This window comes from Zootoca vivipara, chromosome 11 (genome assembly GCF_963506605.1).
Source record: "Zootoca vivipara chromosome 11, rZooViv1.1, whole genome shotgun sequence".
Classification (NCBI taxonomy): Eukaryota; Metazoa; Chordata; class Lepidosauria; order Squamata; family Lacertidae; genus Zootoca; species Zootoca vivipara.
This window is the reverse complement of record NC_083286.1, coordinates 38,861,464-38,933,552: the sequence shown is the minus strand read 5'-3', so window position 1 is coordinate 38,933,552 and position 72,089 is coordinate 38,861,464.

The window sequence follows — 72,089 nt, the reverse complement described above, 5'->3', positions numbered from 1 at the left end:
CTGATGGCGCCCTTCAGGGAACCTCAGGGGCTTGCACAGTCAGGAGATCCAGGTACTAAGTAAAGGTATGAAGATGGTGTTACCTTGCATCCGGTTTTCTTTTTGCTTATGGGAGCTGTCCGCTTAGGACTTTCATCTCATCCAGAAGGGCTCCTCTTATGTTCTCACGTGAAATCTAACATGCATGACAAAAAGCAATGGACCCCCAACTGCGACAGCTGCTGTGATCCCCCGACTGCTGGTGTGAATAGATGACTCCATGAATCAAACAGGCATCAAAAAAGTGCCCCAAGTGATCATCACCCAGTATAATAGGCAAAGCGCCTGCTTCTGACTGGTTGATTAAAGCATTAAATAAATGCAAGCTGTTTATTCCGTATGTGCTTACTCTAGACAGCTGCTTAAATTAACAACAAATAGTATTAACTAACACCGCTGTGCAGCATTCAGCCGTTTTAATGCACAAAGCCCTTCAAACCAATATATTTGCTATAAAGGAAAATGTATACTATGTTGAATTACGTTAAACAAAAAAAAGAGTAGTTGCTTGTTTAGAATTATTTGTTTAGGCTACATGAAGAAGTCTGCCTAATCCAGTCAGCTCATTATGAAAGGATCTGTGAATTCAAGCTGCCTCCTGTGTACAAAAGAAATGAATATGTTGGTTGCTTCCCAATTTACTTCTTTTGCTAGTTTGGCAATAGAGGGAAGACAAATATATTATATTGCTCCTGCTTATCTTTCTCTTCCAAGCCACAAGGGTGGTGCTTAATGGACATATTTCCACTGCTGTCTCCCCTATGCGCAGTGGACCAGAGACCGCCAGGGGTGAGTAGGTGGTGTAGCAGCAGCAGAAAAGACAAGACAGCAACCTGGGATCAAAATTATTGATTACAGTGGAAACACGGTTTACGAACACGATCCGTTCCTCAGAGGCGTTTGTAAACAGAGGCATTCACTCCCCGAAGGCAGGCTTCTGCACTTGCGCAGATCGTGTCTGCGCATCTGACGCCGCGGATGCACCATGAATCAACCAGCCCGATTGATGGCTGATTACTCCTTCAGGGTTGATCCTGGCATTCAGGATCTCCCCATGATGCAAATCAAATAAGGCGATTCTGCCAGGTCTCCATTTTGGGTTCTATGGGCCATTGGCCCCCATCTGGGCCTTGAGACAGAACTCTCCCTCTGGATCCCTTTACCAGGGTACCCTGAATTTGATCCTGGATAAAAGGGTGGGCCTCCCTTCCATCTTAGACTAAGGATCCAACCCAGGCACCCCCAAACTTTGGCCCTCCAAATGTTTTGGACTACAATTCCCATCTTCCCCGACCACTGGTCCTGTTAGCTAGGGATCCTGGGAGTTGTAGGCCAAAACATCTGGAGGGCCGCAGTTTGGGGATGCCTGATCCAACCCAATGCCTTCTTCCAACACACGAGTTGGCCCCTCCAAACTACTCACATCTGCAACCAACAGTAAACCATCAGCCAGGCCTCATTGCCCATCAGTGAGAAATGAATGCCATCAGGCTGAAACAAGTCCACTTTGTCGTAAGTGATGCCAAGGTGTCACATAATCCGGCCGCCCAACCGCAATACCATGTGGAACATAGCCTTGTTCACCTTCTTCCTGGCAAGGTTAATGTGTGCCAGCTCCAATACACCTCACCAGTGCTACCTCTCCACATGCTCAGACCCAAAGATGGTCAAGCGAGGGTGTGTTGCATGCCTCAAGATCTGCAGCTGCTGCCAAAATGAGATCTATGCCCTTCCTGTCCACAGCACCAGCAACTAGGAGGCTCCTGTGCAGAAATGTGCCTCTCTCTCAGTCCTCCATTAAAGTGAAGGTGTGTTCCTTGAAGACTGGCCAATTAGGAAAGGAAGCCACACTTTATTTAAAAGTTGCTCCCTATGGTCTCTGGGCTTGTCTAGTGGCTGCTTAAGACCACCCCTTTTCTCTAATGCATTTCCCCCCCTTGGCAAACATGATAAAGATAAAGCAAATAAATATCAGCTTCGAATGCCCTGACACTTTTTGTATCACTTGAGATTAGGAATGAGGCATACAATCACCCTTGTATAATAAAGAAAATAATGAACTTAAGTGTGGATGTGAGCTACTGTGTGGTGTTGTAATTTGAAATCACAGCAGAAGTGGTGGACGTCGACCAGCCTGCCAAAGGGGGACACTCTGGATCTCTCCCTCTCTATTACTTGTGGGGGCCCCTCAAAGCCATGATGCCAAGCTATGAACCTCACTAGACCTGCTCTGCAGCCTCCTCCTCTGCTTTTGCCTAACTGGAATGCACCATTGAACTGTGTGATGCTGCCTTTTGCTTGCCTGGATGGAGGATAGTGAGATGTGGGTGTGTGCAGAAATCTCTTGACTTTGTGTGGCTGGAATGCAGCCTATTGTTCAAAAGTGAGAGCCATGCCCATTGCCTCACCAGGCATGTGCCTCCAGGAAGCGTGTGCATGAGGGAATTCAGCCCTAGAGCTGGAAAAAATGTTCCCCAACTCTGGATGATGAGAATCAAACCAGGAGGTGATATTTTTTCCCAGATTAATTAATCTGGGGGTGGGGAGTGATCAACTCATAGCCTCACATGCACTGTGCTTTGAAAGTGTAGTCTTCTGAATGTATTCACTGTAAAATCAGCATCAAGGAAATTGCACAGCAATTTAATTCTGTGGTTCTCATTAGTGTTAATGGCTATTATGCATTTAAATTAGACTACACTAAAATATTCCCTACCTCCAGGTATCCTTATGTTTCTGAGCCATATAGGGAAGTAATTGGTGCTTGGGTGTTCATTTCAATTAGGGGCACAGCAACAGGTATTTGGCTTTGAGCTTACAAGCCTATGCCTAATTACGCAAGTTCCCAAGTCAAAATACGTTTCTTACAACAACAACAAAAAAGACAGCTGCATTTAAAATGAAGTCAAATGGCTGATCCCCACAACTGCAGGCTGGATTTGTTTTTCCTTCTGTGTCATCTGTGTTGTTCATGAACAAGTTGCCCTGCATGTAATGGGCATCTGATTCAGACATTTGTGAGCAAAATGAATCTGGAGTGATAAGGAAGTCTGCATGTGTTGCACTCGTTGAGATTCCTGCATTGCAGGGGTTGGACTAGAAGACCCTTGGAACATGGAGGGTGCTCAGCATTCTGAGCCATCTCACAAATTGTATTTTTAAAGGTATACATTTAAAAAATTAATGGAGAATGACATATGTAAATATGCTTATCAGATAGTTGGAAGTAGCCTTTGTTTCCCAACAGGTGTGCACTGGTAGTGAATACAGATCTCTCAACATAATAGCCCAGGCACCCCCAAACTTCAGCCCTCCAGATGTTTTAGATAAAATTCCCATCATCCTGACCACTGGTCCTGTTAGCTATGGATCGTGGGAGTTGTAGGCCAAAACATCTGGAGGGCCACAGTTTGGGGGTGCCTGTAATAGGCCCTTCCATGTCATTGGCTCCACATGATCTCTGAACATTTGGTGGAGGGACCAAGTTCCCAGCTGTACATGTGTAGGTTGAGAAACCAGATTACTCAGAGTTCCTGAATGAATGGAAGCCCTTTCAATGAGCATGAAGAGAACAGGGGAAGGAACAAGCAGGCACGATCCTATTCCCACCCATTCAGTGCACACATAGAAGGGAGGCTACAAGAAGGAATAATGTGTGGCACCAGATGACTGAGCAGACTCCACAGTCAGGGTGGCATATGTGTCATGGTCCGGTCGGCGGGCGGTTGAAGCCCCGGCTGAGGATGTCAGGACCGGGGGCAAGATGGTGGTGTGGGAGCAGGGCCGAGAGTCCGGGTGGCGAGGGAGCTGAAGGTCAAGCAGCCAGGAGTTGTGAAGGCAAGGGTCCAAAGGTCGAGAGGCAGGGAGGCAGGCAAAGGTCAGGAGGCAGGAAGCAAGAGTCCAGGCACAGCAAGGCAGAGAACGCGTTGCTGTGGCAAAGAGCTGAAGGGAAATGCTGGGCTTATATCCTTCCCGGCTCTTGCTGCCAGGTGCAGAGAGTTATCAAGTGGCCTCACCTGAGCAGCCGCACCTTGCTTCTCCAGAACAAGCTCAGGAGGGCCCCAGTCCTGCAAAGCCCATATTCCTGACAATATGAACCCAAAGTTTGTTAACCACCGGTATTTGTTAAGCAAATGCACTTTAGATATTGAAAAAACTGATATGCTTGCTTTTTCCTGTTATGGCTTCCAATAGCCTCCGGGAATTCATCCAATCCATTTATACGCAAAGCCATCACCGCATCATGTGGCAATGAGTTGCCATAGGTTATGTTTGCATTATTTATGCTGGAAAGAAAAGACATTAAATTACAGTATATTGGTTTATTAGGCATGTATTTGGAAATATAAGTAAAGGTGCAATTTCTGCCAAATTTCAAAAGATGGCATGGGACGTAGGAGCAAACAGGCAGTGCCCCTCCTTCTTCCCACTCACCCACTAATGCAGTCATTTACAGTGTTGTTTTATTATTTAGAAAACAAAAACGCAAGCCCACACATGCAGCCCTTGCTGCTTTAATTGGGCAAGGGCAGAATTGGACACATAAATTGCCTGATATTTTCTAGAGAGGCTGGGAATAGGTATTTTTGCTTGAGGTGCTGTTAATGGGTTTAAATTAGATAGCCATGGAATGCTTTTCCAAGAGGAAAAAAAACCATGCCTCACAGAGACCACCCAGAGACCACCCTGTGGTTTTCATAGGGCAGGTGAGCTTTTGATTACAATTGCAATGAGAGCAGGCTGTACTCTGAGAATTGTACAGCAGCAATGGGAAGTGGAGGCCACCATTTTCCGGTGGCAACACCTTCACACACTGCATTTTTCATTGTCTATGGTTTCCCCCCATCAGCACATTTTCTACCTCTGCAAGATTAATCCAGCTCTCAGGAAATTTCCAAGTTTAAAATGTTCTTGGCCTCTCCTATTCTCAGCAGAACCTCACCACGGGGATAATATTTCCATTAGCTGGCACTCATGGAGCTATGTTAATATGTTTCTGGCTGTGAAGTAATTGTGAGCTCAAATGAGGCAGAAAAAAAGAGAGTGAGGAACCATGAACAAAATCTGGGCTTTGTTCAGTGCTGGCCCAAGATATTTTACTGCTTGAAGAGCAGCCCAGACGACAGCCATCCTGCCAGAGTCAGCACTCTGAAAAGTCCCTCTGCACCATTCAGGCAGCAATTCCTGCTTTCACCTACTCCCTCCCATCTGCTGACTGAAGCAGAGTCACTTTGCCCTCCTGCATGGCAGGTCATAATATTATGAATCACGGAGAAATCCCACCCAACTCTTGTTAAGTTTTATTTATTTATTAAAACTATTAATCACTTGCTACCCAAAGGGTCTCCAAGCAACCTACATTGAAAAATGATACATACGTAAGTACATTATACCTTAGAAAGTGGGGAGGGGGCGGTCGTATAATACATTAACTTTCCATATAATATATAATAAACATTACCAGTACACAAACAATGGACAAAACAATACTTCCACCCACTAACTATCAGATAAAAATAAAAACTTGACACAGACATCCCATTCCCTTATCCAGAAATCATTAACATCAACCCAGTGGTTGGTGGGGGTTGTTTTAAAGGCCGCATTCACATGGCAGTTTCTTACATTTTCTTGACGTTTCCCTAACTGTTAATTTCCACATTGTATTTGAGCTTACACACAATTTGAAATCCAGTTCCAGAACTATAGTGGAATAATATAGCACAAGTTTAGCCCTCAATTCTGCCTGGGGGGGATGGAGGGGATTCTGCCAGCCCCCTCCCTTCAGGCTCCATCTGACTCTCAGCTCCTGACATATCCTGTCCTCCAGCTTTGGCTCCTGCCCAACATCCTGCGTGTCCTCTGCCATCTCCAACTGCTCAGACCCCTCCCCATCCTCCGGTTCTGGCTCCTGCCTCACGGGAGGCACAAAACCCCATAAATTGCTACTCCCTTCCCCTGGATCAGCCTTTGTCCCCTGCTACCTCTTCCACCCACCCCTTGGAGTCTGGCCGGTCCCTGACACCAGATCAGGGGCTCTGCTAAACAACTCTAACATGCACTGCAATATTCAGAGAAGTGCAAATTTCAAAGGCTTGCACATTTCAGTTAATGATTTGTTTCAAAAAGTGCAAATTATGTAGCTTCACCTTTAAATACAAACTGCATCGAATTTCTCTGGGCATCCCTACCAAGGGGGGGAAAGTGGGTGGGAAATGGCTGTGAGCCTTTCCTTTGTACAGTAGGCTGCTTTCCGGCCATGCAAAAATCAGAAGCTTCTATAGATGCACACACCGCCATCTAGACAAGCAATAGGCATTATCACATTAAAGCCAAGCACTCAAGGAGGATGCAGAGCTGGCTTGTGAAAGTTGTGACCTGGGGGAAGGGGGTGGCCTAGGAAGAGTCTCAGGGGCCAGATTGGGAGATCTGGAGGACCACATTTGGCCTCTGGGACTACACTACACCATATGCCATTTTATCTTGCCTCCTGCTTACTTCCTTTCAGCTGCAGATAAGGACTGGGGGAAAATGGCAAATCCTTCTCGGAATAGATGGTATAGGGCCAATGCTATTTTTCTAGAAAAAGAGGTGCCAGAACTCACCATGAACACCTTCCTTGTTCTCTTATAATGGCAACGGCGCCCACCTGAGAGGTGCGAAAACTGAGTTCTGGTGAGGTCTAGCTGAAAAAAAGCCTGGATTTGACCAGGGATGCAAGGATGCAGCATTTCCCATCCTGTCCCATGCTCATTTCATTCAGCACTATTTCCATTTCACTACAGTTCGGCTTCTGCTAAACCCTACACTATTCATCTTGCTACCTGCAATGGCCAGAAGTAACATAATCAGTTACGCAATTTCAATGCATTTCAATGAAAGGGAAACATCAAAAACAATGCAGAAATCAATGCAATTATTTATGCAATATTTGCAGATGAAAAAACAAACAAAATCAAACAATAGTGAATACCGCTCATATTTGTTTGCGTGATTTCCATTACTTACCTCTGATGGACAAATACAATGTGAAAAATTGCACTCTTGTTTCTGTTTCTGGGGGAATTCTCCGACAGTTATAACACAATATGAAGGTAGAGAGGTTGGTACAAGGTATTTGTGCTAGATCTATCATCGTAAACAAAATCAGGGTAAAAACAACAATCATCAACCCGCTATAGAAAGAGTGAGGAAAATTGAGGGCCAGAAACAGCTGCTATCAAATCAACCACAGCAATGAGGGTGAGTTGTAATATAGGTGCCACTGAGGGAGCAACATAGTGAATCATTTTGGGAAAAAGTCAATAATCACTGCCTTCCTGCACAGATCATTACCTTCCCCCTCTGTGGGTTTTTCCCATTAGGTTTACAAAATTATTGCACAATTTCACAGGTTTTTAATAAGAATTTTATGACCATTATGTGCTCTCCACCATAGCTTACTTTCTCTTTTCCTGTAAACGGTTTCAATTCAGCTGCCAGTTTCTTAGGGCAAAACCAAGCAGCTTTGCCTCTGTTTCAGAAAGCAAAAACAAACAAACCAGAAAACCCAAATCTGGTAATCTGTCCTGCTTTGAGGGAAAATATTTGGGGCGATGTTTTTTTCTCTTTTTCCTACATAACTGTACAAAAATTAGAGAATGTGTGCTAAATTCAGGTTGGCTAATCCTACAACTAATGTTCTATGCAGAAAATGGGTCACATATACAGTAATGGTAGTTCAATCTCAAAGATAATCTAGTCAACTCCTCTGCAGAGCCAAAAAAGAAACCACTGCAGTAAATCCCTGATACGGGGCATCGTGTTGCCTTCTCTGCTTGCATATTCAAAACATACTCCTCACTGTCTCAGGAATGAATTGAGCACTGTTGTTGTTGTTGTTTAGTCATGTCCAATTCTTTCTGACCCCATGGATCAGAGCACACTAGGCACTCCTGTCTTCCACTGCCTCCCACAGTTTGGTCAGACTCATGTTGGTAGCTTCGAGAACACTGTCCAACCATCTCGTCCTCTGTCGTCCCCTTCTCCTTGTGCCCTCCATCTTTCCCAACATCAGGGTCTTTTCCAGGAAGTCTTCTCTTTTCATGAGGTGGCCAAAGTATTGGAGCCTCAGCTTCAGGATCTGTCCTTCCAGTGAGCACTCAGGGCTGATTTCCTTCAGAATGGATAGGTTTGATCTTCTTGCAGTCCATGGGACTCTCAAGAGTCTCCTCCAGCATCATAATTCAAAAGCATCAATTCTTCAGCAATAAGCCTTCTTTATGGTCCAGCTCTCACTTCCATACATCACTACTGGAAAAACCATAGCTTTAACTATACGGACCTTTGTCGGCAAGGTGATGTTTCTGCTTTTGTAAGGTGCTGTCTAGGTTTGTCATCACTTTTCTCCCAAGAAACATGCGTCTTTTAATTTTGTGACTGCTGTCACGATCTGCAGTGATCATGGAACCCATGAAAGTAAAATCTCTCACTGCCTCCATTTCTTCCCCTTCTATTTGCCAGGAGGTGATGGGACCAGTGGCCATGATCTTAGTTTTTTTGATGTTGAGCTTCAGACCATATTTTGTGCTCTCCTCTTTCACCCTCATTAAGAGGTTCTTTCATTCCTCCTCACTTTCTGCCATTTTAGTTGTGTCATCTGCACTGATGTTAGGTGTGCCAAAATACAGTGGTACCTCTACTTATGAATATAACTCTACTTACAAATGTTTCTACTTTCCGATGGAGCTCTGTCCGCCATCTTGGATGCGGTTTAGATAGGATTTTTTCTACTTACAAATTTTTAGATAGGGTTGCTTCTACTTACGAATTTTTTCTCCCAATGCATTCCTATGAGATTCGACTTTTTCGACTTACTAATGTGCGTTCGGAACACATTAGAATCATAGAATCATAGAGTTGGAAGAGACCACAAGGGCCATCCAGTCCAACCCCCTGCTGAGCAGGAAACACCATCAAAGCATTCTTAACATATGCCTGTCAAGCCTCTGCTTAAGACCTCCAAAGAAGGAGACTCCACCACACTCCTTGGTAGCAAATTCCACTGCCGAACAGCTCTTACTGTCAGGAAGTGACAGTATTATTCCACCTAATGTTTAGGTGGAATCTTCTTTCTTGTAGTTTGAATCCATTGCTCTGTGTCCGCTTCTCTGGAGCAGCAGAAAACAACCTTTCTCCCTCCTCTATATGACATCCTTTTATATATTTGAACATGGCTATCATATCACCCCTTAACCTTCTCTTCTCCAGGCTAAACATACCCAGCTCCCTAAGCCGTTCCTCATAAGGCATCGTTTCCAGGCCTTTGACCATTTTGGTTGCCCTCTTCTGGACACGTTCCAGCCTGTCAGTATCCTTCTTGAACTGTGGTAAATTCGTAAGTAGAGGTACCACTGTATGAGTGAACCACACTGAATGAATGAGGAGCAGACAGAGCTGGTGAGTGGGAAGTCTGGGGCCCATATTTGTAACGTGGTCCTGGGATTTGCAGAGAAGCACGCAAGGCCAGAGAGATGCTTCACTGGTAGTTCCACTTTCATGTTCTCAACAGATGGAGATCATTCCTGAAACCCCTAAACTTCCTTCAAATCCCTTTCTGACTAGAAGCGTTTGGATTTGATATCCCGCTTTATCACTACCCGAAGGAGTCTCAAAGCGGCTAACAATCTCCTTTCCCCTCCTCCCCCACAACAGACACCCTGTGAGGTGGGTGGGGCTGAGAGACTTCAAAGAAGTGTGACTAGCCCAAGGTCACCCAGCAGCTGCATGTGGAGGAGCGGAGACACGAACCCGGTTCCACAGATTAGGAGTCTACCGCTCTTAACCACTACACCACACTGGCTCTCACACTAGTACTTCTGTGGTGAACATCCCATAAATCTGGCCCCCACTTCTCCTACTGCCTTTAACTTCTGGACCTGCAAAGGTCTCTTTTCATCATATGTAAAATTCCTTTAAAAAGAAAGGAAGGAAGCCCACTTGATTGTTTTCTAATGAGAGCAAGTGTGGTATAGTGGTTAAGGTATTGGACTAGGACCTGGGAGACCAAGGTTCAAATCCCCTCTTGGAAATGAAGCTTACCTGGTGACCTAGAGACATAGTATTTGCCTCTCAACATAACCTACCTCAGAGGGTTGTTGTGAAGATTAAATAAGATGGGGGATTGACAATTACACCACCTTGAGCTCTTTGGATAAAAAGCTGGGTTATAAATGCAATAATAAATAAATAAATACTGCATCTTGTTTTGTTTTTGGTATTGTATTTTATTTGTTGTCTACCACCTTGAGATGCCCGTGTAACAGGGTGTATATAAATATTTAAATGAAGTTATGAATGAATATAAAATACAATATATACCCTTTTCCCCAGCTGGGTGCCCTCCAGATGTTTTGGACTACAAAACTGGCTGGGGCTGAGGTCAGTTTTAGTTCATAACATCAGAAGGATACTAAGTTGGGAAAGCTGACATAAACAATCACACAAAATGGCCATAAAACAACTATTTAAAACAGCAGTAAAATCCTCAGCTGAAGTGATTTAAAACCATTTCCGACAACTAGCATCATAAAACCATCAGCAAAGAACAACCTGAAATAAACAGAGTTTTAAAGCTTGTTTTGACCTATATAGAACCATTTATCTTGGTGCCTTGTCATAATAAAGGATGACTTGCTGTGCAGTTGAAACCATAGGCCAATCACATGTGAAGTACAGTGGTACCTCGGTTTATGAACACAATTGGTTCCGGAAGTCTGTTCATAAACTGAAGCGTTCATAAACTGAAGCGAACTTTCCCACTGAAAGTAATGGAAAGTGGATTAATCCGTTCCAGACGGGTCCGCGGAGTACTTAAACTGAAGCGTTCATAAACTGAAGAGAACTTTCCCACTGAAAGTAATGGAAAGTGGATTAATCCGTTCCAGACGGGTCCGCGGAGTACTTAAACTGAAGCGTTCATAAACTGAAGAGAACTTTCCCATTGAAAGTAATGGAAAGTGGATTAATCCGTTCCAGACGGGTCCGCGGAGTACTCAACCTGAAGCGTAGTTAACCCGAAGCATGGGTGTAATTGGTTCCGGAAGTCTGTTCATAAACTGAAGTGTTCATAAACTGAAGCGAACTTTCCCATTGAAAGTAATGGAAAGTGAATTAATCCGTTCCAGATGGGTCCACGGCATTCGTAAACCGAAAATTCATAAACCAAGGTGTTCATAAACCGAGGTTCCACTGTATCCAAATTTGAATTTCACTTTCAAATATTTTCATTTTTCCCTTTTGAATTGAATGAATGCATTTAAGAAATGTCGAGCTTAACTTGGTGAATTTTTGTACACTTAAGATTTTTGTTTGTTTAAGTGGAAGATTCTTGATTAAGTATTTGGCAATGTCACTATTAAATAGTACATCCATAGATAACTATTCAATTTCAGGAAGGGTTTACATTCCAGAACTCTTCATATGGGCCAGATTAAATATAACCAACCTAAGAAGTTGAGAGATGAATTGATATTCCCAGATATAATTTATCCAAGCAAGTAGAACTAATTAAAGAATTTAATTTAATCGGAGGGTGGCATGTAGATATTGTGCTGGAGTAGATTGAAAATAAACTGACTAAATCTAATACCATTCTCCCCATAGATCTATTCCAGAAAAGCATCAGGGCACATTTTGAAGGGCTTATCAGTTAACTTGACGAAAACATGAGAAGCATCTATGTGTGCATGCTCTATTCAACCACAAGTGATTGGCTGCAGTAACAATCTTCCAGTTCCAGGCATGGCTACCCGGGGTCTGTGTTTCCTTCTGGAAAATGAGGCACAGTGGAGACTGTGGTGTCTTCAGGATATATGGTTTATTTATGCATATGTACCATGAGCCTACAATGGAGGGGTTCAGAGCATCAGCGTTCCATGAGGGTCCTGCTCCTCCCATAGCTGCAGCAACATCAATGCTCTGCAGCTTGCCTTGCTCCCTAGGTCACATGACAGCTTACTGCCCCTCACTAACCTTATCATTGGCCTTTTCTATTACAGGGAGAGACCCAGTTCCTTTGATGTGCTAATGACTCATTACCCCCCCCACCTCCAAGGAAATTAGTCTGACTTAATTAGCTCTTAACATACATTGGATCATTAAGATTTAGAATAGGAAGTTTGCCAAGCGTAATTAGCTTTTCACACATGCTAATTCCAGAGGATTAAAAGCATCTAACATATAGCTCAAATACACACAGGGGTCTAGCTATCACCTCATCCTGAAGACTAGCCTATCTTAATTAGCTTTTGACCCCAAGCCTTAATTAAATTTTAGCACCTATCGGAATTTAGGTGAACCCTAGCACCCACAAACTCATAACAATGTCTACTTTTTGAGTTGGTTAGTCCTCTGCGTTATTTCTGTAGCTCACACACTGATATCAAGAAGTGTCGCTTTTTCGTTGATGTTCTTCAGGTGGTTCCACCTCATGCTTCCTAGGGTGGAAGCTGTGTGTGTGTGTGTGTGTGTGTGTGTGTGTGTGTGTGTGTGTGTGTGAATCTTCTGTTCCTTTTCTGCTTTTGGATTGTTAACTCTCCCATGGACACTAATGACCACACTGTTGAGGGCAGCATGTCTCTTAATACAAATGGTTGGGAGTCATAGGTTGAGAGAGCCCTGTTTTCACTTAGGTTCATCTTGTGGGCTCCCAATACGCATCTAGTTGGCCACTGTGAGAACAGGAAAATGGACTAAATGGGCCTTTGACCTAATCCAGCAGCAATCTTGTTGTGGTAAATGCCAGCTCCAGAGTTGGAGGTCTTTCCCACCATTTTGAGAGGTATTTCAGAGATGGGGGGGGCCTTTAGATCTGGCACATCCAAGATCTCCATCATCCATCTCCAACATGCCGCCTTAATTCCTGGCCCTATCATCATCTTGGAAAACAGCCTGCTTGGGGGGGGGGGAGAGATCCTGTTTTCGCTGGCAGTATAGTAGCCGTAGCCGTAGCTGAGCTGTCAGTCATTCCTCTCAGCATCCTACAGACCCCTCATCTACCCTCTCAGGGATCACTGTATCTCTCCCTTAATCTTTCTGGCTGGGAACTTGTTTTATTTGCTTTTATTTGGGAATTCTAATACTCTCTGGTTTTAACTGTACCAGGATTTTAATTGTTATAAATGGCCTTGGGGAGGCCCTCCCGGGGCTGAAAGGTAGCATACATTTTAATGAAAATAATTAAATTAGAAACGACTAAAGGCTGGATACTGTGGTTCTTAGAGGTGGGAGCTAAATTAAATACTAGACATAGACTATTTTTATGGAACCTGCAGGGCTGTTAACTTCCCAGACTTCTTCCCTGACTTTGTTTTTAAATTATTTAGTGCAAACACAGGCAATGAGTTATTAATTTTCATGACTTCTGATGCTTGCATGCTTTTTATAGTTCCAAGCCTTGTGCATCACCATGGAACACCTGAGCTCTTAACTGGAGCTTTCAACCCTCCTCTAGCTTCTTAGAAGTCACTGGTTTTTGCAAATGATGTATTCTAACATCAAAAAGGTGTTTGTTAAAAGGAAGAGTTACAGTCCTCACAATTTCACTCATGCTCCAAAAAAGCACACACAAAAATGTGAGCCAAGGATCTTAATTTACACACCATATAAAGAGTAAAGATTTTGAGTTGGAACTAGACTTGGCAGAAGGGTTCTTTTCATGCTCCAAAGAGAGCATGCTTCTTGCTACAGAAAGGGGGAGATTATTTTAATTCCTTATCCTCGCAGCAGCCTCCACAGATCATGTTGTTATACAGTGTTTCGAGGCATTTCAGAGCCACTTTGTGGTGACACATTTGGCAGCCGAGGGAGGCTAGGGCTGGGTAAGGCTCCCTGTCTGAATATCTGGAGGGTCCCTATCAATCAGTGGAGTGCATCAATGACTTGTTGCAGAAAACACCTGAGATGATAGATAGATAGATGATAGATAGATAGATAGATAGATAGATAGATAGATAGATAGATAGATGATAGATAGATAGATAGATAGATAGATAGATAGATAGATAGATAGATAGATAGATAGATGAAGATAGATAGATAGATAGATGAAAGATAGATATAGACACACATACAGTCTAGAGCTGGCATCCCCAAACTTCAGCCCTCCAGATGTTTTGGACTACAATTCCCATCTTCCCTGACCACTGGTCCTGTTAGCTAGGGATCATGGGAGTTGTAGGCCAAAACATCTGGAGGGCTGAAGTTTGGGGATGCCTGGTCTAGAGGATCAAAAGACTAAACAAATATGTATATAGAATGTACGTTTTAGGTTAAAATGCTTAGAAAAATGCATATTGTAGGATAAAATGAATACATTATGTTTATGTTGTGGAAAAATTAATTCATAAATAATGTTAATTTGTATGTATGCTTGTGTGCATGTTTTAATTACAGATAGATAAGGAAATGGGATGGGGTGGGATTATGAATGAACATGCAAAACTGACATGGACTGATCTACCCATCTTTCTCCCAGGGGCTGGTACCCCTGCAGCTACCTAAGGATTCTAACCATGGACACATGCCCAAACATGCATTTTACAAGAATAAAGATGGTTTCCTAGCCACAAGGCTTCGCTTCTGCTCGTAGTTGCAACCTGGAGAGCTGACCTTTCTAGCAGTTGGTGACAACAGAACTTAGAGAATCAACTAGCAAACCAGCAAGCTGAAACGGATGGACTGAGCTATAGATTTGAAAACATGAATAGCCTTCTTTCTATTGGAATTCATTCGACTTTTTAAAGCTTCCTCTTTTAAAACCTCTTCTTTCAGTCAATGGGAGGAAAGTAAAACAGAAAAAGAAGAGACAAAGAAGAAAGTCCTCCCTCAACATCAGCGCCAACTTCCTACTTTAAGGAGATGCTAGGGCTTAGATTTCACCAGTCTACTGTGGAATCTTCTGGAATTCCTTGATAGGAGAGCAGCTTTTCAGTCCAATCCTGTACATGCCCACTCAGGCATAAGATCCATTGTGTTCAGTGAGATTTACGCCCAGGAAGGGATGGAAGAGAAATTCAACATTTAAACCCTAACTTGGACTTTCTGAAACAAATATCACAGCCATCCTTTGAAATTCACACTTATCTGAATTTTGCAATGCATATCTCCAGCTGGGTAATATGTACATACACTATGACTAAGGTGAGCTTATGAAAGCATATATTAGTGAAAATAACATACAAAATGTATTATATTGAGGGAAGGTGTTTGGAAAAAATGTATATTAGGCGAAGTGTAGTGGGGAAAATTTACATAAACACGCTGATGAATTTTCATGAGAAATTCACTTGTTGGAAACAATTTGCAAACTGATGTGGAAATGTGGAAAACTGAACTCAACATTAGAAAATGAGACTCCAAGAGAAACCAAAATTGACATAGTCATCCAGCCCTGCTCCCAGATAAGTGATACTGGATGCAACTGTGAACATGTGATGCATATGCCTACTCATTTTTTCCCCAGATAAGCATGTATTAAGGGACCCCTGACCATTAGGTCCAGTCGTGACCGACTCTGGGGTTGCGGCGCTCATCTCGCGTTATTGGCCGAGGGAGCCGGCGTACAGCTTCCAGGTCATGTGGCCAGCATGACAAAGCCGCTTCTGGCGAACCAGAGCAGCACACGGAAATGCCATTTACCTTCCTGCTGGAGCGGTACCTATTTATCTACTTGCACTTTGACGTGCTTTCGAACTGCTAGGTTGGCAGGAGCTGGGACCGAGCAGCGGGAGCTCACCCCATCACGGGGATTCGAACCGCCGACCTTCTGATCGGCAAGCCCTAGGCTCAGTGGATTAACCCACAGTGCCACCTGTGTCCCCCTAAAGCTGTATATTTCGATTTAAAATATCTGTGGTTTGTGCTGCAGCCTCTGTAGGGAGGGAGGTTTGGCCATCCATGACTTGTGTTTGTTCAAATCTATATAAAAAAACATGTGAAAATTGTGAAACTGCGTGTTCCACTTTTCTCTGTAACCGCTTGACCGATCGTCCTGAAATTTTGACACAATGATCCAGGCCACTCCCTGAGCTTTGTTGGGGACAAAAATCCCTCAAATCACACACCTGGACAGGTATAGACCTGGTTTTCCACCAAGTCAAACAGCGCCCTCAAGTGGTGTTATACCCTCCTCCACCCCTCCCTTCCTGTGAAATCTAAGCCACACCCACAAACCAAATGACACCAGCAACCAAGCAACTGAAACCACCAAGTCAGCCATTATCAGACCCCTAGGCTCCTGTCAGGCTACAAGGCCCCCACTAGGCCCAGGGGGGTGAAGAGGGTGAGCGCCCAGATCGCAGGTCGCAGCACGGCCTTTGTTTTATGTAGCCCCCTGCCACGCCCCCACTAGGCTCCAGGGGGGAGGACAAGCGCATGGATCACAGGCTGCAGCATGGCCTCTGTTTTATGTAGGCCTCTGCCAGGCCTCAACTCCCTCGGCTCCATTTTACAGACTAAGCCTCAGCTCTACAGCCCTTTAAATACTATCCTGAATGGAGCCCTGGGTGGGAGGTGGGGGGAGGAGGAGCCCAAATAGGTCATGGGCTGACATAGGGTGGGGGGAACAACTGTCCAACAACCACCAAAACAGTCATTCCACACACACCCCAAAGCCTCTCCCGGCGGCTGCATTAATAAACGCCTGGCAGCATTAGGCAGTCGTTCATCATTTCTCCTAACACGCACTTGGGGGCACAGTGAGGGGTTTTCGCTTTATAATTTAGTGGCCGTTGTGTCACATGCGAGGCTCCGACGGCCATTTTAAGTAAGGGCAGTCGTGCCCCTTTTAAACTAGGCTTTACCGTGTTTCTCCGAAAATATAAGACACCGTCTTATTATTTTTCCTTTAAAAAACCCCCCACAGTGGCTTATTTTCAGGGGATGTCTTACTTTTTTATTACGCATCCAGCCTCGCCTCTTCCTTGGGGCCCTCCAGGACTGCGCCTGTCACTATGTCTTATTTTCGGGGTATGGCTTATATTGCGCAAATGCTTAGAAATCCTGCTATGGCTTATTTTATGGGTATGTCTTATTTTAGGAGAAACAGGGTATATACTACAACTGATTGCAACCCTCTGTGTCTTTTAAAAGCCTTTTTTTTAAAAAAAAAACAACCATGCACTTTCTCTCCCCAGTTTAAGTCCACAGATATTTGCAGTGGCCACCCCCCACCCCATTTACAATCCCCTAGCTTCCCCTTGCCACTTCCTGGGATTTTTATGGAACTAAACAACTCGGGTGCTTCAGAACGCGCCTTTTGTTGCCAGGCCCTTGCAGGGCCAGACAGAGGCCCGGGCCAGGTAGATAATGTGGCCCTGTTTTTAACCCTTTTGTTACTTTTTTCATTTTACTGATTGTGAATATGCTGGCCGAGGCCCCCTTTGGATTCGGAGGCCTGAGCCAAGTGGCCCATCCTTCTGTCTGGGCCTTTCTGTTGCTACGGGGCTGTGGGGCTTCGCTATTTGACCCCCCCCCATCGGGATTCTTTAAGTAGTTCTCTGGGTCCCAGGGCGCATCATCACCCCCGATCCTTAATCTAAACATATAGAAATGTTCACGATGAGGGGCAGGATACGTCATGGATCGGGACGGGGGGCAGATCACAGGAAAGAACCACAGCAACGTGTGGCTGGGTCAGCTAGTTATTCATATTTCAGGCATTTTGGAAATACAACAGAACATACAGCTCAAATGACTGAAAAAGCACTGAGGCATCTTAGTATTAAATGGGAGCTCACCCCGTCACAGGGATTCTGATCGGCAAGCCCTAGGCTCTGTGGTTTAACCCACAGCGCCACCCACGTGTATTAGGTGGTAGCTTTACACCATACAATATTTAGGGGTGAAGATTCAAACTAGTACAGGAGATTTATTTTCAATAATTTGTTTTATTTCGGTTTATTTGAATTAACAAGCATTCAAAGACTGTCAGATATGTAATTCAAAGGCCAGAGAGTCTAACTATGCCTGCTATTATAACGTATTATCATTCCTGAAAATTACATTCATCTGCACAGTGGGTTACTGGAAGAGATGATCAATAGAAACCGTTCAAACAGAGATATGTTAAAATTCAATTAGCAGCTGTATTATGGTCCTGCAAAATATGCAAACTGAACAATGTTAAATATATAACATCAGTCTTCTGGATATGCTAAGAGAAGTTCAAATAAATTTAAATCTGCAATAAGCTCTTTTATTTCTCCTCTCTACTCTACAACATTATTATATTCAAAATATTTTAATCCAAAGATGTTAAAGATGACTTTCTGAAACTGATTTGATTGTCATTATTTAGATATTTAGACTGCTTTTTTAAAAAGTGAGACAGTTAAAATGGGAAGATAATAGGAACAGATTGCCCTACTTTCATTATCTCCAGCTGTGGCATTAAAAAAAACAACTAAGAAACAGTGTGCTGTGTATTAAGAGGAAGTCCTGAGAAAGGTGGTTCTGGAAGGGAGTATCTCAGTATGCCGTAATCAAAAACATTTGGAAGGTATCAGGTTGGGGACAACTTGCTGAAACCACCTAGAGCCCCCACACACTCACCCCAGTTATAATGCGAAGTTAAAATGTTGTTTTTCACCTTTAAAGCATGAAAATTCTGTGGTTTGGTTCCCAGTTTTTCAAAGGCCCATCTTTACTTTGTACCAAGTGTGGGGACCCTCTACCCCACAGGGCATATCCAGCCCACCAGGCTTCTCAGTTTGTCCCACAAAGCTGTTTTGGAACAAGCCATGCCCCCCCCCCCTAAACCCAATACCTGCTCTATACAGGTTGGGGGAAGCTGGTTTAAGCTAATCAGGACCCAAGCATGGTTCATGATCCTGATTTTTTATAAAAGCATAAATTAAGCAGCCTTCCACTAGTTCAGATATAATTTTTTAAATAATTGTTAGATTATAAGCAGAATCAAATGCTTCAAATCTCTTTCTCCCAGCAGCTCAGGAGGAGAAAAGAGAAGAAAAAATAGTCTTAAAGCAATTTAGGGGCAAAGTGTCTAAAAAAGGAAATATATATGTATGTATAGTGTTTCAACTAAGCCAAGTGGCAAAATGGTATAATGCCCCAGAAAACGGTTTTCAGCAAAGGATCAGATTTTATTCAATATTTACTTATAGGAGCAAAACTATTTGTATAAAATCTATCAAGGGATAGTAAGATCCTTTATGTTAAATCTTGAATGTCAAAGCTGTGGGAAGTAGCAGAAAGTACTGGAAGAAATAAAAATATATGGTTGGTTATGGTAAAATAAATTAGAAATGGGAACTGACATATTTAGAGCACATTTACAGCATTTTGGAATTCATGCCTTTGATAATGGTGTGTGGTGTTTTTAGTATTATTATTCAGAAGTAGATCTGAAGAGATTATCTGATTAATTTAATGTGCAAAATGTTTCTAGATGGGGTTCACTGCAACAGTCCAGAGAAGTAAAATGATAAAAAACAGTCATTTGGATAAAACCTGTTGAGTGGTGCTCAATGTTAGCCCCTTTTCTGAGTATTTGCCAGGTAGCCTCTCTTGTGCAACATGTAATTATCCAGCTTGAATATTCAGGGCAGTGGCAGAGTGGAAAAGAATGACAGCAGAAGGTAGAACCAGGAGACAGGAAGATGCTCCAATCACCACGTGAAAGAACTGAAACAAGAGTTAAAGTTGCAACCTGGAGATTCTGACCTGGAATCTGTCCCTAAATGAGGAGAGAGCAGCCTATGCTTTCTCCCATCCTGATATTCCTCCCCAGTTTTGTTATCTGGCACTATGCCACCCGGTGCCAGAAATACTGCATGTTGCAGCAGGTCAAGAAGGGAAGCAGATGATGGGATGGGACACTTGGGACTGGCAAAGGGCATTCTTTGAAGTCCACTTAAGATGCACACCCAAATGGGGTTTGGCTGCAGTGTATGGTGAGACAGGATGGCTTCCCTCAGTCAAGAGGTGGACAGTTGTTGCTTACCCTCAAGGCAGGGTTAGACTCACCCTAATAAAAAGCTGAGGTGGAGATAGCAAGGCTACCCCCGTGTCAAACCATTCTTGCTTCCCAGTGCACATTTTGGCATTGCCTTCTCACTGGGTTGTTTTCTGGATCCTTTTTACAAAGTCTGTCAGTTCAGCAGCTACTTCCCACAGAAGGTTAAAGGGAAATGTTGTTTCATTAAGATTCATATTATTTAAAAAAGTATCAGACAATTATACGGTTTATAGCGGGGGTAAGAGATGTAAACAAGAGAACAACTTGTTTTAAGTGAGTGTTGTAACATGGAAGCAAGGGAGTCGCAAAAGAGATAAAATCTCATAAAGTGGGGATGGATGTGTTCGCAGTGGAGGATAGCTTCCTTGTGGAGAGTTATTTAACTGTTGGTATAGGCATTCCCCGCCCTTTCCTTCAGGCTGCAATTAGCATTCTGCTGCCTGTGTTGCCTTTCAAGATCAGAGTGAAGCCAATTATATAACACAGTGAAGAGATGTTATTAAGTTCCATCAAGTCCTAAAGAGATACTGGTTCTGGCTTGTGGCCTCCATTTAACTATTATTATTATTATTATTATTATTATTATTATTATTATTATTACGGTACAATGTCCGAAGTTTTTCTATTATGTGAATGCACCTGTAAAACCTGGCCATGAAACCAATTTGTGCTCGGTGTGCCAAACAAGCAACTTTGATGCAACCCATTTAAAAAGGAGCCATTCATGCAGATGTCAGATTTTATGGCTCAGCCTGACTGTCAAACCCATCTCCACTCCTGACCATGCATTTTAGTTTATGCACTGGGAGGTATTTACCTCAGTGAAGCACAAAAGATGCTAGAAGATGCTTCAGTTAGCCTAACTGTTCTAGGGCACAGTCATATGGGCATTCAGGAAATTTCACCTCTGTATCATGACAGGGACACGTACGTAGACAGTCTGTGTGAGTGACTGACGTGCAGTTTGATCCTGATATGATAACATTTCTCCACTGACTGATGAAGGACCTGCATTATGAGCTTGTTGTTGTTGTTTAGTCGTTTAGTCGTGTCCGACTCTTCGTGACCCCATGGACCATAGCACGCCAGGCACTCCTGTCTTGCACTGCCTCCCGCAGTTTGGTCAAACTGCATTATGAGCTTACCTGTCAGTAAACTGCCATCCTGACAGTCTTGCTTTCGCTTATTTTTGCTTTCTGTTCATTATGAAGTGCCCATCCATACATGGGGTGCCTGACTCCATCACTATTTTGAAATGGGTCTTAAAGGCATTGCTGTTTTAGTCTGTCTTTAACTGATGCTGGTTTTATATTTTATGGCTATGATTTTAACTATTAGCTGGCATTTTGATTTTGATTTGGAATGTTATTTGCATACTGCTGATGTATATATATAAAACTGTAATGTATATATACAAAGCATAAAAAATAATTATGTCTTTTTATGTTTTGTCAACCTAGCAGTTCGAAAGCACGTCAAAATGCAAGTAGATAAATAGGAACCGCTACAGCGGGAAGGTAAACGGCGTTTCCATGTGCTGCTCTGGTTTGCCAGAAGCGGCTTTGTCATGCTGGCCACATGACCTGGAAGCTGTACGCCGGCTCCCTCGGCCAATAATGCGAGATGAGCGTGCAACCCCTAATGGTCAGGGGTCCCTTTACCTTTTTATGTTTTGTAAACCACCTTAATTGAGGGACGCGGGTGGCGCTGTGGGCTTGCCGATCAGAAGGTCAGCGGTTCGAATCCCCGCGACGGGGTGAGCTCCCATTGCTCGTTCTCTGCTCCTGCCAACCTAGCAGTTCAAAAGCATGTCGAAGTGCAAGTAGATAAATAGGTACCGCTACAGCGGGAAGATAAACAGCGGTTCCGTGTGCTGCTATGGTTCGCCAGAAGCAGCTTTGACATGCTGGCCACATGACCTGGAAGTTGTACGCCAGCTCCCTCGGCCAGTAGAGCGAGATGAGCGCCTCAACCCCAGAGTCATTCATGACTGGACCTAATGGTCAGGGATCCCTTTACCTTTAAAGGTGGTGTAAACCTATTTAAAAATAAATAAATAAATGTAATTGCCAGATATCACTCAGCTGGCTCCTCTTATTTCACAATGTGTTTGTGCTAGCAGAGGAGTCATGACCCCTCTTGTTGCCCCTGGTGTAATTGCTCCAATGTCATATATCCGTGGCAGCTGACTACGTAGGAACTCGTTTTAAGACTGTAGATCCTGAATTCCATGATCCTCAAAAATTGTATCTGAACCTAAATGCCCCCACATATATCAGATTGTCATTGGCCAATTTTCTACTTGACAACATGGAAGTTAAGAAAGCAACGGTGTTTAGTAAAGAATGGTTTGAGTTCTGGGAAAGGCTGAAGCACCAAAAGCGTGGAGAAAAATCCATTAAAGTTAAGCAACTTTGGTTGCAACCCGCTAGGTTGACTGGAAGCATTGAGCACATGCTTAAATCCAATTGAAATCAAAGGGTATTAAAAGTGCTCAACTTTAGGTTGATAGTGCCTTGTTTTACTGCTGTCAGAGACAACAAAGACTTGTTTCCTTGTGAATCAAAAACTGTACTTCTTTTATTTTTCATATTATATCCAGCTTTTGATTTTCAAAAGAAAGACCCAATGTGGTTAACAATGGCCACCAAACAGAAAAACATGTAGCTTTTTAGAACCCAGAAGCCCACAATGATCCCTTTTTCACAGTCCCCTCTCATGCATGAGGCCAAATGCTCATTACCATGTAATCTTCAAAAAGTTCCTTCTGAAGTCTTTACAAGGGACACATCATTAAGACTTCAGAACCCAAATAGCTCATCTCTTTTCTCTTCAAGTGTGTTGTGCATCTGTGGTCCTAGATGATAATAAAAAAGTACTTCAGTGCTTCAAAGTATAAGCACTCAGAAAAGCAGAGAATCAATTGGACCATCCAGGAAATATTGCTTTGGTGTTAAAGATATAAAAAGAGTGGGCAAATGCTTTTTTTCCCTCTCAGTAGTTAATCATCGAATAGTTTTATACATGCCAGGGTAGATGCAAATAGGAAAGGACAATAAAAGCTCCTTCAGAAAAATGACGTTCTTTTCATATGCAAATCCTTCTGCCTTTCATGGCCTTCTAATTAGCTCTGATTATAAGTGGTAGCAGCCTGGTAATGCCTGGGCACTCTAAATTAAAATGATCAGTATCCGCATTATAAACCACCCTGTGTAAGTACAGCTGAACAGCATAATGGTACAGTTGCATGAAAATATTTCTCAGGGTTCACATACTGCACATTCGAGGAATAAAGACCAGGTTTGTGGGTTGCTTTTGGCAATGCTCCACCAGCAAAATATGCAAACTTTAGTTACGGAGTAATGATTTTATAAGTAGGATTCCATGGCAACAAATCAGTGCATCCAAATACCTAACAACCTACCACAGAGTTCCAATTGCAAGAGATTGCTTAGCCTTATAACACTGTTGATTGTTCACACTACTAACTGGTATAAATTGGTTAAAAATGTTTTGCAATCTTGCTTAAATCTGATATTAGCTTGGTTTGTGTGAATGGTGTCACTCCTTCTTACAGCAGTCCATATGTCCCACTGTGGGGCCCACATAGGGAACAAGCTCCCCTCTGAAATGTTATTTTTATTTCACCAACAGGTGAAATGATGAAAGGTTACTGCATTTGGAGCTTTTTAGTATAGCGAAAAGGAGAATAAGTAACAAGCTGAAAATTATATGTGGTACCGTATGGAGAGAGGGGAGAAAGAAAAGTTTTCCTCTCGGTCTCATAACACTAGAACTCTCAGAGACACAATGAAACTGAATATTGGAAGATTCAAGACAGCTGAAAGGAATTACTTCCTCTCATACACTTAGGGGTAAAGGTAAAGGTAAAGGTAAAGGTAAAGGTAAAGGGACCCCTGACCATTAGGTCCAGTCATGACCGACTCTGGGGTTGCGACGCTCATCAAGTGTTATTGGCCAAGGGAGCCGGCGTATAGCTTCCAGGTCATGTGGCCAGCATGACTAAGCCGCTTCTGGCGCACCAGAGCAGCACACGTGCTTTCAGGGCCGTCTCAGCCATGTCGGGCGCCCTGGTGCTGTGGTGCGGAGATTGCTCTGGCGCCCCCGCTCCACCCCATTTCTTGTTGAGGCTGGTGGGCGGGCGCAGGGCGGCTCTGCCGCACGACGCCCCCCTTCCTGGCAGGCGCCCGCACCACCCAGCCTACCCCTAGAGCCGGCCCTGCGTGCTTTCAAACTGCTAGGCTGGCAGGAGCTGAGACCAAGCAATGGGATCTCATCCCATCGCAGGGATTCGAACCGCCGACCTACTGATCAGCAAGCCCTAGGCTCTGTGGTTTAACCCACAGCACCACCTACTCTCTCACAAAAGGCAACAATCTCCATCAAATTTGGATGGCTTTAAAAGAGGATTAGACAAACTCATGAAGAATAAGGTCATCAGTGTCTATTAACCCTGATGGATATGGTCTACCTTCACTGTTGGAGGCAGTATGTTTCTGAATGCCAGTTGCTGGAAACTGGACAGAAGATCGCTGTTGTGCATATTTCCTACAGGTATCTGGTTCGCAACTGTGATAACAGGGTGCAGAACTATATGGGCCACTGGCCTGATCCAGCAGGCTCTTTTTGCATTCTTATTGAGGTGGGGATTATCTCAAAGTAGATTGTTGCTGCTGCTACTACGGTTGTTGCTGCTGTAGTTTCAACCTGAGTTGTTTCAGTGCTTAACACGAGGTGTCAAAACAACCTTTAGATCAGGCATCCCCAAACTTCGGCCCTCCAGATGTTTTGGGCTACAATTCCCATCTTCCCTGACCACTGGTCCTGTTAGTTAGGGATCATGGGAGTTGTAGGCCAAAACATCTGGAGGGCCGCAGTTTGGAGATGCCTGCTTTAGAGGGTTAATGTACAGAATCCCTTTTGGGAGCCTTGAGGCCTGGAACCTGTGCCATGAACCTGCTCAGTTTGACAATCACTGCACATATATTCCAAACACTGCTGCTCAAGTAAAAAAATCCGCCCGTGTTGAATTCAGCCAGAATACTGTCATGGGACAATGGATCGTCTAAGACAGGGGTTTCCAACAAAATTTTCTCGAGGACCCCTCATCGAGCCGCTATTGTGACAAGGACCCCCATTAATTCCTAATCCTAAAATTAAAAAGTGAGAGCCAAATTAAGAGTCTTTTATATTTTATATTTATACGTTTTTTACAGTTACAACAGAGTACTCCATCAGTATACAGTTAGTTTTAATTTTCAGTTCTTAATGAGATGAGTTAAAGAAGCAGCGCGCGCCAGGGAGGAGGGAGGGGAATGGAGAAGACAGGGTACCTGCGCAGTAGCGCACAAATGAAGCCGATGCGCGCAAAGCATCTTGGGGAGGTGAGCGTTAGTAGAATGCGCGCGCTGCCTCTTTGCAAAACAGTAGTGTTTGTAAAGCGCCACCTAATGGCATACAGCACAACTACTGCCTCTATCTAATGTTGTGCTTTAGAAAGCATTTGATATTTTTTTTAAAGCCCTTATACACTTTTAGGACATAAAACGCTGAAGTAGCACTTCTGAAAATTCTCTGTTATTTAGCTCTAAAAGCCTCCCTTTCAAAGCATTCAAAGATCACTGAAAATACACAAGCCAGTGTTTGATCGTACTTCGATGCCGCAACAGCTCTTATCGGTTGGCATAATTTTTAGAAATCAAGGACTTCTGGACTTTCTTCAGGACTTCTGTAGAAATCAAGAGTTCTTAAGAATTCTATTAGTACACTGTACTACCACTGGGAACGTGAAGTTCCTCAGTTCAGGCCTGTTCATGATACATTTTGGTTACCTGAAAATATAAATCTTGCATGGTATTGCCTGAGGATGATAGTCCACTAAGTCTTACTCAGACTAGCCCTGCTGAAATTAATGGACATAATTTAGTCACATTCATTAATTTCTTTCTTTTTTTAAAATACTTTTTATTAAATTTTCCAATTAAAACACATCAAATCACATTGAAATTATTCCCAATTACATTTTTACAAATCCAAATTAATCCTACAATTCCAATCGAAAGAAACATTCCAATAATAGCCAATTATACTTAATTTTTCAGACTCCCATGCCTCAGATTCCCAGAGCTCCCTGCTAATCACCAATATTCCTTGCTTCCTTTTCAATTTATCCCTTATTAAACAGCCTCTGATATAAATTTCACATATTTTCAAGTCCGTTACTGTCCTTTCTTGGCCTCCGAGTTTACGTTGCCAGTCAGATGTTTCCAAATGCTTTCTGTCTCTGTGTGGACTGTATCTGTAACCCCCCTCCAATCTCTGGTCCCTAATATCAATTAAGTCATAAATTATATCCAAATTCCTCTCCATGGCTCCTCCAAAAATAGAATCACTGTCTTTCCAGCAGAAGAAAAGCCAGACGTCCCTTCTCACTCTTCTCAAAACCGGGCGGCTTCTCTTCTACCTCTGACTGCATTCCATTCCAGCGCCATCTTGTTTGATTTACGAATCTTAAATCCTCCTTACAGTCACAAATCTTCAGCATCTCAGCCAGAGCCAGGATTTTAAGGGAGATTTTTGCAAAGATGTCAAATTATATATAATTCCTCCAATTTTATATTAATTTAAAGTTCCATGTCCACCAGTTTATACTCTCCATTATCCTGCTGCTCTAGATCAAGTCCGATGTTCCGTCCAGGAAAGGTATTTGATAAATTATAGGCAAAGAACAAAGAAAAAGGTTGCACTTCCCTGTATGGTGTCTTGAGTCTCCAGATGCTCACTCTTCACTCCTACGATATTTCCTCTTATCTCTCAGTGGCCGTAATTCAAATCATTCTCTCTGCTACTCAGGGCTGTCTCCATAAGCAATGAATTTTCACTCTTTCATCTGAGGCATGCCCAAAACTTTCCTCTAATTAAAATTCCAAGTAATGGGACCCATATGCCTGTGGGTGGCTTCCAGGAGTGCCGACTCCAACGGGTGCTACAGCCCAGGCCCCACCCCACCCCGCAGGGGTCCGGGTGGGTTAAGGGGCATCTGCGGGCCAGCGGCCCCCTCCCGTAGCATCCCGGGAGGGGTAAGGGAGGCTGCATACTCCCGAGGCAGCCGCCGAAAAGACACCGTTAGAGCGGAGAAGATGGAATTATCCGCCATTCCCTCCAGCAGTGGGCGGAGTCTCCCACATTCATTAATTTCAGTGGACCCATTCTGAGTGAAACTTAGTTGAATACCACCCTGGGTCTCTTGTCTTTGTCCATGGAGATTTCTTGGCAGGAATACTGGAGTGGCTTGCCAGTTCCTTCTCCAGGTGGATCACGTTTAGTCAAAACTCTCCACTATGACCTGTCCATCTTGGGTGGCCCTGCATGGCATAGCACATAGCTTCTCTGAGTTATTCAAGCCCCTTCGCCACGACAAGGCATTGATCCATGAAGGGATCTCGAAGCTACGAACATGAGTTTGACCAAACTGCAGAAGGCAGTGGAAGACAGGAGTGCCTGGCGTGCTCTGGTCCATGGGGTCACGAAGAGTCGGACACGACTAAACGACTAAACAACACCACCCTGGGTGTTCCATGACATGGAACGTTTTGTGAGTGTTTACACAAATAAGGAACACCGAGGGTGCCTTCAGCTATCTGAAAAATAATTCCTTTTTATTATTATTCAATGGCAACAAAGTTTTACTTAAAGATTCATGGGGATGGCTTCATTGTTATAAACATGTGGCAACAGAGAAAGATATTATTTGTGCTTCTTTCTGAATAGGAAGGTACCAGGTCAATCTATGGGGCCAACTAGATCAGCTATGGGGAACCTTTGGCCTTCCAAATTTTGTCATAGCAACTTCCATTATCCCTGAGCATTGGCCATGTTGTCTAGACCTGAGCAGAGTTGGAATCCGACAACACCTGGGGGGCCACAGGTTCCCCCTCCCTGACTGAGATGAGTATCACCTACAGCAGGTGTGGGGAACCTCTGGCACTCCAGTTGGTGCTGAACTCCCAGCAGCACCAACAAGCATGTCCACTGTCCAGGGATGGAGTTTTTAGTTCGGCAACATCTGATCTACAATGACTGGCAACAGTTCACCGAGTTTTGGACAGGTGTATTCCCTTGTTTTACTGGGAGATCCCAGGGATCAAACCTGGAGCTCTTTGCAAAGGGAAAGCTGGGACAGAGTCGCTTCTTCCCCAGGTGTTTTGGAGGGGCATAGCCACACACAGAGAGGCCTGTTAGGGCCTGGCTCCCTTCAGGTTATTTCCTATCCTTTTCTAAATTTTCAGCATATTACTACTACTATTATTATTACTACATCTCAGCCTTTCACTTGTGGAGATATAAAGAAAAGCATGCAGGCAATATTCTATACAACCAATGGTTAGTGAAAGGACCTCCATCCAGTCATAAGGTCAGTTTGGTACAAAGACACTGGGATAAATGCCAAACAGGTAAAGGTAAAGGGGCCCCTGACCATCAGGTCCAGTCGTGTCCGACTCTGGGGTTGCGGCGCTCATCTCGCTCTATAGGCCAAGGGAGCCAGCGTTTGTCCACAGACAGCTTCTGGGTCATGTGGCCAGCATGACAAAGCTGCTTCTGGCGAACCAGAGCAGCACACGGAAACGCCGTTTACCTTCCCGCCAGAGCGGTTCCTATTTATCTACTTGCACTTTGATGTGCTTTCGAACTTCTAGATGGGCAGGAGCCGGGACCGAGCAACGGGAGCTCACCCCGTCACAGGGATTTCAACCACCGACCTTCTGATCAGCAAGCCCTAGACCAGGGCCGGCTCTAGGTAGAGTCCCGGTGGTGTGGGGTGTGAGGGTGCCGTGCCGGTAGGCAGGGCGCTGCGTGGTGAAGCCGCGCGGAAGCCATGCTGCACCCTGCGAGGGCGGGGACGCCGGAGCGATCTCTGCCCCTCAGCGCCAGGGCACGCGACCTGCTTGAGACTGCCCTGCCCTAGACTCTGTGGTTTAACCCACAGCGCCACCTGGGTCCCAGTTTGGTACAAAGACACTGGGATAAATGCCAAACAGGAGACATTTTAAAAGGCGATAAAATTACATTTTATTTTATTAATATGTAATACCATTAAATAACACATAGGCATTTAGGTTCTGCCTCTTCTCCTTTTATTAGGCAACTGGACTAGGTGGGACATTGGCCTAATCCAGCAGGACTCTTCTTATGTTCTTATTTAGCCTCAATGTACCCTTAAGCTTCGGGTCTGGTGTTTTGGAGCCAATCCTATATCTAATCAGCATCTCATTGTGGTTGACTTGGCTAACTCCTTTGCAATCCTAGTGAGATCGAGAGCCATCTAAGAAATCACTGCTTTCATTTAGGCATAAGAGGCTACCCATTTCCACTTTTCACAGCCATGTAGAAATTAATTGTCCAAAAGATGTATCAAAGAAGATAATAAAAGGACTGGAACACACTGCCTGAAATGTTGGGCACTGCCAAAAAATCTGGGCACTTCGTAAGATGGTCATTGTTGCTCACACCACATGTTCAGTTTTTGTTGCCAATGGCTATTACAATATAAGTCACAAAAAATCCATTCAAGATAATCCAAAGCATTTTATTTAATTACGGTAGTTCATTGCTTCCTATGAGGTATCTCAAGGTGAGTTACGATACCATAAGAACACTTATGAAACAATTGCATATATTAAAACAGCTAAAACAATTGGAAATATAAAACAATTTTAAAAACAAAGAACCTTTTTATTTAAAAAAGATACATATTTAAAATCAATTTCAATTTCAAATACAGATACCAAATGGGATAGTAATCTTCATTTAGTAGGTTCTTTGGCAGAGGAAAGTCTTTAAATAGCCCTAAAAGACCATAGACTTGGTGCTTGTCTGAGAGACAATGGGAGGGAGTTTTACCACACTAAACGGCAGATTCTGACATTGTTTTTACTTTCACCCATATTTCTGTTCTCTTCTGTTTCTGCATTAATTTTTGAATTTTGATATCTTTAAACTGTGTCACACGATGCAGAGAAGTGCAAAAATTGGCTAAGTCTTCCTCTATGCATTCGTCTGAAAGGTGCAGATCGGGTCGTTTCATTTCAAAGATCGAATTCCTCAAGCATTTCTAATCCAGTCTGACCTTTCCCTGATATTTTCTCCAATGATCTTCAGAATGTGACATGGTATTAACTTCTCTCTCTCTCTCTCTCTCTCTCCCTCTCTCTCTTTGAAGGAGACCTTATCCTCATACTGATCCATGGTTAGGAGTAGGAATATATTATGGCTCCAATTATTACCAAGCAATTCTGGCTGCAGCTTCAAACCAGTGAACTCTCCACACTAATTGGGACTGATTCATAACACAAAGTAAAGTTTGGGACAGAAGCTCCCTTGTTTTTTGCTCTTTTTCTTTACTATAATATCAGAAAAGTCACTTTTGATTCCAACTCCCCTCCTCTGAAGATCTCATTTAGTGGCAATACATTATCTTTCATTTCATCTTCCCAGACTGTTGTGAGAAGTGGATAAAACGGGAGCAAGCTTATGGGCAGCTGTTACCCGGGGACTCAGCCTGGCTGGCAGCCCCAGCCATAGCTGCCAAGTTATCCCTTTTTTTAAGGGAAATTCCCTTATGCTGAATAGGCTTCCTCATGAGAAAAGGGAAAACTTGGCAGCTATGGCCCCAGCAAGCTTCTTATTTCCTTGGCCCCTTTAGCTTATGCTATAGGACCTATAATTTAGGTTGCTGTGCAAAGTGGGAGGCTTTGCAACATATACAAACCTTGGTCTCCATTGGCCACCCTGCTTATCAGGAGACAACCTTCAGCATCTGGGTGAGCAAGGGCTCTTGATGTGTATACTAATGCTCGACTCTGCACTTGATCTATCATCCAACTGCAATTCAAGCACAGGCCTCTATTTGGCAGTCAATTGGCCCTGGCAAAAGCCTAAGCACTGTGTATGCCTGTAACCTAATCAAGAGTCCTATGTATCCTGTAAGGACTGGATCCTCCTCTTCCATTTTGCACATGGAAGTCCAGTGACACCCTACTGTTTTGCCCTGCACTCAAATGCCAAATGTAGCCAGGGCATAGGATCCTTGGTCTTGAATGGCTCATGAGAGTTACTGCTCGCTAGGACCATTGCCACTACCTTCGGGCAGGACGCTTGTATTGTAATCTAGTGCAAGTGGTGGCTAACCTTTCTTTTCTTTTTTCATCCGAGGGCCACATTTATCCTTGCTCAATCCTTTGCTGCCACATGCAGTAGGTGGGTATAGCCAAAAGTGTGTGCGTGACTCACACACATACCCTTACACACATGAACACACACTACATGCACATACAGAGCACACACATGTCAATGTCCTGAGGATGGGTCTATTGACCTTGCGCTCCTCATCAGATGACCAGGGAAGGGGTGTTTGCATCCATACCAGAGTGCTGAACTGGGCAGAGTGTTCAAACATCCCAAAACTGTATCTTCTTAAAAAACAAAACTTTTGCCACTGTTGCCCAAATGAGCACTCACACTTCACATTGTGGGTGCCCTTTGCGGTGTCGCATGTGGTGCTACAGTTCCCAGGGAGCTTACTGGCAAACAGGGGCTGGCTTGCCTCTCAGTGTTAATTTTTGGAGGTTCACGCCCAGCCTCAGTAATCAAGTTTCATTGCTGGGAGGTGGGGCCAGCCCCATTTATAAATAGGGGATGGAGCCGACAACAGCCAGGCAGTCAGCTCTGGAGATTCACCCTCCCTACCCTCCCTTAGTTTAATGTTTTCTTGTTTGCGGGTGATGCTACAGTCTTTGACTGGTTTCTGTTGAAGGACCAAGAAGAAAATTTCCTGCATTGGCAGGTTTTGTCTTCCCGTATCAATTCGTCACAACTTTGGCAGTTATGGCCTTGGGTGGAATCCTTTAGTCTTTTCTTCCCTATATGGGGGTTGGGGGCCTGAAGTGGTGACTCACCCCTGTTATGTATTGAAGTCACTGTATATAGTTTTCCCTCAGGTCCAAGGCAGCTGTTTTAGGAGGGAACTTTAGGATGATGAACTTTAGAATTTTGAATGATGTTTTGTTACATTGTTTGAGCCAGCCTCTATAAAAGCAGGCTGGCTCAGCACTTCAGTTCAGTTCTGTTCTGACTCAAATAAAGAGCTGTTTGGAGAATCGCTGTGTTGTCTGCTGCTCACCCACAACTTAACAACCCCCCTGCGACGGTGATTCCAGGGTCCCCCTTTTAAAGTGGTTATATATATGGGTGTCACTGGCCATACACTGAAAGGTCGTCAGTGAACTACCCTGCATGAGGGGATATGGGCTGGGCTGCCTGCTACACTTACGTCTCACAGACCACCCCCATATCCCATTTACCTTGATGAGCCCAGCTCCCCCCAGCTGGGGGGCTGGGAGGGATACATGCCCAAGGCCTAAGCCTTGTAGGTCTTCCTACATTCGGAAGTTTAATAAAGTTGTGGCCTAATTTTAATTCCATATAACGTTGTCAGAGTCTTTATTCCTTCCTTATGATTCCCGGGGGCTGGGGCTGTCGCTGCATGGTCACGCAATTGGTGGCATCCTGAAAGCCAGTCCAAAAGTAGGCAACTGTAACAATTAATGGCCAGCAGATATTAATATTGCAATGCACTGGGCAGATGACATGTATTATAAGCCACTTGCTCAAAACATCTCCAAGAGATGATACAAGCACTGTATCCTGAAACGAGTCGTATTTTCCTTTTACTATCTTTGAACATTCCAGCCAGATATGAATTAAAATGAAAAGCTCAGAAAGAACAGTACAATGTCACCAAAGTTAAGCACTTGTAGGTACCCATGGCCTGTACAGGGTTAATTCTCCCACTGAATCAATGGCATTTTAAAAGAGGGCTAACTTTGGTTAGACCATGCCTAAGTATATAGAAGGGAATATTTAAACTGAGCCTGACTGGGATGTTTAACAGCATGCTGATGAGTTGGTGTCTCGATATTCTTTTTAGCCAGAGGCAGAGTTTTTATGATAGGGATGTCAAACATTTCTAGATCAGAGTCTACCACACAGTAGGCCTTGGAGAAGAAAAGCCCAGGGGGAGGGAGGAATGTAGTTTTGCATTTGACTGAACAAGCTTCAGAACCAGTAGGGAGAAAACAGCAATTTTAGCTTCTGGTGGGAAAGAATAGCTTCCTGCTAATAGTGATTGCTGTTGTTTCAGACCTCCAGGTGTGGCACTCATATAGGAAACTAACAGCAAGCAGAACAATCGTGTTGGTTTTATTGGCAAGATGAAATCTGTATGAAGGCTGGTGTTGATCCTACGTGGAAAATCTGTGAAATGTATTACAACTTGCTTAGACATTTATTTATGACATTTCATTCCATGCCTGTAGCAACGCTGTGAGCTAAGTCAGAAGCAGACACGCTGATCAAACTCCTTTTTAACAACAAAAATCTGCTTTCTCTCTGTTCGAAAAGCCAGAGACTTTAGCTCTCTTGAGGCATCTGCTGCCCAACATTCAACTCCTACTGAAGGCCATCCCAGGTGAGGGCAGAATTCAGGACACCCAGGTATGCAGAAAAGGCATGGAGAATAATATCCAAATATTTCAGACAGAGGGGACGACAGAGGACGAGATGGTTGGAAAGTGTTCTCGAAGCTACGAACATGAGTTTGACCAAACTGCGGGAGGCAGTGGAAGACAGGAGTGCCTGGCGTGCTCTGGTCCATGGGGTCACGAAGAGTCGGACACGAATAAACGACTAAACAACAACATTTCACCAGTGTTGGAACTGTCCAAGGTTGTGACTGTAAAACCACACCCATATAAATCTTGTAAACTACAACCATTTTCCCCAGTTTATTTATTTAAAATTCTGTTGAATCCTTTTAAAATTCCAGTTCTTTTTTTTTGTCAATTATTTTTATTGACTTTCCAAATTTCAACCCAATCTTCACAAATTATTACCAGAGTAATACAATTTTAATTAAATGACTTCCCACTCATCATTGTTGATGCAAACTTAGCTTCTAATATTACTGCATTAGATATTTTACATTATCTCCAATTACAACCCGTTACCCAAAATTATCCCTTAATTATCAGCTGTATTCTTAGCAATTTCCATTCGTGTTGAAACATCATTTAAAACATTTACATAGTTTTTGTAAAACTTCAAGTGAGAATATAGTACTTCTTTTCATTTCATTCTGTGCATGACAATTCTAGTATATAACCTTCATATATAATCTTCATTGGCCTTAAATCAAACGTCTTCATTTCCAAAGATGACCTAAGTGGCATTCCTTTCTGGGCGCCTGCAATACTGTTACAGTAGTTATTCAGTGGCATAGCTGGTATCTCAAGGTTAACTCTGCCCCTCCTCTCCCCAGCTCAGCACTTCCATCCCATAATAATCCAAAAAGTACATTGTTGTCCAAAAGCAACGGTCCTCGCCTTTCTTTCCAACAGGTTCCAAGATCTCTCCATTTGAAAAACAAAATCTATGTTCTTGGAAGAATACATGGAAAAGATCATCTTATACATCCCATGAAGATGCTATACTGTGTTTGGTTGCTGGTAGCAAATGAACACCTAAAATGCCAGTCCATAAAATTCAAATTGCAATAGATTAAATTGGAAGAAATAAAAATAAATATGGATATTTAATTTGATAGATTTGCCATCTCCTGTTTTCAAGCACAAATCCACAGACATCGTGCAGACCACCTGTACCCTTCCCAGTCCTTACAGCATCCATTTTGTGATAGGGAAGTGAGATGGGGAAGGACTAATTTCAGAAAAAGATTTCTCAACACACACACACACCCCACACACACCTACCTTATGCAATATATCAGTGCCATAGTATTGCATACCTTCCAAGTGTCCCTATTTTCCAGGGGCAGTCCCGAAATGACCAAAGCCATCCTGGCTTCTGAGTTGATCCCAGAATGTCCCTCTTTTCCCTGCTAGTGCTGCCATTGCCAAGCTTGAGGACGAGGATGAGGCAGTGTTTGTCCTGAGCAGGGGCAGCAGTGGTGGCTGTGAAGAAGCATCCCGTTGCCTCTCCATGGCCTCTCCACTGAGAGCCAGTGTGGTGTAGTGGTTAAGAGCGGTAGACTCGTAATCTGGGGAACCGGGTTCGCATCTCTGCTCCTCCACATGCAGCTGCTGGGTGACCTTGGGCTAGTCACACTTCTTTGAAGTCTCTCAGCCCCACCCACCTCACAGGGTGTCTGTTGTGGGGGAGGAGGGGAAAGGAGATTGTTAGCCGCTTTGAGATTCCTTCGGGTAGTGATAAAGCGGGATATCAAATCCAAACTCTTCTTCTTCTTCTTCCACAGTGGTGGCTGCCAGCTTCTTCCCTTGGGCAGCCTATAACGGCTGCTGGAGAGTGGGTGAGGAGGAGGAGGAGAGGCGGCCGCTGTTGAGGCTCAGTCTCGTGTGATGTACCAGCTCTGAGATACAGGCAGAGGGCAGGGCCCCCTCGGTGGGGAGAAAGGGGGAGCGGAGCGGAGTGCAAGGAGTGTTGATTAAAAAAAATGTTTTGTGTGTCCACATCTAATCTTGTCCCTTCCTAAAATCTATTTATTAGTGTGTGTTTTTCTTTGTGTAAACGTATCAAAGGATAAAATAAAAGCGGGATTCAGGTGTTATCTCAGGACGTTGGAGGGCATGTGTGCTGTGCCCCACTGATGTAGTGGTGATGGCACTTGCCCTTCTTCTGACAGGAAATGCTCAGGGTGGGCAACAAAAAATGGGGGGTTGAGGAGTGTCCGTTGTGGGGGGAGTGACAAATGTTTTTATTTTCATCTGAGGAATGTTGGAAGGTATGATATTACATATTAGTCGGGGTTGTTGTTTCTTGCCAAAGTATTAAAATTCTGTCTTCCTTCTTGCACTTGTATATAATGAATTAGCTTTGCCACGGTTGTGCAGTCCCACACTTTTACCAAAGCGATTTTCCACTGTTGGAGGCTTTGCTTGTCTCCAATTACCGGCGTAAAGTAACCTAGTGACCATAGCTATGTATGAAATTAATTCTTTATCTGTCGCAATTATTCTTGATTTAAATATGAGGGGGAGTGTGGAAGTCAATTCAAAAGTTACAAAGGAGCATAAAATGGGAGAATTTCTGTTTCTGCCTCAGGGAGTGAATCTATGAAGTTCATCCCAGGTCAAGTCTGTGAGCTTGAGATTCCGGTGTTCATGATGATAAGAGTTTAAATAACACTTTCCTAATAATTCAAAGCATTTCACATACATGATCTCAGAAAGCCTAATAGCAATCCGGATAATAGCCTAAATCTATTACGACTAAAACCAGGCAGGCCTGGGTTGTTGTTTGTTTGTTTGTTTTACAAACTGCCTGGGTGGGAGATGTATTGGGAGCTATAAGTAACCCAATTTAAACCATTTGCTTCAAGTATTTGGGAGTGCATCAACACGGAACACACACAAAAGTATACATCTCCTACAAGAGAGACACAAAACTTTGCCCCCAACTGTTTACTGACCTTTGTTCTTTTTATTCCTTCCATCAACCCCATGTAGCACCTCCCTCAGTTCTTTCAGCATGGGGGTGATTGTCTGATACTCCTTAAAAAGAGAGACTACCGAGTAGAAACTACTATAGAGCCCTCCAGATGTTTTTCAACAACACACACCTTCCATCATCCTTCGCCACTGGCTGAGGCCAGTGGGAATTGTAGTCCAACAACATCTGGAGTCCAACATTGGGTTGGAGAAGCTTGACATACAGTAAAATGGGGCCCGTGATGTATATGTTTGGGACGTTCAGACTGCATCAGGATGTTCCATCTTGGCAGCCAAGGCAGAGGTAGCCAATGTGGGCCTGTGGTGGACTAAAATTCCTATCAGCCCCAGTAGGCATGGCCAATGCACAAGGATGATGGGAGTTGTAGTCCAACAAGGTCTGGAAGGCACCATGTTGCCTAGTCTTTCACTAGGCTTTCTTTTTTAATGCTTCTCTTGCTGAGACATAAATTTTTAAACTGGCTCCAGATTGCTATGAAGTCACTCTGATGTTTCCTTCTACACTTTCCCCTTGTCTTTCACAGCAGGCCCTGTTCAAGGCCAAAAATGCTGTGGCTTGCCCTATTAGGGGAGCTATTCCTCAGTGTCAGCTATCGTCAGGCAAAATTTATACAATGCAATCTAATTCTTTGGAGCTTGATTGCATATCAGTGTCAAATGTTAAAAACATTCTTTTTTTGTATTCAGGACTCATCAGGGAAATGAGGGGGGAATGATTTATATTACCAGCTTAAACATTTATGAAACTAGATAAAAGCAACAGTTGAGGGAATTGACGTACACAAATAACAATCTAATGCTACTATAAACACAACCCTCAGCTTCATTGCTGCCACAGTAACTTATTCATTTTAAATGATCCCTGAATTTCTGGTGTATTATTCATGATAAGGGGGGAGGGGGGAGGCTACCTAGTATACTGAGTGCAGAAGAAACAACCAATTTCTTCAAATCTGGTTCTATTTGGACATCACAGCACCCTTTTAATGTATAGAAAAATCAAGCTCAAAGTGTTCCAAATGCTTGGAAGTCTACAAATTCAAGACCCTCCTACCTACACAAATTCGTTCATTCCCCCCCCCTTTTTCTTTTTAAAGGTTTGTTTACTTTAGCTGGCCCGTGGATTTTAAGCAAGGGGTAAACTATAAAAAGGATGTACCATCCCTTTATCTTTTTGTAAAACAAAAAACCAGCCCCCCTCAGTTGGGATTGCAATGCTGATAATGTAGATCTGAATAATTGCTTGCAGTGCTTAAATATTTCTTATTTCCTTATGTTGTTCATTCAGAAGCATGGATATATCTCTAAGGCTGAAGTAGAATGTGTCTATACATCCTTGCTGTACACCCCATGTGCAAACGACACAATCAGCGCTTGCTTTCTTATGGCACATCCCAGAGTATTGACATCTTTTGGAGGGAAGGCACTCAGAGAGAGAGAAATGGAGGGCTGTGTTTGGGTGAAAGAGTTACTGTATGTGTGGAGAAATCAGTCCTGTGATCTTCCCAACCGGAATCAGCAGGACATCACTGACTTCCAAGGGTAGCCATGAGGCTCGCCAGGGGCAGCAGCGAGGAGGGGGGGCATATAATTTTGTTAATTCATGCCCCTATCAGTCATTTTGTAACTGATACCCACAACACTACCAAAAAGAAACCCTAATTTTGTTACGTTTTCTTTTTTTTTGTTAAAGTAATAAACAACATATAGAGAGTGTTAAACTTTTTAAAACTTTTATTCTGTACTTTTTATTTTCATTATTCATTTTAAAATTAAGAATTCATCACAAATTCCAATAGAGGAGGAGGGTAGAGAAAGAGGGGAGGGGAGGAATGGGAAAGGTATTTTGCAATTTATCAAGTTATAAGTACCAGCATCTGATTTTTTTTTTTACCCCCAAAAAAGAAGCACTGGACTTAATTATGCATTGTCCTGCATATCCAGTCACTGCTTTTCCCCCCATAGATTTGAGATTAATATTTCAAACCTGCTGCTTGTTTGGGACACTTATTTGCAATAACAAATACACAATTTTCACACCAGGAAGAGAAAATTACAGACATTCATGGCACCCTTAGCCAAAATTCTGGCCTCCATGCTAAGCCTTAATTGACAGTGTCATGCAGATTTGATATGTGCTATTAATAAACCTCCCAAAGTAATGGGAGTGAAAAGGCATCTCATGCAGCCAAAGGATGCTCACTCAGATTTGATGGCTACGCTCAGAAAAATGAATCAATATGGCTCCATCTTACGTGCATTACGATTTTGTACATTTGTGTCAAATTACTGACAGCCATTTGTGCCTGTCCTCTACATTTAGTAACTCATAAATCCATGTTTACTGCTGCAATATAGATGTAAAAAGACACATTCAAAAATGCACTGCGGAGCCTTTAAATTAAAGAGGAGATAATTTCAGTCCCATTCACAGTGAAGGGGAAGGTAAGATGTGACTCTCAGCCAGGCAAGATAAGTCTCTCAGCTGAAAAAAGGAGGAAAAAAACTCCCAGAATTCATGGACGTTGCAGGGATGCCTTTGCCCTCCATACATAATTGTAATGCATTTAGGGAGCTCTGCCTATCAAAAGTTGAAAAATTGTCATGCCATCTATTTTTGTTCTCATTAGTTGTTTTCAAGAGAAACAGTCTCAATAGATAACAGTGCAATCTCCTTGAATGACAAGCTACAAATGATGCCTTTGTCATATTTTATTTATTTATGTGTTTGTTATGAACCAATAATAAATCCAATAATAATAATAAATAATAATAATAACTCTGGGCGGCTCCCAATTCAATATTAGAACAATACAGCATTAAATATTAAAAGCTTCCCTAACAGGACTGCCTTCAGATGTCTTTTAAAATTAGGATAACTGCTTATTTCCTTGACATCTGATGGAAGGGCATTCCACAGGGTAGGTGCTGCTACCGAGAAGGCCCTCTGTCTGCTTCTCTGTAACCTCACTTCTCGCAATGAGGGAACTGCCAGAAGGCCCTCGGCGCTGGATCTCAGTGTCCGGGCTGAACAGTGGGGGGTCGAGACGCTCCTTCAGGTTTACAGGACCAAGGTCATTTAGGGCTTTAAAGGTCAACACCAACACTTTAAATTGTGCTCGGAAACGTACTGGAAGCCAGTGTAGATCTCTCAGGACCGGTGTTATGTGGTCCCAGCGGCCGCTCCCAGTCACCAGTCCAGCTGCCGCATTCTGAATTAGTTGCAGTTTCCGGGTCACCTTCAAAGGTAGCCCCACGTAGAGTGCATTGCAGTAATCCAAGCGGGAGATAACCAGAGCATGCACCACTCTGGCGAGACAGTCTGCCGGCAGGTAGGGTCTCAGCCTGCGTACCAGATGGAGCTGATAGACAGCTGCCCTGGACACAGAATTAACCTGTGCCTCCATGGACAGCTGTGAGTCCAAAATGGCTCCCAGGCTGTGCACCTGGTCCTTCAGGGTCACAGTTACCCCATTCAGGACCAGGGAGTCCTCCCCACCTGCCCGCCTCCTGTCTCCCACGAACAGTACTTCTGTCTTGTCAGGATTCAACCTCAATCCGCTACCCGCCATCCATCCTCCAACCGCCTCCAGGCACTCACACAGGACCTTTACCGCCTTCACTGGTTCTGATTTGAAAGAGAAGTAGAGCTGGGTATCATCCGCATACTGATGAACACCCAGCCCCAACCCCCTGATGATCTCTCCCAGTGGCTGCATGTAGATGTTAAAATCCAACGCATCATTAAAAAAAATAAAAAATTAGAAGAAAAGAAGAAGACGACAGCAGTATCACATTATCGGAAGCAAACAAAAATCCAGATAATGTCATGCATGCTGGAACAACAGCATTTTACTTGTGTTTTGAAGGTAGAAGATCACTATAAACACATAAGAACATAAGAAGAGCTTGCTGGGTCAAGCCAATGGCCCACCTGGTCCAGCATCCTGTTCTCACCATGGTCAGCCAGATGCCTGTGGGAAACCTGCAAGCAGGATGCAAGAACCAGAGCACACACCCCACCCCACCCCAGTGGTTTCCAGCAGCTGGTACTGTATTCAGAAGCATTAATGTCTCAGCCCATGGAGCAGGCACCCCCAAACTTCAGCCCTCCAGATGTTTTGGACTACAATCCCCATCATCCCTGACCACTGGTCCTGTTAGTTAGGGGTCATGGGAGTTGTAGGCCAAAACATCTGGAGGGCCGCAGTTTGGGGGTGCCTGCCATGGAGGCCAGCTGAGTCACCCAGGACATGGTGTTGCATAGTCCAGGCACCATTTCAGGCTCTGTCCTGAAATATCCATTTACTGCCCCATTTTCAGACAGTGAATGGGGGTGGGGGTGGTACCTGGAGGGCACCTGGTTGGTAAAGACCAGGGGTCAGCAACCTTTTTCAGCTGTGGGCCGGTCTACCATCCCTCAGACCTTGTGGTGGGCTGGACTATATATTTTTTGGGGGGGGAATGAACAAATTCCTATGCCCCACAAATAACCCAGAGATGCATTTTAAATAAAAGCACACATTCTACTCATGTAGAAACATGCTGATTCCCAGACCATCCATGGGCCGGATTGAGAAGGCGATTGGGCTGCATCCGGCCCACGGGTCTCAGATTGCCTGAACCTGGTAAATCCTGATGTATACTAGGATGCCTAAAGGTAAAGGTAAAGGGACCCCTGACCGTTAGGTCCAGTCGCAGACGACTCTGGGGTTGCGGCGCTCATCTCGCTTTACTGGCCGAGGCAGGCGGCGTTTATCCAGGTCACAGACAGCTTCCAGGTCATGTTGCCAGCATGATCTAAGCCGCTTCTGGCGAACCAGAGCAGTGCACGGAAATGCCGTTTACCTTCCCGCTGGAGCAGTACCTATTTATCTACTTGCATTTTGACGTGCTTTCGAACTGCTAGGTTGGCAGGAGCTGGGACCGAGAAATGGGAGCTCACCCTGTCGCAGGGATTCGATCCACCGACCTTTTGATCGGCAAGCCCTATGATCTGGGGTTTAACCCACAGCACCACCCGAGTCCCTACTAGGATGCCTGGTGGCCCTCATACTCCATAATGGTAGTCTTATATTTAACTTTTTTATTTTTTAACTAAGCAAGTCAATGCCTCACTCACACCGGAAAATTGGGGGAGCAGCAACGGCACAGCTGGGGTCTCCTCTCTCATTCTCTCATTCATTTCCCAAGTATGCTGTGTGACCACAGATCTGGATGAAAGAGAGACAGCAAATCATGAGCTGTTGGGAGTGAAGAGCAAACCCTGTATTTGTGCTCAATGCCTTTGTTAATAGCCTTGAACACACTAAAACCCAGCTGAAGTTTTGCAGCTGCAGCGAGATGCCTGGAGGGTAGGCGAGAGGCAGCTTTCGCCATCAAAGGAGCCAGGTCCTACCATTTTCCTTCTCTCTGATGTCTGTTCTTTTGATGCAAATCAGCGATAAGTTCCTGCTACTGGTGATCTAACACATTGGTAGTGTGGAAGGCTTTTCCCACAGGCAGCTGGCTTCATTTACTTGGCTTAATTGAAAAGGTTAGCCTTGACATTTGTGTAAAATTTTGTATCACCAAATGCTAGATCCCTCAGTAAAGCAGCTGGCTGCAAAGCTGTCCCGCCCCCGCCCCCCGCTGCCGCCCTTACCTGTGCTGTTAAGATGTCCATCTTGGTGAAGTCATTTTGCACTTTCTATGTATTTTCAGCAGACAATATTCAACTAAATATCTGTGCTGGTGCAAAGATTACCACTAGTACAATGAGACGGCACCACCCCCAAGTGTGCTCTGGAGTGTAGGGGGAAACCTAGAACAGATCTGGGGGCTTCATGGGGGGAGGAGAGGTGGGGAAAATTATGCTTCCCCAAATCTGTTGTTGTTGTTGTTGTTGCTGCTGCTGCTGCTGCTGTTACCCCCGCCCATCTGGCTGGGTTTCCCCCAGCTACTCTGGGTAGCCTATGGGATATATAAAACATAGTAAAATATCAAAAGTTAAAAACTTCCCGATACAGGGCTGCCTTCAGATATCTTCTAAAAGTTATAGTTACAGGTAGGTAGCCGTGTTGGTCTGACATAGTCGAAACAAAATAAAAAAAATTCCTTCCAGCAGCACCTCAAAGACCAACTAAGTTTTTATTTTGGTATGAGCTTTCGTGTGCATGCACACTTCTTCAGAAACACTGAATTAGAAGTCCCCAGACGCTCATATGTAGAGAAAGGGTGGAGAGGGGTGGTGGAAATGGGTGATAGACTGACTGATAGCTGTTGACGGCTGCAAACGACTGCAAATGGACTTGCATGAAAAAGCAAGGGGTGAGGTGGCTGAGGATTGCTTTATCATGTATAATGAGATAAGAATCCAACGTCTCTGTTCAAACCAGGTCTCTTCATGGTTTTAAGCTTGGTGATGAGTTGCAATTAGCTTGGTGATAAGTTGCAAGAAGGAATTTTTTTATTTTGTTTCTAAAAGTTATGTAGTTCTTTGTCTCCTTGACATCTGAAGAGAATGCGTTCCACAGGGAGGGTGCCACTACCGAGAATGTCTTCTGCCTGGTTCTGTTGCTCAATGAGAAGTCCTTGCTCTGACAAAACATTGTCATAAGAACAGAAGAAGATGCCAGCTAGCTCAGGCCAATGGCCCATCTACCCCAGCATCCTGTTCTCACAGTGGCCACCCAGATGCATATGGGAAACCCTCAAGTAGGGCGCAAGCACAAGAGCACTCTCTCCTCCTGTGGTTTCCAACAACTCGTACTGCCACCAACAGTGGAGGCAGAGCATAGCTATCATGGCTTCCCCTTAGTGCTACATGGAATAGAACCCAGGTTTTTTTTATAGTTTTGATAAATTATTGAATTTTATTATACTTGCAGGTAGAATGTTCAGGACCGTATGGGCATCAGAGAAGTTACTTCTAAATTTGCACCAATGCATAGAAATTAGCTCATGTACAAACGCAAACCCGCCAAGTGTCCCAGAAAAAATGTGGCATCCCATTTTATCGCATGAGATCATGGCAGCCATTTTAGGTGTTGCAATCTCACCCCTCCCTAAAAGCACTTTTTCAGGGCGAGATCGTAGCGCAGGACATGTGACTCGCCCGAGAGCGCTTCCCAGAAGACTCGCATCCCGGTTTTTTTTATCTGAACAAGTTAGATGGTATGAAAGGGTGTTCTCGTTTCTTCTGGGGCTTTTTTGTGATATGTATTTGGCCACCCTAGGCGTAATCATGGGGATATCCAGCCTCAGAGCCCCTCTAACCTAAAGGAAGCCCTGCTTCTGCTGTTTCAGTTTTAATTACATGCATACTTATTGCTATCACTCTTACGTACGCTCCAACATTTTCTGTCCCAAATCCAGGATGCTACCCCATCATGTCACCCCTGCCCCACCCTTTGCCCGCCCAGGCCACCACCGCCCGCCCCCGCTGCCTGCAAGTGTACCCAGGCCAGTTTGGCCTGCCACCTCCCAACCCGCCCAGGCCCTCCCCCCGACTTACCTTCACCAGCTCACCACCACCGCTGCAAAATCCAGGTCACCTTAGTTAGGCTGCCTCCCCCCCAAAAACAACAACAACAACAACACCTGCGAGGCCTGCCATGGTCCTTTGGTGTGTCCCTGGATTGGCTTCTGTGATCCGACATGTCCCAGTTAAAATGGGACAGTTGGGGGTGTTGGGGTTTTATGCAGCCGATGCTGACTAGTGTGATTAGTATAAATCACATGAGATGTCTGAGAAGAGTGTGGGAACGGAAGATTATCTCATCTCTTCCGTCTGAGCATGTTATTGAACTGTACTTTCACTTTTGCAGTATGTGACAGTTGTTCTGCCAGAACTTGGAGAACACAGACATGATTATGGATTGTCTATATAGAATGTAAATAAAACATAGTTTAGCTCTGCGGACGTTTCTTTCTTCTTGCTGTATGATGCCAGAAGACTCCTGTGCACTTTTCAGATGAAAAGTGTCGCAGAAAGGCACTCTGGAGATGAAGGGACATGCCATTCCAGAGACGTGCCTACCGGGAGGCGCTCAGAGTTTCTGGGGGGTCGCCGTCTCCCCAAGAGCATTTGCCAACAGGGGGCTATGTTCTTGACCCCAAATTCCCTTCAGTCTACAGTTATCTCCCCATGTGCTTTGCAAAGGTATCTGTGATGTTGCTTGTTGTGGTCTTTGGCAGGAAGGTGGCATGTAAATTTAATTAACAAATATATTTCTTGTTTGCATTTGGGGATCTTCCCTAACTACACAGCTTAATAATTTCGACATGACCCCTTGAGGGCAAAGCAGTTTTCTTTAGTTTCTCTTTCCTTTCTGTGGTTGGTAAGTAAGCCCTTCAGGGCCAGGAAAAAGCCTAGCTCTCTAATAAAGTTCTCAGTCCTGTTCAGCTGCCAGGCAGTGGAATTATTACAGTGTTTTTCTTCCCTGGTGAGAGGAAGGTGACGTGATTGTTCTAAAGCCTTTTCTTCATCTTGGCATTGTTTTCCGCATTTTACAGAACTGTAATTTGGGGACAGACGCTGAAAGGAGGTCACAGCAAGCTGACAATGCTGTTTGATTTCCTACTGGTACCTGATCACAAACTAAAGAATATACAAAACAGTTGGAACAGTTCAATAATTACTACCCACAATTGCTTTCCTTCTAGGAATAAAATCTTCCTGCCTGCCTTCCTTCACTGAAGATGTATTTCTTGTGATTTGTCCTCAATGCCTAATTCACAAGTTTGTTTATGCTGCTGGTACTTTGCCACCTCCTCATCACAAGGGCTCTTGTGACATTTCTTTTAAATAGTTCCCATGCAGGGGGGAACAAACACCCAACATATGAGAAAATAGTAGTTTTCAAGTATTTTCATGTGTGGGCTGATTCCCTACAGGGAAACGAAGCCATTAAACTGATTTTGCTACTGCCCTGCACAGAAGACTATATACTTCTTAGTTAGAGCTATTGAGGTCAAACAACAAGGGACCCTTGAGGCTCTGCCCAGCTTGTAGATTCTCAGGTGCATCTGTATGGCTCCTCCAGGAAGTAGAATGGTGATCATTTGCTGTGGAATAACCACACGTCTGTTGCAGATATTAATACTGTGCAGTTGGAAGCGGCTGGAAGCATAAGAACTGACTCCTTTTGGAATAAATCATTGTCCAGACCCATAAAAATAATATTCAAACTTTTACTGGCAGAGCTCTTTAAAATAAAACAGAATACAGCAAATGATACATCCAAAATATCCATACAATGTATTGTGCTGTTCAGCACAGGCTCAGCATTTTACAGTACAAAATATGTAATAATCCAAACAGACCTAAAAGCAAAGGTCTCTCTCTCTCTCTCTCTCTCTCTCTCTCTCTCTCTCTCTCTCTCTCTCTCTCTTCATTTTACATCTTCACTCCATTGTGTTTGGAAGACAAAGACTCAAAGGTAACTCCCTTCAAAATGGAGATTTTGCAACCCAATACCTCTCAACTAATCTAAGATTACAATACACTGGTACCTCCATTTACGACCTCAATTGGTTCCGGGGAGCCAGTCGCTCCCCGAGCAGGTCGTAAACAGAGCGCCTCTTCTGTATGTGCACGAAGCACTGATAGAGCGCTTCTGCGCATGCGTGAGCTGCGCAGATCGCTTCTGCACTTCCACGCACCGCGGAACCCAGATATAAGCACTTCCGGGTCCGCGGCAGTCGCAAACCGATTGATCGCAAACCGCAGCAATCGTAAACCAAGGTATGACTGTACTCACATGTTAGCTACCAAAGAAACAACAGTCAGTTAGTTAATCATTAGCAAGAGCTCAAAGTGTTCTCCTTGGGTTTAATATAGCCCCATGGGGGGGACACCCATATTTAACCTTTTCACCAATACACATTTAGACATTCTGGTTTTAAAACTTCATTAGTACACATATATTTTTTTATTTCTGTGTGAATTAAATCTATTATACTTAGCATCTGTGGAATAACCACTCACTTTTTATGAGGCATCTGTATGAGGTTGGGAACAAAAATCCTCTCATTTTTTTCTCTCATGAACTCCTGCACTATGAGTACACAGTACCCAAGGATGACCAAGTGATTTTGGCCCTCCTAGCCAGTAGACATACAAACCTAATAAATGTAATTAGTAAGAACTTGATCTTTCACAACACCCAAAATTGGCTGTGTCGCTGCCTAATGGTAGGGCCGAGCCATTCCTGCCAAGTCTCCTGCTGAAAAATACGGGATCAGCAGCGGCGCGGCACCGGAAGTTGCATAGAAGCATGTGGGAGCACCAGAAATCGGGCAGAGCAGCATAGTTGCATAGAACCATGTGGGAGCACCAGAAATCGGGCAGAGCAGCACTGGAAGTCACTTCTATGCATGCCTGGCAGTCATCTTGGTGGTGGCCACATGGCGGTGGCCATCTTGGTGACGGCCGCCACGCGGCCACCACCAAGATGGCCGCCGGGCATGCGTAGAAGCGACTTCTGGTGCCGCTCTGCTGGATTTCCGGTGCCCACACATGGGAAGAGTGGCACCCAAAATGGAGGCTTCCTGGCAGGTAGGAAATCCGGGGGATTTCCAGGATTTTTCTCCATTCAGAAGAACAGTGGGAAACGGATTAAAATCCGGGGGTTTCCCGCGAAAAACGGGATACTTGGCAGCTAAGGGCCGAGCTGGCTCAGCTTATTGCATGGCTAATTCTGGCCACTTATGACCTGCATAGCTAGCACTAGCCATTTCCTTAGCCATTTCCTCCTCTATGATCCTTCTAAATACACCCCCCTTTCTTTTTCAATGTGAAGGAACATTCAGCTATATTGTTTTGTTATCCATCTGCATGTTGAAGTGGCGCAGTCCCAGGTGAGCTGTACTTTGCTTTTCTTCGAAGCATGTAAAGTTCATTGGAGAAGAATCTCAAATGTATTTCCAAACCCACGTATTGCAGGGGGGGGGATCAACATTGCATTTTCATTCCAGAAAGAAATAAGAACAAAATGAAAATTAACCCCATTCTGCTCCACACGTATCCTGATGATTATAGTTACGGCAGGAATATAAATAACATACATTAATCTTCAAAAATACAGGTGCCATTACTGAACCTATCAATGATCCCAGCCCAGGTATAACCGCCCCTCATCAGTATTCATTTGAAAAGAAAAGAAAAAACAGTTCACCTCATTCAATTTTCAGGTGTCTCCCTCCCCCAAGTGAGGCAATGAAAGAGATGGAATTGGCTCATTAAATGTCAAACTTTACAGCTGTGAGTTTAAGCACAGGGCTAAAAAGCAAATGTGGCAGAATCTTGTGTTTTGCATGCAAAAAGGCTGTAGGTCCAATCTTTGGCAGTGCTGCTATGATAGACTTCAGCCTGAGTCCCTGGGGATTTGCTGTCAGTCAAAAGTGATAATATTGGGCCAAATGGCTCAACTCAAACTATTAAATTAAACATCTGACCTCTGAGTGATAGACTAAAGATCTATGGAAATTCGCTCAAAGAAAGTGGAAGGAAGTTTAGCAACATTGGCAGCATAGGCTTGGCTTCCCCTACATACACATACACATGCACACCCACCCAAAATCAGAGTTTAACATTTCCACCAACCACTATCCAAATGAGATGGTTGTACAAATCTATTGTGTGAAAGTAACTACAGGGAAAACTGCAAATGGCCCATCTAGTGCAGCCAGCATCCTATTCCCACAGTGGCCAACTTTCTTCTCCTCCTGTTTCCAGCAATTGGTATAGTGGTACCTTGGTTCTCAAATGCCTTAGTTCTCAAATGCCTTGGTTCTCAAATGCTTTGGGTCTCAAACTCAGAAAACCCGGAAGTGTGTGTTCCAGTTTTCGAACAATTTTTGGAAGCTGAACATCCGATGTGGTTGTCGGCTATTGTTTCCGGGGTGCCTGCACCAATCAGAAGCTGCGCCTTGGTTTTTGAACATTTCAGAAGTTAAACGGACTTCCGGGACAGATTAAGTTTGGCGCTTTTGTTGTAGCTATTTATTTTGCGTTTTTGTTTTTGAGGCTTTTTCGGTTAATTTGTTTTTGTGACTGTGGAAACCAGATCAGCTCCTGATTGATTGGTTGTGTGACTGCGGGAATGGATAAAAGCCCCCCCATCCAAACAGGGAAGGGAAAAATAATAATTTTAATTTTTATCATCTACAATACTGTCTTTTTTATTTCATAGTACAGTACATTGATTTTTGCTTTCATTTTATGGATCAATGGTTGCGTTAGATAGTAAAATCCATGTTAAATTGTTGTTTTAGGGGTTGTTTTTAAAAGTCTGGAAATGATTAATTCATTTTGCATTACTTTCTATAGAAAAGCACACCTTGGTTTTGGGACGCTTTGGTTTTGGAACAGACTTCTGGAACGGATTAAGTTCATAGCTGCCAAGTTATCCCTTTTTTACAGGGATTTTCCCTTATGCTGAATAGGCTTCCTCGCGAGAAAAGTGAAAACTTGGCAGCTATGATTAAGTTTGAGAATCAAGGTACCACTGTATTCAGGAGACTTCTCACCGTGAAGGCAGAGTATAGCCGTCATAGCTAGTAGCCACTGGCAGCCTTGCCAACCATGAATTTTTCGAATCCTCTTTTTAAGCCATCCATGTTTAAAAGCCATCACTGCCTCCTGTGGGAGCAAGTTTATTTATCATTTAGCTATGTGCTGTGTGACGAAACACTTCCATCTGTTCTGCATCTTCCAACATTCAGCTTCATTGGATGTTATGTTCTAGTGTTAGGAGAGTGGGAGAATACTTCTCTAGCCACTTTCTTCATGTCATGTGCAATTTAAAACTTCTATCATGTCACCTCTCACTCACCTTTCCTCCAAACTAAGAAGTCCCAAATAGACGAATCGCTGCACCCCCTTGGTTATTTTGTCTGCCTTTTTCCAAAACTTTTCCAACTCCACAATATCCCTTTTTACGTGAGGTGCTCAGAGATTTGTATAATGGCAATATGCTATCAGCAGTTTTCTTTTCAATTCCTTTCCTAATGATCCCTAGCCTGACCATTTCCTTTTTCACAGCTGCTGCACCCTGGGTCAACATCTTCAGCAAGTCATATGCTATAACCTCAAGGTCTCGTTCCTGGCCAGTTCAGACCACATAACCATATTCATTAAATTAATAATTTTTTTTCTCCAACATACATCACTTTGTACTTGCTTACATGGAATTAATTGCATTTGCCATTTTACCTCCCATTCAGTCAGTTTGAGGAAGCCATTTTGGACTTCTTTACCATTTCTTTTAACAACCCTGAACAATTTTGTATCATCTGCAAACTTGGCCATCTCACTGCTCACCCCTAATTCTAGATTGTTTCCCTGATATATCACTGCTAACCTATAGTCTTAAAACATAAAGCAGAAATGACACACACAAAAGCCTGTGAGCATTTGCTGGGGCTTGAGAGTGGAACTGTCTGCCTTATGGTTTTTACATCAACGCCTTCTGTCTGTGTTTAAATGTAGGTTAGGCATTTTTGTTTCAGCAATGATTTTAATTGGTGCATCCAGACTTTACTATCAATTTATCAAGTAACACCTAGGCGATGTTTATCTTCCATGGCATGGGCAAAAGCACATATTATATGAAATGAACATCTTAGTGCCAACTATGTAGAGAGAAAAAGCTCTCCTTTGGGTTAGGCATCACATGCAGATTCAAGATGTTATCCATGTCTGTGAAGGGAAAAAAATGAGTTATATAAGATTACTAAGATCAGCATGAGTGTGTATGTTCTTCCACATTTCTCTGTTTTCTGTCATTCTGATATCGTAAACCTAAGCTAAGCAAACAGTTTTACAACTGCTAAATTTTATAAAGCTGAAGTTGTCTTAATAGTTATATTTATCATCAGAGTATCACAAACTAATGGGGAACTTTTAAAAAATAATAATCCATACAACACTTATGAAGCTTATTCTGAAGGAAGTCCCATGGGGCCATGGGGCTTTTGACCAATGAAGCTGTCTGAGATTGCTGGGTGCTGATGTCAGACCTAAAGTCCATGTTTGCCACCTACGACTGGCAATCACTGAAACAGCAGGGCTTGATACTGAAGTGGCAATGTGTGTGCTGAAGCCAAGAAAAAACTTCTTGCTGTTTGGCTTTCTGCATGCTGAGGCAAGGCCAGGATATGCACGTTTTGTTTTGTTTTTTGTATGATTGGCTCAACATGTGGCACCAGCAGCTAGAAGTTAATTCAAAGGACTAAAAAAACCCACGGCTGCCACATGCTGAGAAAGGATGCAAAACTGATCCATGCAATCAATATTGGTCATTTCTGTGTTTCCTGTCTTCAGAAAAGGATCTCTACCGGTACTTCTTTAGAAAATTGTGGTGATGCAGTAACAGATGGTGTTGGGTTTACAGAGATATTTCTTGTTTCAATATCCAGCACTCATTTACATTTGATAACGTGCCACTTTCAATCAACTGAAGATCCCTGGAACATAGTTGGGGATGTACTTTACTGCTTTATACATTTACATAAGTCAGCCCAATCGCTCCATAACTACAGCCCTGATCAGTTAAGGGAAGTGACAGTTTGCAAGGGCAGCCGTGGGTAGGGTATTATCATTGCAGTTGTTACTGCTTTGGCTCAGAATCCAAATATATTTCCATAGCTTGCAAACATTGATTAAGACAGCAGGTTTTTTTTCTCCTGAAGTCATCTGGTTTCTAATATCAAAAGACAGAACTGAGTGGGAGTTTGCTTATTAAAAGCATTGTTTTATGACTAAAAATATTACATTTCAGGGTCTACTTTAGAACTGGGCAGGGGGGTGGAGTTGCTGCTTTTTATACTCTGTTGCTATTAATCCTTTCTTGGACCACCCAGGTTCATGTATTCTAAATACATTTTCCAGGCAAAGATGATGAGCAGCATACAGTATAAGCCAACTTCTGTTTTTGTTTTCTATTGTGTCTGACCCTCATTTAACTTGTCCTCCCAGCTTCATAAAAGGGAAATTGCCAGGTTATATTTTGAAATTATCTATATAAATAAACTGCTGCACTACCTGGAGGAAACCCCCGAGTCCATATTCCAGTGCAATGCCCCACCCAGGGAACTACCTGGAGCAACTGATGTTTCACTTACATTCACCATCTGATATTTTTTTGATTCTCCACAATCACTCCTGGGTCCTCAAGAACATAGACAGCAATGGGTTCAAACTGAAGTTTGGTCCAAAGCTGGACTTGCTTGACAGTCCATTGCATCCTATTTCATGGGAACCTAGAAACATTCCATAGTCCTACTGAGGAGGGAAAACCAGGGTGCCAATAGGATCCAATAGGAAGCCATGGCTGTTTAAAGTGGGATAGTACTGTTTTAAAGCTATAGTACAGATGGGACGTACTTCACGGATGATACTACTACTCGTGATGCTTACACGGAACCTCCAATTCAGATTCCATATGTCATTGAATACCAGGTGAAATATCAGTGGAGAGGGCTATTTCTAGCAATCCCTTCTTGAGGACTTCCCAGGGGAATCAAGTTGGCCACCGTGAGCAGGATGCTGGAACAGATGGATCACTAGTCTGATCCATCAGGAAACTCCTTCTGTTCTCATTGGTCTTAAACCCAGTGAGACTTCTTCCTCCATTTTGATCATGAAAGAGAAAGCTTCAGTCTAGATTTCCATTTATTTCTGCCATCTGCTTAAAGCTGATAAAAGAAAGTTACAGCCTTGGAGTTCTCAGTGTTTGCATGAAAACATTTTGTCATGAACTTTCATATAGCTATACAGTATATGATAGAGAAGCAATATAACATTTGCAGAGTCTTCCTGGTTTTATTAACTTTGGGCACTTTTACTTTGTCAGCACAGTTATAGCTGTGTCTGCCAACACAACAATAAATTGTTGCCCTGTCAGTTTGTAAACCCTCTTGTTCACAAGAGACCTGCCTTTATGTAACAACCTTTCATTTCAACAGACGTTAAACTGATTTATAACTTAAATGCAGGAGCTTCACTGACATCACACTGAGGTTGGACTCCTCACCTTCTTGTATCTGTTTTCATGTAGTAAATTATAGGATCATTGCTTTAAGATAATTTTGGCTGCAATCCTAAACACACTACAGTCAAACCTCAGTTTGCGACTGCCTCTGTTTGCGACTGCTTCGGTTTCCAACCACCGCGGACCCGGAAGTGTTTACATCCGAGTTCCATGGCGCTCGGATGCGCAGAAGCGATCTGCGCAGTGCGTGTGTGTGCAGAAGCGATCTTGCTCAGAAGCACTCTATTGGCGTTTCGCACACGCGCAGAAGCGTGCCTTTGGCGAGCAACCGATTCGGGGAGTGACCGGCTCCGCGGAACAGATTGTGGTCACAGACCGAGGTACCACTGTATCTAGGAAGCAAGCCCCATTGAACATAATGGTACATGATTCTGAATAAACATTAATATGATTGCACTGTTTATGTGTTATGGATATGGCAGAAGCTACACATTCAATGTCATATCCAAGGAACTTTTTTTTGTCAGTGCCTTGATCATCTCACCTGATCACAATCTCTGGTGACTCATTAAATCTCAAGAGTATAGTGGTAGTGCAGACCAGATTCAGACTAGGCTGCTGTAGTGCTTACATTATACCTATTCAGAATTGCTGACATCTCTCTGTCTCAAGACAACTGAGTGCACCACTGGGGATGAAGTCAAACTGTAATTTAGCAGCACCGAAGTGACCTCCCTGGGGTGGAAGTCTGGGCAGTGTGTATAGAGGTCCTGAGGTGCCCAGACAACAAGACAACCCCCCCCCCCCAGCCTTGGTGATGTGGTCCAAAGGAAAGCTGAGCAATACGTTTGGCACCAGCTTGGCTGAAGGAGCTGCCGGAAAGAGCAAGACACCATCCAACCTGTTTGTCTGCATACTTGTGGTAAGCCTGCAACTTCGGTGGGATATATAAAAGATCTTTAAGCTTCACCTGGGCTATCTGTTGAAGAGAAGCACCCAAATTATTTGGTGTTCTGACAATCAGGTGCGCACATACCCCCACCCAAAATTAGGTCGGCAAATCACTGGGGGCTTTTTTTCTTCAGAGCATAATGAATGAGTAAACACATTATTCGCCTTGGGACAATCTATTCCATTAACACTCTTTATACACACTTCTGTTTCAATCCATGTTCTTATCAGGGTCAAATGCACCACACTGCTTTCCTCATATTTGAAATTGAATTTACAAGTGAGTTCTTGAACTCTTAAATACAGATTAGTACATACAAATAAGTTTATAGTCTAATCATATGTGGCTATGTAGGAAAATATATTATTTTAAGTATTATGGTATGGCAGCTGCTAGAGGTAGGGAAAGAGGAAAGATTTATTTGCTTGACATTTTAACTTGAACCTACCTAATTCATACTTCTTCAACCAAAACACACCTGCCCTTCAAAATTTTAACTTATTTGAATTTTGTAATATAGCACTTCCTGACCTGAAAAAGCCCCACTAGGGGAGCTACATCATGACATCATAGCTGCCAAGTTATCCCTTTTTAAAGGGATTTTCCCTTATGCTGAATAGGCTTCCTCGCGAGAAAAGGGAAAACTTGGTAGCTATGCATGACATAAACATAAGAAATGAGTTTAAATTGCTCAAAATAAATTCCTAGTGAATCACATCCCATAGCTATTGCTTGATGTACTGAATTTGTGGCAAACAATTAAGTAGTGACAATAAGACAATCCTAAAGAAAGTGATAAAAAATTAAATGTGCTCATTTGCACATTATTGCGCACAGCCCAATTTTATTACCTGATAAGTGGGGAGCAACACAGTAATAAGGTTGCAATGAAAAAGAATTAGCACCCACACAGACTCATAGGGGACACAACAAACAATTTCATTTCAGCCATATCTACTGTTTGTAGACTTTGTTGAATAATAGTGGGGAAGTTACATGCAAACAGTTACACAATGCGGGGAAATGGGGTGGTTCAATGTACACAATTTTTTGCTTATTAGTATTTTACAGCATGTCTGCAAATTAGTATTAGCAGTCATTTTCTAATTTGTTCAAATGGCAAGCTAAAGTAAATAAAGAACTGGCACTGTAAGTGAAAGAACCCTTAAGCAACAAACAAAAGCAATAAATCGAACCCAGCCATAATAATATTGTACTGACTGCTCAGTATTGAAGGTAACATTGTGATAGAAAGAGATATCAAATTACTGTGCTGGGTTTACATTTGTGGACTAGACAAAACATCCTCTTTGTTCTTCAGACCGTTTCCTGAAGAAGTTAAGCCTTGATAACAATATGATATTATTAGACAAATTGCAGAAGTATCTAGAGGCCGCTGACAAGATTACAGTCCTGCTGTGCTAGACACTCTTCCATTGCTTCATAATGGGAATCTGTGTTCTGGACGATTTTAATTCGCTGTTTCTTTACTGAATGCATGGGTTGTGGTGCCTTTTAAAGAAGAAAAGAAAAGAAATACTTTCTTTCCAGAATTTTCTGGGTGGGGAACCTTTCACAGCTCAAGAGCCATATTACCTTAATAGCAATCTCCTGGGGGCTGCATGAAAGGGATGGGTGGGTTGGAGGAATCATGTGACCCATACCTCCATACAGCAGGCTACATCCGCTGATGATGTACCTCTCCTCCAGGTGATACCTGACTTCTCCTCCCCTCTCCCAGGAATGTACCTTGAGAAAAAGCCTTAAAAAGACAGGACTCCTTTCTGGAGCCTAAAACAACTACCTCCATCTGCATTGCTGGAATAACCTAGGGACAGGGATACCTGGCATAGAGGGGGACTTTGGAGGTCCTGACTCAAAGCTCCAGAGGCCCTAATCCACTGGTCATGGTGCTAGGGCCCAACTATCCTCTGGCAAAGCTGGGTTCATGGATCCCAGCTCCTTTAAGATTTAAGTGGTAACAGGGTTCAGTGAGCAGGAAGAGTCTGTAGCAGAGAACGGTCCAGAACCAGAGGTAGAAGAGAAGGCTGGAAGGGGGGGGGCTGAGAGTCAGTCAGGGTGTTTCCCTGTCCTGTGGCAACCAGCTCCTCTCCCCTCTGGTCTCCCTGAACCAACAGAGGTATGAAGAGGGTAGAGCAAAGGCAGACAAGATAAATGAGACTCAGATTGCTTAGGAAGGAGTTGTGGGAGGAGGCTTATGGAGCTGTGGGAAGTTAGGGACCTTCAGTCCTCGCAACTGCCTCCTAGGGGCAAGTTCTACTGGGAAGAGTTGTGGTACTCTCTAGGCCTGGCTTCCTGAGCTGTCTTGTTTCTTTGAATGAAGAGTTAACTTCATTGAACCCATGTGAGTTATTGGTAATCTGCTCCTGGCACCTGGTCCTGTCCATAAATCACACAGAAAGAAATGCAGGGGGTAGTTCTTACACTTAACGTACTTCAAACCTTTTCTGGTCTGAGAGTTATGTGTTCCTTCCTTCCTTATTTTATTTATTTAAGGTTTAGAAAGTGCTGGAGCTTCTTAGAAACAGGGTAGACAGAAACACCACTGTTTAAATTGAAAGCATCCGTTTCTGTAATATGAAGAGAAACATTGACAATATAAAGGAATCCATTTAGCTAAATGTTCACTGTCAGACGCATAACAATGCAACCGTTTCTTTTATTACCATCTTATGTCGTCTGTAATCTTCTAATGGAAAATAATACGCTAGTGATGAGAACAAATACCAGGCTGAATGGGGCAGAAGGTGGTGAGAGATTTGCTTTCAGGACTTAATGTTCTCTCCTCGAACCTGCTTCCATTGTCTTTGTAACAAATCTTCCTTTGACAAATATTGTATTAATTGACACTGTGCTTTGAAATATTACAGCTGCTTCAGCAAAAGGCAGGGCTTTGGCCCATAGAAAACTTTCGGGTTTTTGGCTGAAGGTCACTAACAAAGTAACTTTCCAACCTCACAGCCTGAGCCTCTGCATAGTTAGGCATCAGGGTTGGTTCAAGACATTTTGTTGATAAAGGCAAAGCAGCAAACTCCTGCCCCACAAATCAAGACGCAGAACACCCAATGCTAGTTGTATATTTTTTCTTTTTTTGCCTCATGAGGCAGAAAATTCCACAAGTGTCTCTCCCCATCCCTGGAAGTAAACTGTGCAGTAATGCTTATGTTTAATAGAAGAATATTGTTTGGACTCCAACTCCCACCAGCCCTCAACCAGCCTGTGCAATGGTCAGGGAAGATGGGAATTCAGCAGCAACTTGAGGGTCACAGTTTCCCCTGCCTTTGTCATAATGGGTTGGGGCTTTCTAACCCCACTGCCACTGATGTGTAGTGGAGACCACATATATTAATAAAAACTCAGGAAGTACACCAGCAATTCAGGTTGCAAATTTAAATGGTTCATCAGAGTATGAGCCAAGGACCTAGGTTTGTGGAATGGGTTAGAAAACAACAGGATCTTGGACGTTCAAATTGTGTTTCTCTTTAACCCTGAACTAATCATACCTACTTTATCTTCTGCTGTTGCACCATTCAAAGTTTTAACAAGCAATTGATTTTTATTTTCTAATTCAGACTAACGATGTTTGCATTCCTGACTATACACCATGAAACTTTAAACCTACTGGCAGTAAAATTGATTAGACAAATAAATGCATTTTATTCCTGTCTGAGAGCAGAATATCAAAACCTCAAAGGCTTTGGAAAGCCAGCTTTTATTGGGTCTTAAGCTGCAGTCTGAAACATACATACTTGAAAATAAATTCCATTGAAATCAACGAGCCATATCCAAGCGCTTCTTTCCATTCACAGAAAGCTCTTTGATCCAATGGTGGCTTCCATGACTGGAGGGGGACAGAGGTGATCTTCACAGAGTCCCTCTTCCATCGCTTCAAAATCTGTGGATTGGGGAGCCCAGTGGGACAGCATGGGAGGTGGCATCAGAGCTGAAAGAGAATTTGCAAAAAATTATTCCCTCCTCATTCTGCTCATGGAAGTCTCCAATGGATCAAAGAGACTTCCATGAATGGGAGTCACAGTTGGATACAAACCAATGTGCCTTAGAGTCAGTTTACAAATGCATAATCAGCCAGTAATTAATTGTCAAATCAAGAGTCAAGTGGTGATCTGAGCTGCCTATGTGAAAGAGCCGTGCCAGCATTAAAATCACTCTACATTTCATCTCACCCATTGTCAGCTCAAATGCAATGTGCCTTCCAAGTGGAGCCATTCACACAACTATTATTTATTTAAGAGGATTTATACCCTGTCCTTTCAATGTAAACACATTGCTCAGGGAAGCTTAAAACAAGTTAAAAGCAGCACAGTGAAATGATTAATCTCAAGACACAGCAGATAAAAAAAAGCACTGAAATTCCACAACTTGGCAGGTTAAATGTCTGCAGTAAGAAAAAAATGTCTTAACTAAATAGCGGATGGTTAGGAGGTAGTCCAGGAGCACCTCTTGAAATATGGAGTTCCATAATCAAGATTCAGCTACAGAGAACGTCCACTCTGAGATCCCAACCAACCACACCTCTGTCAATGTCATGGCGCAGAGAAAAGCCACCTAAGTTGCAAATCATAAAAAAGGTTTTTACAGGAGAAGATATCCTGGACCCAAATCACTGAGGGCAGAGATGGGGAACCGGTGGCCCTCCAGATATTGCTTGCCTTCAACTCCTCTCATCCTTGACTACTGGCCATGGTGTCTAGGGCTGATGGTGGCTGGAGACCAACAGGTTCTGGAAGGTCACAGCATAGCCACACCTGATTCATGGAAGTCTCCAATGGATTAAAGGTAATAACCAGTACCTTGAATTGTGCATGGGAAACGAACTAGACTGCAGTGCAACTACTGTAAGGTAGGCACTATATTATCCCAGAATAGGCACTCAACCCCCTGCCCTTGCTGCTGCATTCTAAACCAGCTGAAATTTCCTTTTTTACTCCAAAGAGCCACGTGTCCTATTGCCTATGGGGAGGATTCAAAGAACTAAGCGAGCCCAAGGACTCCCACTCACCCAACAGAACGTTTGATTTTTCTTTTAACAACAAACCCTTTGTTATAACATAAACTCTTTACAAAACACTCCTCATCTCCAAAGTAGTTTGTATTGTGTAGCATTGCCCTCTCTGGAAGGGAGGGAGGATGAGGAACGGGATATGAGAAACCAGAACAGCTGTATAAATGGGATCACAGATTGTGGTGACAAAAAAAAAAACCAGCAACAAAGCAAATCTCTTAGGTTTTGAAAAATATGTAGCTGTTTACAGAATTGCTCCATTTAATCTAATTGCCTGGCAAGTTTAAAACATACACTCTCTTCCCAAAGGCGACAATATTTGTTGGTTCTAAAAGTTGAGATTACTTACATTCACTAGTGAATGGAAATAGTACAAGAATGGAAGATAGAGAATGAACCTTTAAAATGTACAAGCACTGTGGTCATTCCAAAGGAGAGCATACTTAAAATGCATCAGGAGATAGGATTAAATGGAATGATCCTGTCAATAAATACATACAGTATTTTTCAACAATTGAAAAATTCCCAGATTGTGTGGAATAGATCTCCAGACAAAATGTTATTTGCAGGAGACCTTCACCCACTTCAAAGGACAGTGATTGACTCTATTTATCTATCTAAAAATATTCCTTCAGTAGCACCTTAAAGACCAACTAACTTAGTTGGCCTTTAAGGTGCCACTGAAGGAATTTTTTTATTTTGTTTCGACTCAGACCAACACGGCTACCTACCTGTATCCAACTATCTATCTATCTATCTATCTATCTATCTATCTATCATCTATCTATAGATACACACACACCTAGAATCTGCTTGTAGGATACTCTGCTTTTGTGAAAGTATTACTGTTCGGGGAACTTGCCAGCAGAGAGAGTTTAGCATCATAATCTACTCTTATCAAATTCTGAGGAGCTACCTACTAATGAGTTTACATATTTTACTTCATTTTCATACTCTTCATATATTCTGATTGCATTTTCTTTGAAGTATTCACCCTTCAAAATAATTTGCCACATGAGTTCTGCAAATCATTTTAGATCTGTGATTTATTCACATGCAGGTCATTTTGAATGTTAATATAATTTTGCTTCTATTTGGGTTGAGTGCAATATGGGCTGGGAAAATGTGTATAGTAATTATTCCACTGGCTATCTGTGATTGCTCCCTGGTTACATCCCCACCTCTTTATTTTGTCTTTTTTTTTTTTGGATCAGAGTAAACAGCCAATTATATTATTGTCAATATATTTGTCAACTAACACAAGAACGTGACTAAAGGCTTCTTCAAAAGCAATATCTCATTCTAGTTTCTTGTTCAGTTGTCCAATTAGCTTCTGATTTAATTGGCAAAGAAAATGCAATGTGGAGGTGTCTTAAGAGAGAAAGCATTTACTATACCTTTGTATGGATGCTCATAATGTTAATTAAAGTTTGGGGAACAACAACATATTTTAAAAAGACTTCTGGAGAGACAGCAGTTGAAGCCAAACAAAAGATTAAACAATAAACATATGTTATCAAGGAAGCATTAAGAACCATAGAAAACTTGTTAATTTTCTTTTTTCCTAATTAGTGCTGGAAAAACTCTCTTGCAAACAAAAAAACAGTTTAACTGGAATCCATTTATGAACACTGATGTCTCTCTCCAGCAATGATTTGCTGAGGATGCCCAATCTCATAGAGCAAGGTTGTGGAATCTCAGGGTCCATCCAGTCTAGCATTCTGTTCTCACAGTGGCCAACCAATCTAGTCCCCGTGCCTAGAAGCTGTTTTAGGCTAGCACAACTGATACAGTTGCAGGGAGTGCCACAGCAATGCTGTAGAATGGAGCACGAGAGGCGAGGGATGCCAAATGTTAGCGTCGCAAAGGGCACTGCTGAAATTTGAGAGCCCAAAGTCTGCCACTCCCATGTCTGTGGGAAGCATGCAAGCAGCATATGAGTGCAACAGTGCTCTGCCCACCTGTGATTCCCAGCAACTGGTATTCAGAAACATCCTTCCTCTGTCTCTGTTCACAAGAGATGCTGTTTCCAGATGATGCAGTCTTGACAGAGCACTCAAAGAAAGCTCTACAGAAACTCATCAGCCGTTTTGCCCAAGCCTGCAGGGAGTTTGGCTGGACCATCAGCCTGACAAAGGCAAACATCCTGGGTCAGGATGCTACCTGCACTCAACATATCAACATTGGTGACCACACCCTTGAGGTGGTAGACGGTTTTGTCTACCTGGGTTCCACCATAACCGGTAACGTCGCCACTGACGCCGAGATGGACAGGTGTATTGGCAAAGCAGCTACGGCAGTAGTTTGCGTCTCCAAAAGTGTATGGGAGAATGTGATGCTAACGTCCAAGACCAAGATGCAGATCGATCAGGTTTGTGTGTTGCGCATGCTGCTTTATGGACGTGAGATGTGGGCACCTTACAACTGCCAGGAGTGATGCCTCAATGCCTTCCACATGCGCTGCTTAAGGTTTTGGGCATCGCATGGCAGGACAGAGTCTCAAACAAAGATGTGTTCTCCCAAGCCCACATTCCCAGCATGTTCCACATTCCTATCTCAGCGATGTCTACGCTGGCTTGGTCATGTCCAGAATGTACATGACTATGCTGACTTGGTCATGCCTAGTATTCCCACAGAGCAGCAGCAGCAACCCTGAAGGCCCAGCTTCTAGCTGGTGGTGGTAGATACCCTACTGGGCCACAAAGAGTTAGAACAATACCTCAGTAGAGGAACACAATTGCTAGTCAGCTATATGGGCCAAGGTGGCCCCGCTGGTAACCCACCCCCCAGGTTGTACAGGGATGGCTGGATCTGTCATTTTCATTCCTTCCCATTTTTAATTTTTCCAATCTTAAATTCAGCTCTTCATGCTTCTGCAGCAATTTGAGATTTTTTTTTTTAAAAAAGAAATCCTTGAGCATTTTAAAGTGGATTTTTCCTTGTCTGTAGTTATGACTAATGTACACATTTTTGCAAGCAATCTCTCCTAATATAAAATATGTTTGTATGTTGTGCTTACTAATATGTTTCCCCTAACCTTGCATTTTTGCAAATGCTGCTTGGCTGGAGAACTGAGATGGGAAATTCAGATAAGTGCTAATTTGGTCGGATGCCTGTGTTTCAGTTCTCATATTGTTTTGGAAAGTGCAAATTTGATAAATTCGGCTGCAGATTTTCCCCCTGCCTGGAACTGAGCCTGGCAGCATTTCGGAAGCTCCAATTATAGCCTATTGGCAACTACTTATATGAGGCAGTGGTAAATAATGCAGGCGAGAATCTTCACTGCAGCCACACTCTGTGAACACTGGAGCCACTTATCAGAACAATGGGAAAGGAAGTAGCCTTTTTCATTTGTGGGGGCGGAAAATGGCAGAAGGGCTTCTTAGAAGAATGTAGCTCAAGCACCTCTGAATCCTGAAAGCCAAGCTGAAACAGGAAATTTAATCTTCATATAAAAGAGAGCAGGAAGCAGGAAAAGAATTCTTTTCCAGCAAATATGAAAATAATAGGGGGGTTTTTTTGGGGGGGGGGGGTTAACTGCAAGAGCTCTCAGAGAAGATCAAGTGAGGATTAGAGGCCAGGAGTGACATAATCACTACAAAAGAGGGTCAGGGGACATTTCATAAATTGGTTACATCTTTCACTGCTCCCCTGCCCTACTGGAAGATCTGCACATGTTAACATGATGTTAGCAAGGAGTTCAGCTTAATTCACGCTAACTGTGTGGTTCCTTGGCAGTGTCTCTCTCGCAATACAGCCAACCTTGTGGTTTTTTGCTCCGTGGTAAGAGGAGCTGCGATGAACAGCAGGGGTGACAAGTTCAGGCTGTTTTCAGGGTTTCAAGCCACATTACTCTTGGAAGGCCCCTGCTGCTTCAGTAATTCATGAGGCTGCACTGATAGCTTTCCTGGAGCAGGTGGGGACCTTGGCTTTCCCCAGCCCCATCAAAGCATCTTGCATCCTGCAACAGCAAACACACAGCACAACAACAAGGCAACAGCACCTGGCAGCGCTCCAGCAACTGCGTGATGTTATAATTAAGCTGTCTTTGTGAGAAGGCATGGCTTTCAGTGGAACGCAGTAGGGAGCTGAGAATCAGGAATGTCAGAATTATAATCCTGGCCTTGTGAGGAGTTCTGTGTGTGTGTGTGTGTGTGTGTGTGTGTCTGTGTCTGTGTATTTGACTTTATATATATATATATGTTGTACATGGGGCTGCCTCTGAAGACAGTTCAGAAACTACAGCTGGTGCAGAATTCAGCAGCCAGGTTGCTCACCGAGGCTGCCAGTTTTGGGGCCCAATTTAGGGTTGCCAGACTCAATAGAGGACAGGACTTCTGTGCCTTTAATTGCCCTGCTCTCTTTTGAGTCTGGAAACCTTAAAGAGAAACCAGCAGACCCTTTGCTTGGAAATTAAACAAAGGGTCTGCTGGTTTCTCTTTAAGGTTTCCAGACTCAAAAGAGAGCAGGGCAATTAAAGGCACAGAAGTCCTGTCCTCTATTGAGTCTGGCAACCCTAGATTGTGCTGGTTTTGACCTATAAGGACTCAGGACCACAATACCTCAAGGACCACCTCTCCCCATTTGAACCAACCTAGACCCTGGCAACACAATAATAGGGTTGGTTTGTTTTCTGTGGAGGCTCCCTGTTTGTGGAATGCCTCCCCAAAGATGCTCACCTGGCACCATCATATTTAGGCATCAGGGAAAAACTTTTCCCTGTAACCAGGCTTTTGGTCTTTAGCTATCTGTGGCCTTTTAGAAGTAGGTGAGGTGTTTTTAGTGCATTTCCTCCCCCCGCCCTTGATTTTAATGTATCTAAGTTTTGTTTATTTAGCTGGTTGGTTGGTTGGTTGTTGCTTTGGGTTGCCTTGGGCATGATAAAGTGGCTAACAAATTTTATTTTTCTAATTATTATGATGCCTGGAATGTCAAGAAGGCCATCTCTAAATCTAGGCTCTTCTTCTGCATACACAACGAATGAAAGAGGCTGCTTCTTTAGCTATGAGGTGTGAAGTTGCAATGGTGTTTTGGCTGCAGGATCTACATAGCACCTGATTCTCTGTGCCTCTCTTACTCTCTCTCTTTCTCTTGATATTACTGCTAGAAATCTCAAGTAAGCAGAGTGCTGTTGCGCTCAGGTCCTGCTTGTGGGCTCCCACAGTCATCTGGTTGGACACTGTGAGAAAATAATAATAATAATAATAATAATAATAATAATATATTATTATTATTTATACCCCGCCCATCTGGCTGGGTTTCCCCAGCCACTCTGGGCGGCTTATAACAGAAACATTAAAATACACTAATTTCTTAAACATTAAAAGCCTCCCTAAACAGGGCTGCCTTCAGATGTCTTCTAAAAATCTGGTAGCTGTTTTCCTTTTTGACATCTGATGGGAGGGCATTCCACAGGGCAGGCGCCACCACCGAGAAGGCCCTCTGCCTGGTTCCCTGCAACTTGGCTTCTCGCAATGAGGGAGCCGCAAGAAGGCCCTCGGAGCTGGACCTCAGTGTCCGGGCAGAACGATGGGGGTGGAGACGCTCCTTCAGGTATACTGGACCGAGGCCATTTAGGGCTTTAAAGGTCAGCACCAACACTTTGAACTGTGCTCGGAAACGTACTGAGATCCAATGTAGATCTTTCAAGACCGGTGTTATGTGGTCTCGGCGGCCGCTCCCAGTCAGCACTCTAGCTGCCGCATTCTGGATTAGTTGTAGTTTCCAGGTCACCTTCAAAGGTAGCCCCACGTAGAGCGCATTGCAGTAGTCCAAGCGGGAGATAACTAGAGCATGCACCACTCTGGCAAGACAATCTGCAGGCAGGTAGGGTCTCAGCCTGCGTACCAGGTGGAGCTGATAGACAGCTGCCCTGGACACAGAATTGACCTGTGCCTCCATGGACAGCTGTGAGTCCAGAATGACTCCCAGGCTGCGCACCTGGTCCTTCAGGGGCACAGTTACCCCATTCAGGACCAGGGAGTCCTCCACACCTGCCCGCCTCCTGTCCCCCACAAACAGTACTTCTGTCTTGTCAGGATTCAACCTCAATCTGTTAGCCGCCATCCATCCTCCAACCGCCTCCAGGCACTCACACAAGACCTTCACCGCCTTCACTGGTTCTAATTTGAAAGAGAGGTAGAGCTGGGTATCATCCACATACTGATGAACACCCAGCCCAAACCCCCTGATGAGCTCTCCCAGCGGCTGCATGTAGATGTTAAAAAGCATGGGGGAGAGGACAGAACCCTGAGGCACCCCACAAGTGAGAGCCCAGGGGTCCGAACACTCATCCCCCACCACCACTTTCTGAACACGGCCCAGGAGGAAAGAATGCTAGACTAGATACCGGTAGGCCTTGAACCTGATGCAACAAGGCTTTCCTTATGTACTTATTTCCTTACAACCACCATAGCTTTCTATAGGTGGGACCTGCTGGCCTGCTATGATTCAGCACCACCCAGATGACATTGGAACAACTAGTACAGCAGAGACCAGGTGCTATGAGGAGCCGTGAAGGTTTCTTCTGCTCCTATAAAGCTTCCAGCTCTAGTGTAGAGTAGCTTTTCATTCTGAGTAACTTGTTCAAGTGTAATTTGAACTGCCAGACCCCAATTGTTCTTGTAGAAAACTGCCTTAGCCCAGATTTGACTATCCATCCATCAAACCCATAATTGTCTCACAGCAGCTCTCCAGGGTCCCAAGCAAAGGCCTTCACAGTACCTGATAATTGATCTTTTTCAATCTGTGATACAAGGAATTCAACTCCTTCTGCATGCAATGCCTGTGCTCTGCCACTGAGCTTTGCTGCCCCGCCCCCCCGCCCCATCTGCCTCTCTGGTATGTGCCTGCCTGAAACAGGCTTGCAACTGTGCTGACACTGAACTACTTATGCTATAAATTGTTCACTGACATTTATTCATGTTTTGGAGGTATTATTATAGTCTTTAATAATAATAATAATAATAATAATAATAATAATAATAATAATAAGTTTATTATTTATACCCTGCCCATCTGGCTGGGTTTCCCCAGCCACGCTGGGAGGCTCCCAACAGATTAAAAACAGAATAAAACATCAAATATTAAAAACTTCCCTAAACAAGGCTGCCTTCAGATGTCTTCTAAAAGTCAGATAGTTGTTTATTTCCTTGACATCTGATGGAAGGCAGAACAATGGGGATGGAGGCACTCCTTCACTCTCCTTTGTTCACTCCCAACTTATACAAACAATGTTGATTTGGCTCATGTTTTTCAGATGGAGCCTGTGGGAGGAAACTTGTGTTTCTACAACTCTCTGTATTTTAGCTGCTTTAAAATAAAACAGTATGATGATGGCATGGCCTGGTGGTGTCCAAGTGGCATTGAATGACTGCCCCCATTTTTCTGCATCTTTCACAGGGTACCTTAGATAATTTCTTCATAATTTCAATGGGTACAGAGAGTGGAGCATGTGGTATATTAGTTTGAGTGTCAGACCTGGGAGAACAGGATTCAAAGCCACATTCAGCCATGAAGCTCACCAGGTGACTGTGGGCCAATCACTGCCTCACAACCTCACAGGGTTGTTGCATAGCTGCCAAGTTTTCCCTTTTCTCGCGAGGAAGCCTATTCAGCATAAGGGAAAATCCCTTTAAAAAAGGGATAACTTGGCAGCTATGGGTTGTTGTGGTTACAGGTAAGTAGCCGTGTTGGTCTGACGTAGTCGGAACAAAATAAAAGAATTCCTTCCAGCAGCACCTTAGAGACCAACTAAGTTTGTCATTGGTATGAGCTTTTGTGTGCATGCACACTTCTTCAGATACAGGGTTGTTGTAGTGATTAAATGAGGTGGAGACAACCATGCACATCAACTCTAACTCCTTGGGGGAAGAAGAAGAAGAAGGAGGAGGAGGAGGAGGAGGAGGAGGAGGAGGAGTTTGGATTTGATAGCCTGCTTTATCACTACCCGAAGGAGTCTCAAAGCGGCTAACAATCTCCTTTCCCCTCCTCCCCCACAACAGACACCCTGTGAGATGGGTGGGGCTGAGAGACTTCAAAGAAGTGTGACTAGTCCAAGGTCACCCAGCAGCTGCATGTGGAGGAGCGGAGACGCGAATCCGGTTCCCTAGATTACGAGTCTACCGCTCTTAACCACTACACCACAGAAGCTGGCATGTAAATGCAATCAGTAAAATAAGTAAGATTCTAAAGCAGGGATATCTAATGATGGAGAAGTCTCTGGCATCAGTCTCCCACTCCTCCTGCAAGCAGATGGTTCAATAGGTGCATTGCTACAGATCTGTAGATGTCCACCACAACATATTCCCCATTAAATATCGCCCTGCACATTCCAGTACCATGCCTGCCTATTAGAGAGTTATAGCCTTCTTTGATTCCTCTGCATCCTTCTCCCTTTGTACTGGCATGGATCAGCAGTTCAGTAAAACTGGGTTCCTGCGCCACTTATCATCAGTCAGTCTTTGTGAAAAATTTAGATTTGGCAAGGTTTTGTTCCACATTTCTCACAGCCTGACGTTTCCTTTCGTTTATTGCTCAGTGGCTACGTTGTTTTGTTCCCACAAATTACATTCAGTGACTATGAGCCCTTTCTAATGACATCAGTTCCAGCTGCTGCTTTATTTTAATCCTTGATTATTATAGTTGTTGTGGGTTTTTTAGCTGCAGTTAAAACAAGATGTGTAATTCAGCACATCCCTCCCCTCTTGCAGGCTTTCAAACCTGTGGGTCTCCTAGCAATCACAGTCCTAGGTATTACCACCACAAATCTTTGTGACATTTACCAGAAAATTGGCTGTCTGCCCAAACTGAGTATTTCTTGTTAGAAACCTCCTATTATTGTTTTAACTATTGCTTTGTTGTGCCATAATGTGAAACTGGCGCAACTTCATGCTGGTTAGCAATATTCCTGCAAGCCTTTCATTGGTCTCTACAACCACAGCAGGTGCTTCAGCAGCCCAACACTTTGGCCTCACCCCTAAAGGCACACTCCTCCATTGCCTCTCGAGACAGATGGATGCCAGTAGTGTCAAAGGCCTTTACTTGTTGCTCCTCCTACAATAGAATTGTAGTCTTAGAGAGGACCCAAGAGGTCAGAGACGCCAACTTGAACAGAAAATAGGGGGGTGATGTTGCGTATGAGATGTATCCATGACACAGGGATGCGGGGAGCAGCCAGGAGGCTGAGCCAAATGCGGCGGCAACACAGCTTCAGTGGCTGGCGGCTCCACCTCTCTGGCGCTCAGCCTCCTCCTCCCGCTACCAGCCTAGGGCTGCTTCCCTTGCTCCTTCCTCTCCGCAGCAGCAGCACAGGAAGAGCTGTCAGCCACTGAAGCTGTGCCATGTTCTGCTTCACCACTCAATCTCCTCTGTTACCATCCAACATTTCTCCTATAAAAATAGGGGTGTCCTAAGGAAAAGCAGGACATTCCGGAATGAAATCAGAAACCAGGACGGCTTCTGTAAATCTGGGACTGTCCCTGGAAAATAGGGACACCAGGAAGGTCTGCTCTCGCTCTGGATCTCCTGCACTGGACTAGTGTACCTACAAGGCCCCAACACTTACGATTCTGTGACAAGGAGCCCCCATTCCTGACCGGGCTTGGTCATCCATGCTTGTGTTTCCGATAGAATGCCGACTGAACTGAACAAGCTCCATTCAGTTTCATTCTTTCATTTGTCCTTAAACAAATGCAAACCCATAGCGACAGCCGCTCCCAGACACCTCATTAAATTTAAAAATTCAGATTAAAATTCTGATGCACGTGGACATTTTCAAACACTTTTTGCCAAATCCCCACTTATCATTTTGAGATTTACACTGAAAATCTTAGAACATGGCTTTTGAAAACAGGCGCTCTGTAAAAAGAAAATCATGGTAGTGGTGGGAATTAACTTATCTAGATTTATGCTTTATTTATTTAGTAGGGAGGATTCTGTCCCATTTTTTTAAAAAAGCACTCCATCAATCAAAATTGAAAGCTTTAAAAACAATTGCATCAGCTTTTTGGGGACAAATGACAACAGATGGGATGAGAGGGATAAAAGAACTCATAAAAAGAATAATAGATAATCAATCCCTGGTCCAATTGCATGCCTGCTGGTGTTTTGTTATATTTGTATCCCATTCGAATTGCTCATGGGACTGGAGTTGGAAGTCCTTCTGTCTTTGTCCCTGAGTGCTATAAATGTTCCCCACACACACCTGAACATCATGACTTAGCAGGGATTTGAAGCCTTACCCACCTCAGTGTCCCAGACCCTGGTGACAGCACTCCACTTGAATTGGACTAACATGGCAGACCGTAAACCTCCGTGGGTTAAGCCCAAGAAGCTGTTTACCACTTTCCTGACAGCTACTTCTTCTTCTTGTTGTTGTTACTACAATTGTACCTTGGATCTCAAACACCTTGGCTCCCGAACAAATTGACTCCTGAACGATCAAAACCTGGGAGTGTTTTAGAATGATTTTCGGAAGCCGAATGTCTGGCATGGCTTCCAATCGGCTGCAGGAGTTTTCCTGCAGCCAATCCGAAGCTGTGCTTTGGTTTCCAAACGTTGTGGAAGTTGGGGGGGGGGGACGACTTCCAGAACAAAAATCCATTCAACTTCCAAGGTACGACTCGCCCCTCTCCCTGCCAGTGAGCAGCAACAACCCCACTTCTGGAAAGCTAGCACCGGGACCCTGTTACACCATGTGAGTCACTTCTGCTTCCCAATGGGGTATTTCAAATCAGAAAGTGTGCAAGCAAGGAAGCTGCAGAGTGCTGGATAAATCTTTAGGCAAAAAAGAGGCAAAAAACAACAACCAGAAACCTATTTGGTAGGGAAGAAAAACTTTGGGGAAATTGAAGGACAGGTTTTGGCACAGCACTAGGGTATATAGCCCTCTTTAATAACTCTATTGCATTAGCAACAGCTGTGTGCTGCCTTGAATCAGTAGTCAAGGTTCAGCAGAAAAGAGACGTTGCATCAAACTTTTCTTGGAGATGAGCATTTCAGAGAACAGTTTCTTTCCCCCCCCCACCACCACTTTCAAGTTAAAATAGTTTTGTCCTCTCATGCCACAGCTAATGATAGAAGGAACAGCTGTTTGGGAAACAAAATGTCCATCTCTTTCATTTATGAGTACAAATGCTTGTGTGCTGCCACTGCTTCCTGTTCACTGTGAACCTTGTCATACCATAAAAACATCACACAGTATTAGAACACCAATAAAAATGCTTGTAGGGTGGGGGGAGCACCATCCATGTGTTCTCTCCAGCGAAAAGAACCACAAGTAACAGAACTCACATATGCCTACTGGCAGCCAAGTAGGTTTCCCTTGGTATATAAACACACACACACACACACACACACACACACACACATCCCAGCATACTGTGCATCCTTCTTGGGTTCAGTGGGGCTTACTCCCAGGAAAGTGTGTGTAAGATTGTAGCCATACAATTGTATGTAAAACGATTCAAATAGATCAGTGTTTTGTAAGTACAGGATAAACATTTTGTTTGCCATTGGCAGATTCAAACATAGGGGGCCATCACCATTCCTTTTATTGGGAGGGGAGTGTAAAATTTCAAAAACGATGGGGAGGCTCTTCACATCACCTCGTCTTCCTTGTTAAGGGGATTCAAGGTCCCCATCTTCCTCTAGAGCAAGAATAAGATGCCTGCCAGACATTGTTGGTCTCCAGTACCCATTTAGCCACAGCCAGCATGACCCAAGGTCAGGGATTTGGCCAGCTGTAATTCAGCAGTATCCAGAGGGCACCCAAAATGGAGTGGGAATGGAGTGACAGAAAGGTTGTCTAGTTACTTATCTTGTTGGCTCGGGGGTCACATAACTCCATACCTTCCAACATTTCTCTGATGAAAATAGGGAGGTCCTAAGGAAAAGCGGGACATTCTGGGATCAAATCAGAAACTGGGACAGTTCAAGGGCCTCCTTCCTCTCCACTTCAGGTCCCACCTACTAACCTTTATTGACACTCTTTCCAGCTGCTGCTTCTTTCTTCCTCTTGCTTTGTCTTTCACACTCCTAATCCTCTCCACTCCTTTCCAGTTTATCCCACTCACCTTCCTGCCAGGTTCTTCAAACAGCAGAGCAGACATGTCCCCTAGCTGATGCACCCATCAGTCTTCATCAGGGGTCCCCAAACTAGGCCAGATACAGCCCGAAGGCCTCTTTTATCCGGCCCGTTATGACCCCCACCGCCCGCTGCCACCGCCACCAACTCTTACCGCAGCAGCGGCACACTTCCGGGTCAGAAAAAAGTGCCGAAAATCATGGGCCTCTCCTGACCCGGAAGTGCACCGGAAATGATGTTTGTGTGCTTTCCGGGTAAGTTTGGGGACCCCTGGTCTTCATGATCATGGCACAAAACATCTGAGTGAAACCTGGGGAACTTCTGCTCTATGCCATGGACATGGCAGCATTATGATGATGCAACACTGTCACCGTCCTACTACCTATGCATCGTACGAAGCAAAACAATACCAGGAGAAATAAGAGAGAATCCAGCAATCCCAACAGCCACTTCCACAGCATTCCTAGCAGCTCACACCACTGCCACATGCCAATCATGACCAAGGCAGACGAGCGGGGTACTACTGCTTCTTTTCCAACATTTAACCAACCATTTAAAAACCTTTTGCAAAGCCCTTTAATGTCCTATGGGAATGGTCGCGCAACCCCCAAAATACATTAAAGTGCAGCTTACAATATTTATCAAGTAACCCGCAATGTTTAATTTAAAAGCACACATGCAAAAGATCGCAGAGATCTGAGTGTTAGCTTTGGACAACTGTGTTTGGTCTTGAAAATGTTATCTGATTATGGGCCTTAACAACTGATAATTTGGCACTCTAATGTGATGGTCCTTGGAGCAGAAGTAGAGCAGGAAGGGCACATGATTAAAAAATAAAAAAGAGGGCATGTGATGAGGGATTGTACAGTTAATTACAATTGTGTGGGCAGCACAACATTTTACGTTTGAACCTAATGAAGCATTGTGCTGTATTCAATTATTGCCAGCAGGTCACTGCACTTATTGCTCTGTCAGGAGCAAAACAGCAGGTGTTTTCAAAGCAGAATCTTGACGGATTTTGACTCCAACTAAGAGATATACATTCAAAGTCCAAACTGGCCAGATATGAAAAGCTGTCATCTGCAGAGGCAAAAAGTGCAATAATGGTTTTTGTGTGGAGATAAGGAAGAAGAAAAAGGAGAGAAGTGAAGTTAGGTATGCATAGCAAGGCCCATGAGGCAAGTTGAGGCGTCCACCTCAGACAGCAGGATCTACAGGGGCAGCAGGGGCAGCCTCAAAGGAATGCAGTGACTGCCACTGCTGCTACCACAGTGACACCCAAAGCTGCCACATGCTCTCCCACTTCCTCAGCAGCCCCCTTCCCCAATGCCACCCCTTGGCAAACAAACAAACAAACAAGGCTGCTGGTCCGCTCCCACCCTTAGAAAATGGCAGGGGCTACCTTCTGGGGTT